Source organism: Carcharhinus amblyrhynchos, chromosome 33 (genome assembly GCF_965287045.1).
Source record: "Carcharhinus amblyrhynchos chromosome 33, sCarAmb.v2.hapA, whole genome shotgun sequence".
Classification (NCBI taxonomy): Eukaryota; Metazoa; Chordata; class Chondrichthyes; order Carcharhiniformes; family Carcharhinidae; genus Carcharhinus; species Carcharhinus amblyrhynchos.
In genome coordinates, this window is record NC_137356.1 from 21764275 (window position 1) to 21836363 (window position 72089).

At 47.0% G+C, this 72089-nt stretch overlaps 3 protein-coding genes across 3 annotated transcripts; 1 reads left to right on the plus strand and 2 right to left on the minus strand.

The window, feature by feature from the left end:
- Positions 1-18764: 18764 nt before the first annotated feature.
- Positions 18765-24082, plus strand: LOC145360954 (putative G-protein coupled receptor 139). Its single transcript, XM_080216459.1, has 2 exons — positions 18765-18861; positions 23172-24082. Exons 1-2 carry the CDS (start codon positions 18765-18767, stop codon positions 24080-24082), a joined length of 1008 nt encoding a protein of 335 aa, XP_080072585.1.
- Positions 24083-27277: 3195 nt separating this feature from the next.
- On the minus strand, positions 27278-35922 carry LOC145360955 (zona pellucida sperm-binding protein 3-like). Its single transcript, XM_080216460.1, is given in 7 exon segments — positions 27278-27370; positions 27451-27577; positions 27665-27842; positions 27930-28036; positions 28124-28167; positions 31740-31793; positions 35893-35922. Coding segments are annotated over 7 exon segments (633 nt in total).
- A 2126-nt stretch (positions 35923-38048) lies between these two features.
- On the minus strand, positions 38049-41725 carry LOC145360957 (ferritin heavy chain B-like). The gene is made up of 4 exons (XM_080216461.1): positions 41603-41725; positions 39660-39806; positions 39027-39148; positions 38049-38208 (listed from the first exon to the last, which is right to left on the minus strand). Exons 1-4 carry the CDS (start codon positions 41723-41725, stop codon positions 38049-38051), a joined length of 552 nt encoding a protein of 183 aa, XP_080072587.1.
- Positions 41726-72089: the final 30364 nt, after the last annotated feature.

A 72089-nucleotide genomic window follows, 5' to 3' on the forward strand; every position in this document is an offset into this window, starting at 1 on the left:
CCTCAGCCTCAGTTTTTCCAGAAAAAACACCTGAGTTAATTCCATCTTTCCTCATACCTTCAAACCATCCAGGGGTGACTGAACCTGTTTGTTTAGTGACTGTAATTAATGTCACTCCCCATGGATACTAAATGTGTCACTCGGGGGCTCCCTCTTCTAATAATAAGGGAATCATTTCAGTGAGAATCATTTCAACCAACCCCAGCAGTAACAGGGAGCAGTGACTCTACAGAGCGGGAGAGGAGAGATCGGAATCTGGGAATAATGAATTGAAATGTTACAACAATGGATCAGAATCTGGGAATAAAGGATCGGAATATTACAGCAATGGATCGGAGTTTAACTAATGGACTTAACTATCTTGTTTGGGAGGCTTATTGGATGACATTAACTTGGCGAATTTATGGGCTACTTTTTGTGCTTCAAGCAGGTTACTACCCTGTCCTCGCTATTGTTGGTATCCCGGGTAAGTCTCTAACTCCAGCTGCCTCACTCTTGTTTTTGTTTAAGTTTTGAGAAGACTGAAGCTGTTGACTTCAGTTGCAATCACAAATTTGGAAACATTCCTCTGCTCACCACTTGCACAGAAAACTCCAGCTGAGATTAAAATATAAAGCATGGTTTAATTTTCCACAAACATACGAGGGAGAGGTTTCACAACATTCACCTCTTCTTACACTCACACAATCAATGGGGGATCGGGAAAGAGAAAGCGGGTTCAGGACACAGCCAGAGTGAAATACAAGGACGGGTTTTGTACGTGTCCAGAGTCGGGAATCGTGAGTCAATAGGAATGTTCCTTCTGAGGGGAGGTTGACTGGTTGTTGAATTCTTTGTCTTCCATCCTCCATGACAGAAGAAGGTACATAGAATGAGTAAGTCTGTAGGTCTGAGTTCCAATATTCCAGCAGTCAGCAGGTTTGAAAAGGGTTGGAGTTCCCTCTGCTGCCACCAGCTTGGTGATAGACAGCACAGGCCATTGCCTGGAGTTCTGCTCATATTCCAGATAAGACAGGAATTGCTGGAATTCAGTTCCAACAAACAACACAACAGCATCTTTCAGAGGTGGTCTTTTGATGTAGCTGCTCAATGTTGGACACAGGGTGACTGGAATCTTGAGGTTTAATTGAGTCAGGAGTTCTTTGCTGTCGGAGACACTGGTCACGAGTCAGTAAACAGGCTCTCTTTTCCAAACTGGTTGGAGTCACTAATGTTGAGTCCATTTGCACCATTCTGGGAGATTGCAACCTGTGAAGAATTGTCTATGTTTGAAGGTGCTTGGATCAGGCTGAGTGTCCGTGTAGCCATCGTTGTGTTGAAACTCAGGCAAGGCATCAGGTGACCAGCTGCAGATTCTTTTTTCAAGTTGGCTAATGTCCATTTTGAAAAGAACTGAAAAAATTGTCTTTATAAAGTAACCCAGCTGATGAATAAATATCTGTACAGATAGTTTCTGTCACACCTCAACCGTGACAGGAAGCAACACTTGAATCAAACTGTGAGTGTCCAGACCATCGAGCTGTGGACTTCCCTCCCTGCACCTCTCTACTGCTCAACCTCACTTCACCATTTGAAAAATCACTCCTTAACACCCAACTATTTTACCCAACCAAAAATACATTTCAAAACCTCAATGTCCTGAATGAATCTGATAGGCTTGCTTGCATAATGATGGACAATTTTCCTATTTATTCCCTATCCACACAGTGAACTCAGTGATGATCGGGGTCCTAGCTCAGGGGAAGTGCGGTCTCTCCAAATGTGTAACGCGTTACCTCGTGGCCATGGCGACGGCAGATCTACTGGTAATCATCTTGGATGTGGTATTGAGACAGATTCCAATTGTTTTTTGGGAACAGTTTACTTTCCTGTACGATGTCCCAGTGTGTAATATCCACGGTGTGCTGCTTCATGCAGCCACTGACTGTTCCGTCTGGTTCACTGTCGCGTTCACCTTTGATCGATTTGTGGCTATTTGTGGTGAAAATCTGAGAAAGAAATATTGTACTGAGAAAATGGCGGCTGTGGCCCTGGGAACCGTGAGTGTGCTGAGCTGTTTAAAGAACACGATGTGGTATTTTATATACACCGGTCGGTATTTGCTGTTCAACTCCCCCTTCTTTTGTTTTGTATCGGAGTCTGTTCGGTTTTCTCACGTCTGGGTTTCGATCGAGTTCGCCCACCATATTCTGACCCCATTTGTACCATTTGTCCTGATTCTGCTGTTCAACCTTTTCACCGTGAAGCATATTTTAGTGAGCAACAGAGCTCACAAGAGACTGCGAAATCACAGCGTTGGGGAGAGTCCCGGAGATCCAGAGATGGAGAAGCGAAGGAAATCCATCATTTTGCTCTTTAGTCTCTCAGCAAATTTCATCCTGTTATGGGCAACATTTATGGTTTATTCCATATGGTACCGCATGTGGTTGTTGCAATATCGATCCGTGTACATGCATGGAACTGTTATGGAATTTGGCTTCATGCTGCAGCTCCTGTGGTGCTGCACAAACACTTATATTTACGCGGTGGTTCAGGCTAAGTTTAGAGAGCAGTTGAGGAATGTGTTTAAATATCCCTTTATTAAAATTGTGCGATTATTGAATGATGAAAAGAAATGAATCCCTGAGATTAAGAATGTTTGCTCAATAGCACAATATTGGTTTGAATTTATTTGGACCATCAGGGAAGGGAATGCGGCTGACAGGGTGAAGTAATCGGACAGGACCTGAAATCTCCCTTTCCTGATGGCCGGATGCGTTTATTGGATTACGTTAGCGGCAGTTCAGTGGCAGACGGTACTCACAGTGTCTGCTGATGGAAAAATCATTTCCGTACTTCTGAATCTCATGCACATTCATTAAATTACAACTTTCCCACAATAAGTCTGACCATCAAGGTGAGGTCAGCAGCAAACTACAAACTCATGCTGCTCGGCTTAGGGTAAAGCTGAGCAGCACCAGGTGAAGTGGTCAGTTTGGATAAGTGGCGGGTGGGGGTCTCTGAGGCAAAGAGGGAGGGGTGAGGAGAATGTTCACAGACATGGACTTGTTCTTGTTGGTAAGAGTCACAAAGGTTTACAGCATGGAAGCAGGCCCTTTGGCCCAACTTCTTCATGCTGTCCCAGCTTTTACTATTAAGCTAGTTCTAAATGCCCCCGTTTGGCCATGTCCCTCGATAGCAAACTTACCCGTATAACTATCTAAATGCTTTTTAAAAGACAAAATTGTACCCACCAATTTATTAAGATCCCGTTGGAATCCTGGATAGCCTTATTTACTGTCCACTATGCCACTAAGCTTGGTGTCATCTGCAAACTTACTAACCATGTCTCCTAAATTCTCATCCAAATCATTAATATAAATGACAAATAGCAGTGGTCCCAGCACCGATCCCTGAGGCACACCGCTGGTCACGGGTCTCCAGTTTCAAAAACAACCTCTACAACCACCTGCTGTCTTCTATCTCAATCCAATTTTGGATCCAATTGGCGACCTTCCCCTGGACCCTGTGAGATTTTACCTTCTGCAGCAACCCACCATGCGGGACCTTGTCAAAGGCCTTGCTAAAGTGCGTTTAGACAATGTATTATGAGTGGGGAAGGGCAATAAACTGATTGGTGGGTGGTTTGGGGGTAAAGGAGTCAATGCAGAATGCAGACGTTGTCTGGCCGATAGGACGGGAGCGTCCTGTCAGATAACGGGTCCTGAATGTCTAAGGGGGGACAGTTATGCCACAAAGGGAAGGTCCACACTCAGAGGGAGAGCTGCAGCTTAACAGAGGGCAGGCTAACAGTGTCTGAGGGTGAATTGAGGGATGTACATTTCAAAACGGGGCTTTGTAATGAGGAGAGGAAGTCCCAGGTGAAGACATAGAGGAGACACACTCAGACACTGAGGATGATGGTGAGGATTCTGAGGAAGAGGCCAGGAATGTCCCAGAGGTGTGAGGCTCATGGAGAGATGTGCCAGGGAGGTCAGACACCATTTGATTTGATCTGATTTTGTGCAGGAATGAGACACAGAATGAGGATCCCATCAGCAGGAAACCACTGAGATGCCAGGATGGTCGCCACCTCCACCAGCCTCGTCCCTGCCACCCCCACAACAATTTTTAAAGCCACATCCTCTTCCAGCCAGAAGGGCAAAGCAGACGTTTACCCCCCACAGCTGTGGGTGAATAAGTGTGCAATGCTTCAACAGCCAGACCAACTTTGTGCCTCTTCACACCTTCATTCTCTTTTCCTCACATTAGATCTTGATGTGACATCAGTGTCTGAGAGAGAGGCGGCTGCTGTCTTTGACTCCATCTTGTCTGTGATAACTTTAACTTTGTCTACTGACCGCTGTTCTCCATCACTTCCTCCTCATCTGGCCCCAGGACCTCCACATCTGGCACAGCTGCAGCTGTCCGGCCCCATCCATCCATATGTCCGCCCCTCGATCCCTCCCTCCCTCTCCTCCTCCCTCCCTCCTTCTCTCCTTCATTCTCTCTCTCATTCACACACACACACACACACACACACACACACACACACAGACACACACGCACACACACAGACACACACACACACACATACACACACACACACACACACTGACATACACATACACACACACACACACATACACACAGAGACACACACACACACACAGACATACACATACACACACACACACACACACACACTCACACACACACACACACACACACCCCTCTGCTTCAGGATAATGGGGACATTTATTGACACATTAAGTCACACCCAATCCCCTTGTGTCTCTGCATCCATTGGCCACATACTGGGTTGTGAATTGGGGCTCGTTCCCCAATCATTTTCTCAAGCAGAACCCTCACAGGGTTTGGCTTCAGTGCCGTGTGTTTCTGAGGTTGATGACACATTCAGCCCAGCAGTCAGTCCCTCTCTCACTCACACAGTCTCATTGCTTGATGTCCATATTGGAGAGTGTTGCTGCAATGCCATCCTGCCACTTTTCCTGGCGGAGTGAAGGGGCTCCTTCATCCCCTTGTGCCTCTGGATGCTGGAACCTGGGTGGTCCGCACAGCCACTCACCTCCCCCCCCTTCCCCCCACTCCCGTCATCTCTGTCCAGGCTCCCTTGCTCAGGCTGGAGGGGTTTTGGTGACACATCGCTGGAGAGAAGCAACTCCTGGTGTTCCAGGAAATTCAGGAGAAGGCTCAGGGAGACATCAGGAATCTATCGAGCCAGTCCCTGTGTAAACCCTGACTGTGCAGGGGAGGGAGGACCCAGAATTGAGGGGAGGGGGAGTGAGGAGGGTGTCCCAAGAGGTAATGGGACTGGGGGAGGGGAGTGAGGGGGTGTCCCAGTGGGTGAATGGACTGGGGGAGGGGAGTGAGGGGGTGTCCCAGGGAGTGAAGGGACTGGTGGAGGGGAGTGAGGGGGTGTCCCAGGAGGTGAAGGGACTGGGGGAGGGGAGTGAGGGGGTGTCCCGGGGGTGAAGGGACTGGGGGAGGGGAGTGAGGGGGAGTCCCGGGGGTGAAGAGACTGGGGGAGGGGAGTGAGGGGGTGTCCCAGGAGGTGACACTATCTCTGCAGGGCACTGAGGCCAGCATCGCAAGGACGGTGAGCTTGGCGCAGGACGGGCGCTCCATGGCAGCAGATGTCCGCACCGTGGCTCAGGTCATGAGGTCCGTGTCCAGGGTGGAGGACGTGGGGACCCACAAGTGTCAGCACCAGGGGATGGTGGGGTCTGACTCCAGCTGCCCCTCCCTCCCCTGAGAGCCTGAAGGGAAGAGGATCAGCAGGAGTCCAGCCCGGGACCCTCCTGCTGGATTAACTCCCACCCAGAGCCCTCGGCTGAGCTTTAGTAAGGCCCCCTGACCTTTCCCCCCTGCCCCCTGACCCACCCTTCATTGAATAGAATAAAGTGACGTTAGATAACTTATATCGTTGTACTATATATAATGTACCACATGTATAATCTCATAAAGTTATATCAATCAATTCCAGCCCTTTTATTCATTTATTTCTCATTTTCTTTACATTTGTACTTTAAAAATCTTCCGTGTTTTGGTTTATAAAAGTGTTGATGACAGCGTGTAAATCAACAGATCGAAGCGTGTTTGATTCAATGTGCACCGTAAGTATGTATAACATGTTATAGCGTGACAATAAACTCTTTGTTGCATTTATTTTGTATTTATTTGCATGTAGTACAAGTCTGGGGGTGAAGCTTCTCTATTTATAGGTATTTGTTATATTAATTCACCCACGGGCTATAGTTATGAAAATTTATTCACCCTTAAAAGGGGGAAACCAATTTTTTTTGCTTCCCCCTCCCACGCCCCCCCCCACCCCCTCCCTCCGGGCCCCGAGGCTTAAACCTGCTCAGCCTAATGGTTAATCCGCCACTGCCTGCCGGGGACACGAGGGGCATCCAACTCTCTGACACCCCCCACCCCACCCCTCCCTGCCACTCACACACCTCCAGGGAGGGCAGCAGTCAAACATCCGTGCTGCCCGAGAGCAGGTTCGGACCCACAAGCACCCTCAAGGACATTCTCCCCCCACCCCCACCCCCCCCAACCCCCACTCCCCTCCCCCCTCCCCTCCCCATCCCACAGGACACCCTCCAAGGTCAACTCACACAACAGGGCATGGAAGTCCCCTCCACCTGGGCTGGAGGTGGATCCTGGGGAGGGATCTCGATGGAGTGGAAGGATGTGGAAGATTCAGAAAGTGTCGGCACTTAATGGGTGAATATCGGCACCAGTGTGGATCGGTCACCATTGGATCGAATATTCACCCACCGAGCCTCCACCTTGTCTGTTTCTGCTGACCCAGTGCCTCATCTCAGTGGAGTGTGAGGGTGGCAGTGCCCACACCAGCGATGCAGCAAGGAGGCACTGCTGCTGGCATGGAAGAGCGAACACCACCCACCCCACCACCCACCCCCCTCCACAGGATCCCCACCCACCCCTCCCTCCATCAAAGCAAACCCCTCTTATATCTAATACTGTCCTCCAGTGAGCTCAAGGCCAGGGGCTGTCGAGGTGCTGCCCACCTCGGCTGTGAGATGGATAATGAACACCCGGCTCCCTGATGTGGGTGGGGCCTGGAGTAAACGCTGTGTATCCACATTTCTGAATCCTATAATAAGCCCATTCGATGGTCGGACATGTGAGGCTCTCTGTCGGGGTGAAAATTTAAAATAAAATAAAATAAAGGGTGAAAAGCTGCAACATGCTACGGTGCAGAGGGACCTGGGGGTCCTTGTGCACAAATCGCAAAAACCCAGTCTGCAGGTGCAGCAGGTGATCAAGGCAAATGGGATAAGAACATAAGAACATCAGAAATAGGAGCAGGAGTAGGCCATCTCGCCCTTCGAGCCTGCCCTGCCATTCAATAAGATCATGGCTGATCTGTCGTGGCTCAGTTCCACATTCCCGCCTTCTCCCCATAACCCTTAATCCCCTCGCTTATCAAAAACCCATCAACCCGCGTCTTAAAAATATTTAGCAAGGCAGCCTCCACCACTTCAATGGGCAGAGAATTCCAGAGATTCACCACCCTTTGAGTGAAGAAGTTCCTCCTCAACTCCATTCTGAACCGCCCCCGCTTTATCTTGAGGCTGTGCCCTCTAGTCCTACTGTCCTTTCTGAGCAGGAAGATTCTCTCCACCTCTATCCTATCCATCCCATTCATCATCTAACCGATGTCCCCTAGAACTTAGCTTTTCTACCCTAGGGAACAGCATCTGACTATTCACTCTGTCCACGCCACCCAGTCTTGGAGACCTCCATCAGGTCGCCCCACAACCTCTGTCGCTCCAGTGAGAACAGATCGAGTTTCTCTAACCTCTCCTCATAGCTAATACCCTCCAGACCAGGCAACATCCTGGGAAACCTCTTCTGTCCCCTCTCCAGAGCAACCACATCCTTCCGGGAGTGCGGCCAAAAGAATTATACACAGTTTTCTAAACGAGGCCTGGCTCAGGTTCTCAATGCCCTGAGCGATGAAGGCAGACATGCCGTCTGCTCTCTTAACATCTTACCCACCTGCATTGCTACTTTCAGTGATCAGTGGACACGTCCACCCAGATCTCTCTGCCTGTCAATACTCCTAAGGTTTCCACCTTTAGTCGAAGGGTAAAAAATGGAGCGAATTCTTCTTGTTATGATTAAATTGTGTTGTTAAATAAAGTTTGTTTTGATAAAAGCTCCCCAGTATTTCAGTGGAATCACACCCGCAGTGAAACATATTATCTTCACACGGTCTAGTCTCACTTCCTGATGTAAGCAGCACGGTGGCACAGTGTTTGGCACAGTGCCAGGGACCCTGGTTTGATTCCCGGCTTGGCTCACTGTCTGTGCGGAGTTTGCATGTTCTCCCCGTGTCTGCGTGGGTTTCCTCCGGGTGCTCCAGTTTCCTCCCACAGTCTGAAGGTGTGCGGGTTAGATGGATTGGCCGTGCTAAATTGCCCCTAATGTCAGGGGATTAGCAGGGTAAATACACGGGGTTGCGGGAATAGGGCCTGTGTGGGATAGTCAGGACAGGCTCGATGGGCCAAATGGCCTCCTTCTGGACTGTCGGAATTCTACAATCTCCACATTGGTCACTGGCAACTCCAGCAGGATGCAGTGAGTGGATCCACCAGAGTGTCAGTGACATCAAATACCCGCATTCCCCCAGCCCCCAAACCCCCCCACCCCACCCGCCAAAGAAACCTGGCACGGTGCTGGTGGGCAGGCAGTCGAGAGGCTGCATGTGACCAGTGTTTGTATCCTGACGGGGGAACCTCCCTGATGCCCCCCATCCTGAGCTTGACTGGGGCCTGTGATTGTAGACACCACCATCACCCATTTCACTGGGGGAGGGCAGCCTTCCTGGGAATGTCAGCCTGGGATATCGGCTTGTGAAGGGTTAACAGTTCCTGCCCTCCAGTAAGTGTCTGTGTGTTTGCCTGCATGGCGCACTCTGGGATACCCATGGGCGAAGGGGGAGGCCGGGGTGGCTGATCAGCCCAGTGTCGGCCTCTTGTGGGGGACGGGGTGAATGGCGAGGCCAGCGATGAGCGTGTCCGGCGCTCCCCCAGGGGGCACCCTGTTTCTCCCGGGTCACAGGAGGTGCAGAGCTGACCCATGACCCACTGCGTTCCACACGTTACGCGCAGGCCTCCCCGACAGGAGGTTTTGGTTTCCTGGGCAGCACCTGCCCTTTGACCTCACACCAGTGCCTGAGCGTGGGTTCCAATCACACTGCAGTCACCCTGTTCCTGAGAACAAGGTCACGGGAGGGGAGACACAGCCCATTCCTGAATCTCCCACTCTGCCCTGACCGCCTGGCCTCTCAATGGGACCCCATCCAGCTAACTCTACCCCCCCACCCCCGCTCCCCGCAGTGCTCAGCCTCTTGAAGTTCACTCCACCATCTGGTCAACCCCTCAGAAGACTGGCCACGTCCTCAGCTCCGATATGGACAGAATCCCAGGGAGGAGGCGGACAGGGGAAGCCTTCACAACCTCTTTATTGCCAGGATTGCCCTGACACGGTGACCCCTGTAGGTGACCCCTGCCAACCCCTCTGCCCGAAATGGTGATGCTGGGACCCCAATCCCTGACCCTGAGTTGCTCTTATCTGAGCCCCCAAGTCCTCTTGGGTTGACCCAGGAGAGAAGAAGGTTACGAGGTGACCTGATTGAGACATACAAGATGATCAGAGGATTGGTTAAGGTGGACAGTGAGGGCCTTTTTCCTCGGATGGTGATGGCTAACACGAGGGGACATAGCTTTGAATTAATGGGTGGCAATTATAGGACGGATGTCAGAGGTAGGTTCTTTACTCAGAGGGTAGTAAGGGTGTGGAATTCCCTGCCTGCAGCAGTTGTGGATTCGCCAACTTTAAGGGCGTTCAAATGGTCAGTGGATAGGCATATGGATAACATTGGAATAGTTTAGGTTCGAGGGTCATTAGATTGGTTCCACTGGTCGGTGCAACATCGAGGGCTGAAGGGCCTGTACTGTGCTGGAATGTTCTATGTTCGATGTTCTATTCTATGTTTTGCAAACCCAGGCAAGTGTTGGGGGTTACAGATATGTGACATGAACCCAAGATCCCGGTTGAGACCACCCTCGTGTGCGGAATTTGGCTATCAGTCTCTGCTCAGCGACTCTGCGCTGTCGTGTGTCGTGAAGGTCGCCTTGGAGAATGTTTACCCAAAGGTCAGAGGCTGAATGCCCGTGACCACTGAAGTGTTCACCAACAGGAAGGGAACAGTCTTGCCTGGTGATTGTCGAGCGATATTCATTCATCTGTTATCATAGCGTCTGCATGGTCTCCCCAATGTACCATGCTTCGGGACATCCTTTCCTGAAGCGTATCAGGTAGACAATGTTGGCCGAGTTGCAAGAGTATTTACCATGTACCTGGTGGATGGTATTCTCATGTGAGGTGATGGTATCCATGTCGATGATCCGGCATGTCTTGCAGAGGTTGCTGTGGCAGGGTTGTGTGGTATTGTGGTCACTGTTCTCCTGAAGGCTGGGTAGTTTGCTGCGAACAATTGGATAAGTGTAGGAAGAACAGGGTTGTTGTAGTGGGAGATTTTTATCTCCCTGGGGTGGATTGGAAGGTGCCTAGAGCTGGGGGTTTGGATGGGGATGAATTCGTAAGATGTGTATTGGAAGGAACCTTGCAACAGTATGTAGATAGCCCGACTAGAGAGGAGGCGATACTGGATTTAGTTCCAGGAAATGAGCCAGGTAAGGTGGTTGAGGTTGCAGTAGGTGAACATGTGGCTAACAGTGACCACAAGTCTGTCTACCTTAGGATACTAATGGAAAAAGATCAGTGCTGTCCTAAGGGGAGGGTGCTAAACTGGGGGAAGGCTAGATACAGCCGGATTAGGCAGGAGCTTAGGGATACAGACTGGGATAGGCTGTTGGAAGGCAAGTCCACAACTAGTGTGTTGCCCAGTATCTGGTCCAGTTTAGGCACACACTAACAACATGAAGCACGAGGCCAATCTCGAACAACCAAGAGCAGCCCCAGTACGACCCATCGCGTGTATGCCCCTCGTTGGACAACAAGGCGGACCGACTTAAAACCTGTGAATGAAAAGAGAAAAAGCATTATTAACATCCCATATCCCTTTCCATTACCAGGGTCATCCCACTGTTTATGAACTTTATTTAAAACAATCTCCGATATCCTCCCATCTCCAACCCACTCATGTGCCTGTCTAAGTTACTCTTAAACAACTCCAGCGTGCCTGCCTCCACCACCTTGCTTGGCAGAGCATTCCATACCGCCACTACCCTCTGTGTGAAAAACCTCCCTCTAATATCTGTGTTATACCTCTCCTCACTCACCTTAAGCCCATGGCCCCTCGTACTGTCTGTCTGTAACATAGGAAATCGCTTACCACTGTTTACTCTGTCTATACCCTTCATAATCATATATACCTCTATTAGATCCCCCCTCAGTCGCCATCTTTCAAGGGAAAACAGCCCCAATTTGCTCAATCTTTCCTCATAACCCAGTTCTTCCATACCAGGCAACATCCTGGTAAACCTCCTCTGCACTCTATCCAGAGTCTCCACGTCCTTCCGGTAGTAAGGCGACCAGAACTGGACGCAGTACTCCAAATGCGGCCTAACCAACGTTCTGTACAACTGCAACATTAGACTCCAGCTCTTATATTCTATACCCCTTCCTATAAAGGCTAACATACCATAGGCTTTCTTCACAACCTTCTCCACTTGTACTGCCACCTTCAAAGACTTGTGCACTTGCACCCCAGGTGTCGCTGCGTTTCTATATTCCTTATGGGCTTCCCCTTTATCATATAACTCCCCCCTACATTATTCCAGCCAAAATGCGTCGCCTCACATTTATCTGGATTAAACTCCATTTGCCATGTATCTGCCCAATCAACCAGCCTATCAATATCCCGTTGTATTGCCAGACACTGCTCCTCACTGCCCGCCAATCCAGCCATCTTGGTGCCATCTGCAAATTTGCTGATCACACCACCTACTCCCTCTTCCAAATCATTTATATACACTACAAAGAGAAGAGGTCCCAGTACTGAGCCCTGCGGCACACCACTAGTGACAGACCTCCAGCTAGAAAAGGACCCCTCCACTACTACTCTCTGACTCCTCTTAGCAAGCCAGTTCTCAACCCATCTCGATACCTGGCCACGTATCCCATGAGCCTTAATCTTTTCTACCAACTTACCATGAGGGACTTTGTCAAACGCCTTACTGAAATCCATATAGACGACATCAACGGCTCATCCTTCATCGACCGTTTTTGTCACCTCCTCAAAGAATTCTACCAGATTCGTAAGGCAAGACTTCCCCTTTACAAAGCCCTGCTGCGTATCCTTAATCAGATCGCAATGCTCTAAGTGCTCATACATCCTATCCCTAAGAATCCTCTCCATCAACTTACCTACCTCTGACGTTAAACTCACCAGCCTATAGTTACCCGAGCTATCCCTCCTACCCTTTTTAAACAACGGTACCATGTTCGCTATCCTCCAGTCCTCTGGGACCTCACCTGTGTCCAAAGAAGGGACAAAGATTTGTGTCAGAGGCCCAGCAATCTCATCCCTCGCCTCCCAAAGCAGCCTAGGATAAATGCGATCGGGCCCCGGAGATTTATCAGTTTTAATGCTACCTAAAAGCCCTAACACTTCTTCGCTCGTAATTGATAGATCCTTCAACTGGTCTAAAGCTCCCTCGAAGACCGTATCAGACATCAAGCCCCTCTCCTTCGTGAATACCGACGCAAAGTATTCATTCAGGATCTCCCCCATTTCCTCTGCCTCTAAGCACAATTCCCCCCATCTGTCCCTGAGAGGACCGATTTTACCCCTAGCCACCCTTTTGCTCCTAACATAGGAGTAAAACGCCTTTGGATTTTCCTTAATCCTACCTGCCAAAGCCCCCTTTTTGCCCTCCTAACTCCCCTTTTGAGATCCCTCCTACTCTCTCTGTATTCCTCCAACGCTCTCTCCATTCCCAGCTGCTTAGACCTGACATATGCCTCTCGTTTCTTCCTAACCAGGTCTTCTATGTCTCTAGTAATCCACGGCTCTCTAATCCTACCTTTCCCATCCTTCCTCCTAACCGGCACATGCCTTTCCTGCACCCATTGCAGTTTTCCCTTGAAAGACTCAGTCTCAGTTGACAGTCTGTGTGGAGTTTGCACATTCTCCTACAGGCCAAAGGTGTGTGGTTTGGGTCGGCTGGCCACACTGAATTGCCTCTTAGCCCCCGACCCTAACAGGGTAAATATGCAAGGTTTTGTGGTTCGGGCCTGAGTGGGATTGTCAGTGCAAGCTTGATGGGCTGAATGTGAGGTAATGCATTTTGGAAGGTCTACAACAGATAAGAAATATACAGTAAATGGCAGAAGCCTTCAGAGTATTGATAGACAAAGGGATCTGGGTGTCTAGGTAGACAAGTCACTGAAAGTGGCAATGCAGGTGGAGAAGGTAGTCAAGAAGGCATCCAGCATGCTTGCCTTCATCGGCTGGGGCACTGAGTTTAAAAATTGGCAAGTCATGTTGCAGCTTTATAGAACCTTAGTTTGGGTGAACTTGGAATATAGTGTTGAATTCTGGTCGCCAGACGAACAGAAGGATGTGGAGGCTTTGGGAACATAGAACAGAGAACACTCCAGCACAAACAGGCCCTTCGGCCCACAAGTTGCGCCGATCACATCGAAACCTACTGAGCCATAGACCTATCGATAACCCCCAATCCCATTCGATCCCATATACTCATCCAGAAGTCTTTTAAAAGTCCCCAGCGAGTTTGTCTCCACCACCACCGACGGCAGCCGATTCCATTCACTCACCACCCTCTGAGTGAAAAACTTACCCTGAACATCTCCCCTGTACTTACTTTCCAGCACCTTAAACCTGTGTCCTCTCGTAGCCACCATTTCAGCCCTGGGAAATAGCCTCCGAGAATCCACCCTATCTTTTCCTCTCAACACTTTATAAACCTCTATCAGGTCGCATCTCAACCTTCGTCTCTCCAGGGAGAAGAGTCCCAGCTCCCTCAACCTATCTTCATAAGGCATGCCTCCCAATCCAGGCAACATCCTTGTAAATCTCCTCTGCACCCTCTCAATAGCTTCCACACCCTTCCTGTAGTGAGGCGACCAGAACTGCGCACAGCACTCCAAGTGGGGTCTGACAAGGGTCTTATAAAGTTGCAGCATTACCTCCCAACTCCTAGACTCAATCGCTTGATTACTGAAGGCCAGTACACCATACGCCTTCTTGTCCACATCCTCCACCTGTGAGGCCTTGTGCTCCTCAACACTGCTAAGACTCCTACCCTTGATATTGTATTCCTTCATCCCATTGGACCTGCCAAAATGGACCACGACACATTTATCCATGTTGAAGTACATCTGCCACTTCTCCGCCCGGTCTTGCATCCTATCTATGTCCCACTGCAACTTCTGACATCCCTCCAGACCATCCACAACACCACCAACCTTCGTATCGTCGGCGAACTTTCTAACCCATCCCTCCACTTCCTCATCCAGGTCATTTATGAAAATGACAAACAGCAAGGGTCCTAGAACAGATCCCTGGGGCACTCCACTGGTGACCGACCTCCATGCAGAAAAAGACCCATCCACAATCACTCTCTGCCTTCTGCAGGCAAGCCGTTCTGGATCCACAAGGCCAAAGCCCCTTGGATCCCATGGCCTCTCACCTTCTCAAGAAGTCTTGCATGGGGGACATTCTCAAAGGCCTTGCTGAAGTCCATGTAAACCACATCCACCGCTCTTCCTTCGTCAATGTGTTCAGTCACATTTTCAAAGAACTCAACTAGGCTCGTAAGGCACGACCTGCCCTTGACAAAACCGTGCTGACTATTTCTGATCATTCTAAACTTCTCCAAATGCTCATAAATCTTGTCCCTCAGAATCCTCTCCATCAACTTACCAACCACTGAGGTCAGACTCACCGCTCGGTAATTTCCCGGGCTATCCCTGTTCCCTTTCTTGAAAATAGGAACCACATCCACAATCCTCCAATCCTCCGGAACCTCTCCCGTCTCCATTCACGACGCAAAGATCATCGCCAGGGGCTCTGCAATCACCTCCCTCACCTCCAACAGTAACCTGGGGTACATCCCATCCGGTCCCGGCGACTTATCTATCTTTATAGAATTTAGAAGTTCAAACACATCCTCTCTCTTAAAATCCACACACTCAATCTTTTCAGTCTGCCGCAAACCTGTAGTACAACCTCCCAGATCACTTTCCACCGTGAATACCGAGGCAAAGTACTCATTAAGCACCTCTGTCATTTCTTCTGGTTCCACACAGACTTTTCCCCCCTCACCTTTTATCAGTCCAATCCCTTCTCTTCTCATCCTTTTACTCTTCACATATTTGTAGAAGGCCTTGGGATTCTCCTTAATCTTACCCACCAAGGCCTTCTCATGTCCCCTTCTGGCTCTTATTTATTTATCATTTGTAATTATTTATTTTATAATAATGATAATTTTAATTATTAATGATATAATAATTATTACATTATAATTTTATAATTATTTATATATGTGAATAATTTGCAGGAAAATGTAACTGGTTTGTTTGGTAAGTTTGCAGACAGCACAAAGGTTGGTGGATTTGCGGATCGCGATGAGGACCATCAGAGGATACAGCAGGATATCGATTAGTTGGAGACTTGGGTGGAGATGTGGCAGATGGAGTTTAATCTGGACAAATGTGAGGGAATGCATTTTGGAAGGTCTAATACAAACAGGAAATATACAGTAAATGGCAGAGTATTGATAGGGAAAGGGATCTGGGTGTACAGGTACACAGGTCACTGAAAGAGGCAATGCAGGTGGAGAAGGTAGTCAAGAAGGCATACGGCATGCTTGCCTTCATCGGCCGGGGCACTGAGTTTAAAAATTGGCAAGTCATGTTGCAGCTTTATAGAACCTTAGTGAGGCCGCATTTGGAATATAGAGTTCAATCCTGGTCACCACACTACCAGAAGGATGTGGAAGCTTTGGAGAGGGTGTGGAAAAGATTTACCAGGATGTTGTCTGGTATGGAGGGCATCAGTTATGAGAATATGGAAGTTGAAGGAAGTTTGTTTGTTCCCACAGGAATGACGGAGGTTCAGGGGTGACCTGATAGAAGTCGACACTGTCAGCCGACAAGGCCTGTGGAGGATCATGTCAATGTTCGGCTGCCCCCCCAGATTCATTCAGATGGAATGCCAGTTCCATGATGGTACGATGGCCAGAGCACTGGACGGCAGAGAAACTTTGAAGGCTTTCCCAGTCACCAATGGTGTCAAACACCCAGACTGTTCAGCATGATGTTTACTGCCATGCTGAATGATGTATTCCAGGACAGTGTTGCTGGAATCAGCCTCAAGTACAGAGTAGATGGGAAACTCTTCAACCTGAGGAGACTTCAAGCCATTAGCAAAGTGAAGGAGACTGTTCTGAGACACTTCCTCTTTGCCGATGACTGCGCCCTGTTTACTGGCTCAGAGCCAGAGATACAAGTCAGTATGGACAAATTTTCCACAGCTTGTGACAACTTTGGACTCACCATCAACATGAAAAAGACTGAAGTCATGCAGCAGCCTGCTCCTCATGTACCGTCCACAGAACCCATAATCACAATCAAAGGACAGAAACTACAGGCAGTGGACCAGTTCACTGATCTTAGCAGCACCCTCTCCCAAGCAGTGACTATTGATACAGAAGTTAACTGCAGAATAGCAAAGGCAAGTTCTGCTTTCGGTAGACTGCGCTCCACTGTATGGGAACATCGAGGAATCAGCTCACAAACAAAACTGAAGGTCTACAGCACCGCGGTATTCACTACCCTCCTGTATGCCTGTGAAATGTGGACTGTCTATCGAAGGCATGCAAGACAGCTCAATCATTTCCACATGACTTGTCTTCGCAGAATATTACACATTAGATGGCAAGACAAAGTACCAGACACTGAAGTTCTCTCCGGAGCAAGTCTACCATCAGTCCACACACGGCTGATGAGAGCACAGACCCGGTGGGCAGGTCATGTCATTGTTGTCGGACAATAAATTTTCTGAAATTGGGTACACAATATGGAAGCAGAGTAAAGTTGCACTCAGAGCCTCCCCACTAAAGCTCACAAATGAACAGACACAGACTCGCAGGCAAGGACATGCTTTTAGAATGCAAACGAGGGCTCGCACACAAAGGGAACCGGACAGGATGGCAGCTACAGGATGGAAATTAAAAAGTACATCCCCATCCAACCAAATCAGCACCTCTGCTCTAATCAAGCAACCCTCTATGGAGAAACCTAAGGATTAGCATAACTAAGGAAGCATCCCTGGCCCCACAAACTTCCTGAGATCAGTCAAACACCCATTATTCAAACCCCGGAGATACTAGACCATTAATAAACCCATCAGACAGAAACCATTAACACACACTTAAAAACATCATTACAATACTTGAAGACATCGAAACAGGATGGTCAGAGTCAAATACTGGAAACAAAACATTAGTATTTGAATTGTACAATGTATTGAAGTTCAGGTATAACTGTAACCCATTGCGGCGGGTCTTTAGAGTGCTTTCGAGATAGTTCAGTCTGTCTGTCCTGACTGCACCTCCGTCGACGTTAAAATAAAGCTGTCCCGCTGTTGAACCTGACCCTGAGTCCGGAGTGATCGTGTCCGCCCACTCGCGCTAACATCATCCATTTGCTGGACGAGCGCATATCCAAGCAGCTCCTTTTTGGGGAACTCTCTGCTGGAAGACGCTCGCATGGAGGGCAGAGGAAACATTACAAAGACACACTAAAGTCCTCCCTGAAGTCGCTTGACATAAACACGACCACCTGGGAAAGACTGGCACAAAACCGCCCTACCTGCTGCTGCCTCACCCACAAAGGCTGTCAAGCTTATGAAGCAAGGTGCAGTGCTGAAGCACAACTTAAACACCAGTTGCACAAATCCAGAGCCACCAGCGCAACAACTACAGTGCCCACACAAATCTGCCCAATATGTGCCAGGACATTCCATACCCGAATTGGCCCTGATCAGTCATCTTCGGACACACCGCAACCAGCCTCAAAATGACTCATGGTGTCGAGGTCCTGATGGATGAACAACAAGATTGTGAGGCATGGACAAGGTGGACAGTAAGAAGCTTTTTCCCTGGGTGCAAGAGTCACTTACGAGGAAGCAGAGGTTTAAGGTGCCAGGGGCAAGGTTTAAAGGAGATATACGAGGCAGATTTTTGACACAGATGGTGGTGGATGCCTGGAACCCATTGCTGGGGGAAGGAATGGAAGCAGATACAACAGTGAGTTTTAAGGGGCGTCTTGAAAAATCCATGAATAGAATGGGAATAGAGGATATGATCTGCGGAAGGGGAGAGGGTTTGAGTTCAGTCGGGCAGCATGGTCGGTACAGGCTTGGAGGGCCAAAGGGCTGTTCCTGCCCTGTAAATTCTTTGTGCTTTGGTTGTTGTTATTTGTTGAACGCTTTCCCTTTCTGTCCGTCCAGTGTCTGCTTAGCTGCATTTTTGAAAATCTCAGAGGGTTAGAATTGAAATATTGAAAACATTGTGTTTGTTTATTCATTGTCAGTAATTTTAATCCCCAGAGAAACTCCTCTCTGTGGATTCCACTCCCACATAAATGTGAGGCTTCTTTCAATGTCCTTCCACAATGCCTCAGTAACCTCGAGTGCTGACTGGTTCAGTCTCTGCTGCCAAAGTCCAAACATGCTTCGGGAATTCTCAATAACCTTCCGTGTGCTAATCACACTCTGGGAAGTGCAGAAGATATATTATCCCATCATCGCTGCTCTTGGCGTTCCCTGTAAGTGTCGCTGTTAACTCCATGCATCATGTTTAACTGTGGCATTTCTCCTCTGTACTTCCGGATTCCTTTCACTCTCTCAGCTCATTGATGGTCCTGGTAAGTAACATATGCTGAATTAGTGCTGTTGGTGGTGAAGAAACAAGAAGACAGAGATTTTGTGAGCTAAATCACAATTTGCCATGTTGAGTGTGTTCTATGTATCTGTCTCCATGTGTCACACTGGAACATATCTGCCTAATTCTGTTTGTTACACGATCACCTCCTCACTTTGCCAGATGTTTCATTCTTTTACTGAATTGGCGTGGGCATCTGTGTGTTCAGCATTTATTGTCCAATCGTTCTTGCTCTTGGGACAGTGCAGATGAAGCAGCTTTTTCTCTGCTGCTATATTTTGTGATATCGGAACGCCAGCAATTCCAGACTCCACGGACTTTTACTCGGAAACCATGAAGGAACAGCAGTATATTCCCAACTCAGGACACGGAATAAAATTCTGATGCTTGCTGTACCAGGACATAGCAAGCTTTGATAGTTTAACACATCATTTGGACACAATGCCTGATGTAAAACTGCATGTTGCTATTTGCTCAGTTATGTTTTCAAGACTTTATTTGCATTTCCAAGTCTTTATTCTGCACACATTTTCAGATGTAGAGCAGCAATGTGACAGAGTTGTGATAAATATGCAGACAAAGAGTTGAACATCAAATCCCTGCCGTGCAGAAGGAGATCACTGAATTTGCACGGATTTGCCGACACAGCATCTTACCCGGCCCCCTCCCTCTCCCCTTCACAACACTTAAGAAGCATTTAGAGGAACACTGCAAACACCATTGCATCCAACACAATGCAGGAAGTGCTGGGAAATGGGACTGGGCTTGTGCGTGCATCATCACACGGGGCACCACATCTAGAAGTAGCACGTTTCACCTCCACGTTTCTGAGTTAGTCTGAAAGTGTAGCGAAATACCCTATCATTTTTCACACAGTAATTGGATAAGTTGTCCATGGATGTTGCCTGATGTGGCTGTGTTGGCAAGGATGCTGAGATTTCTATGTTCTTCTTCCAATAATGCCAACTTTAATCTCCCCTGAACAATCTGCCTCGGCAAAGCTGTTCCCTGGACAAGCTCTGTCTCAAAGGAGTGTGGGGAGGAGGAGGGTTTGATGCCCCAGCGCTGAACTGGACTGTGAACCCGTACTGTTTCCACATTTGTGCACTTTCTTCTAACAATCGGTGAGCAGTGATCACAGGAATATCCACGCCCCAAATCTCCCTCCCAGGCAACAGCAGCCTGATATCTATTACAGTTAAAGCCCAATTCTACACAGCTTTCAGTTCTTTCCAAGTTTGGGTGATTGCTGCTTTCACAAACAATAGCTTGTTATTTTCTACAAGATGGAGCAGCAATCCCCCATCTCAGGAATGACATTTCTTAACGTTTGCAGCAGATTCTGAAAGTCGTGTTGGTTTGGTGCATTGGCCGTGCTCAATGAACCTTGGGGCAGTAGTTATAGCTGGGGGAAGGGTAATTATGAGGCTATTAGGAGAGAATTAGGGAGCATAGGTTGGACTAGGAGACTACAGGGGCTGGGAACGTCCGAAATGTGGAGTTTATTCAAGGAGCAGCTACTGCGAGTCCTTGATAAGTATGTCCCTGTCAGGCAAGGAGGAAATGGTTGAGCAAGGGAACCGTGGTGCACTAAAAAAGTTGATTCACTGGTTGAAAGGAAAAAGGAGGCTTATGTCAGGATGAGGCTTGAGGGCTCAGGTAGTGCACTGGAAAGCTTTAGATTAGCCAGGAGGGAGTTAAAGAGTGAGTTAAGAAGAGCTAAAAGAGGACACAAGAAGACTTTGGCTGATAGGATTAAGGAGAATCCTAAGGCTTTCTATAGATGTGTTAAGAAGAGAAGATTGGTTAGGGCAAGATTCGGGCCAGTTGGAGACAGCAGTGGGAAGTTATGTGTGGAACCAGAAGAGATTGGAGAGGCATTGAACCAATATTTCTCTTCGGTATTCACGCAGGGAGACATAAATGTAGTTGTGGAGAATACTGGGTTACAGGGTTGTAAACTGGATAGTATTGCAGTAGATAAGGAGGATGTGCAAGATATTCTTGAGGGTTTGAAAATAGATAAGTCCGCTGGGCCGGACGGGATTTACCCTAGGATTCTCTGGGAGGCAAGAGAGGCGATTGCAGAGCCTCTGGCACTGATTTTCAGGTTGTCGTTGGTCACAGGTATAGTGCCAGAAGATTGGAGGATAGCAAATGTTGTCCCATTGTTTAAGAAGGGGAACAGAGACTTCCCCGGGAATTATAGACCGGTGAGTCTTACTTCTGTTGTGGGCAAAGTTTTAGAAAAAATGATTAGGGATAGGATTTATAGTTATTTAGAGAGTAATGAATTGATTGGAGATAGTCTGCATGGTTTTGTGAAGGGTAGGTCGTGCCTTACTAACCTTATTGAGTTTTTTGAAAAAGTGACCAAAGAGGTGGATGGGGGTAAGGCAGTTGTCGTGGTATATATGGACTTTAGTAAGGCGTTTGATAAGGTTCACCATGGAAGGCTTCTGCAGAAAATGCAGATGTATGGGATTGAGGGTGATTTAGTTAATTGGATCAGGAATTGGCTGGCGGATAGGAGACAGAGGGTGGTGGTTGATGGAAAGTATTCGTCATGGAGTTCGGTTACACGTGGTGTGCCTCAGGGATCTGTTTTGGGGCCACTGCTGTTTGTAATTTTTATAAATGATCTGGATGAGGGTATAGATGGATGGATTAGTAAATTTGCTGATGACACCAAAGTCGGAGGAGTGGTAGATAGTGGAGAGGGGTATCATAGTTTACAGAGAGACTTGGACAAGTTGCAGAGCTGGACCGAGAGGTGGCAGATGGAGTTTGATGCGGAAAAGTGTGAGGTAATTCACTTTGGCAGGAATAACAGATGTGTAGAGTATAGGGCTAACAGTAGGACTCTGAATAGTGTTGATGAACAGAGGGATTTAGGTGTATGTGTGAAAGTTGGGAATCAAGTCGATAAGGTTGTTAGGAAGGCATACGGTGTCTTGGCATTTATTGGTAGGGGGATTGAATTTAGGAACCGCAGCGTCATGTTGCAACTGTACAAAACTCTGGTGCGGCCGCACTTGGAGTATTGTGTACAGTTCTGGTCCCCACATTGTAGGAAGGATGCGCAGGCTTTGGAGAGGGTGCAGAGGAGGTTTAGCAGGATGTTGCCTGGTATGGAGGGAAGGTCCTATGAGGAGAGACTGAGGGATTTGAGGTTGTTTTCGTAAGAAACCTCAAGATAAAGGGGAGGCGGTTTAGAACGGAGTTGAGGAGGAACTTCTTCACTCAAAGGGTGGTGAATCTCTGGAATTCTCTGCCCGTTGAAGTGGTGGAGGCTGCCTCGCTAAATATTTTTAAGAAGCGGGTTGATGGGTTCTTGGTAAGAGAGGGGATTAAGGGTTATGGGGAGAGGGCGGGAAAATGGAACTGAGCCACGACAGATCAGCCATGATCTTATTGAATGGCGGGGCAGGCTCGAAGGGCTAGATGGCCTACTCCTGCTCCTATTTCTTATGTTCTTATGTTCTTATGAAAGAAGGCGGCTAAGAGGAGACCTTATTGAAACATACAAGATGATTAGAGGTTTAGATAGGGTGGACAGTGATAGCCTTTTTCCTCGGATGGAGAGAGCTAGCACGAGGGGACATAGCTTTAAATTAAGGGGTGGTAGTTATAGGACGGATGTCGGAGGTAGGTTCTTTACCCAGAGGGTGGTGAGGGATTGGAATGCCCTACCTGTTGCAGTTGTAGATGCGCCTAGTTTGGGGGCGTTTAAGAGGCCCGTGGATACGTTTATGGATGGAAAGGGATTGGTTTAGGTCAGAGGGTCATTGCTTTTTCCTTAATTGGTCGGCACAACATCGTGGGCTGAAGGGCCTGTTCTGCGCTGTAATGTTCTATGTTCTAATTCCCCCTCTGTGTCCCCGAACAGGCGCAGAAGTGTGGCGACTTGGGGATTTTTCATAGTAACTTCATTGCAGTGTTAATGTAAGTGTATTTGTGACACTAATAAATGCATTTTTACTTTAAGAACTTAGATTCTGTATATATTATGGATAGTTTGATCCTGTTTGGTTCTTTATTTCACAGTCCATTGCTGTTTTTGCAATGCCTGTCTCCAACAGGAGAAACTCTCACAAAGAAGACACTCTCAGTATATGTAGTCATGAAAATTCTAATTTCAGACTGAAATCTCATTGAATACTGCTGCTTTTTCTTTTGCAAACTCCCTTACAGTGAACTTAGTGACGATTGTGATCCTATCTCAAGGACGATGTGGTCTCTCGAAATGTGTCACTCGATATCTGGTTTCCATGGCAGTGGCAGATCTACTGGTTATTATAGTTGATGTGATACTCAGACAGATTCCCATTGCTCACGTTACACACTTCCTTTTTGTACGGAACATTAAATTATGTAATATACACGGCGTCCTGCTTTATGCAATAACTGACTGTTCAGTCTGGTACACAGTTGCTTTTACCTTTGATCGATTTGTGGCAATTTGTTGTCAGAAGTTGAAAGCAAAATATTGCACAGAGAGAACAGCGACCATAGTTGTGGGAAGCGTGACGGTGCTGTTCTTATTGAAAAATACTTTCTGGTATTTTGTTTTGACCAGTGAATATACACTGTTTAACATTCCTTGGTTTTGTAACGTGTTAGGCACCTTTCTTTTTTCAAGGGTATGGGGAGCAGTAGAAACAATACATTATATTTTAACTCCGTTTGTTCCTTTCTTTCTGATCCTTCTGCTCAATGCGCTGACTGTTAGACACATTCTGGTGTCGAGCGGGGCCCGGAGGAGACTCCGGCTCCACAGCAGTGGGAAGAATCCCAGTGATCCCGAAATTGAGAAGCGAAGAAAATCCATCATTTTACTCTTTGTCATCTCGGGAAATTTTATCTTGCTCTGGGTGATGTTTCTGGTGAATTCTATATACTTGCGAATTATTATGATGCAAGGTAATGCATCAATTAGCATTTCGGATGTCCTCCAAGAAATCGGTTTTATGCTTCAGCTTTTGAGTTCTTGCACAAATACCTGCATTTATGCAACAACTCAGAATAAATTCCGTAACGAATTGAAGTCGGTGCTGAAATATCCCATCACTCTGATCTTGAAATGTTGCTGGGGAAACAAATAGAAATTAAAACATGCCCAGCTGGCTCCCGGAATAGAAACAAAGAGCAAAACATCCCGTAATCGATTGCTATTTCATTGTTAGCTTCAACAAATATGCAGCAATTTGACTTCATGCGAGAAACTGGATAAATCATTCCAACCTTTAATATGTTAACAAAATAAGATAAACAAACAACTTTCCACCTGGATCAAATAATCTGCTTGTTCTTTCTCTTGTTGTATATTTTTTATTCATTTATGTGATGTGGGTGTTGCTGGCTGCAACCAGCATTTATTGTCCATCCCAAACTGTCCCCCATTTCAGAGCACATTTGAGAGTCACCAACACACAAAGAACAAAGAACAAAATCAGCCCGGGAAACAGGCCCTTCGGCCCAACGAGCCCGCGCCACCATCTCAACACCACCAGTCCCCCTCTCCCCCCATGACCCCTGTCTAACATTTTATGCCCATCCAGATTGAGGGAATCTGATTTAAGGACAATTTATTCCTGCCAATCAGCCTAACAGCACATCTTTGGGGTGTGGGAGGAAACCGGAGCACCCGGAGAAAACCCACGCAAGCACGGGGAGAATGCGCAAACTCCCACAGACACCGGCCCAAATCCATGTGTCTGCACAGCAATCAGCGATAGTCACTGAGATGTCGTCTTGCCCAGTATCTGGTCCAGTTTAGGCACACACTAACGACATGAAGCACTGGGCCAATCTCAAACAACCAAGAGCAGCCCCAGTATGACCCATTGCGTGTATGCCCCTCGTTGGACACGAGGTGGACCGACTTAAAACCTGTGAATGAAAGAGAAAAACATGCTTATGTTGCACTTTTTAGAACCTTAGTTTGGCTGAACTTGGAATATAGTGTTCAATTCTGGTCGCCAGACTAACAGAAGGATGTGGAGGCTTTGGAGAGGATTCTGAAAAGATTTCCCAGGATTTGGGCAGTTGGATAAACTGGGTAGTTCTCATAGTATGACAGGGGTTGATGGGAGACCTGATTGAAGTCTACAAGATTGAAACATGGTCAGAGTGGATCGTCAGATGCTTTTTCCTGGGGTGGAAGGGTCAGTTACTCGGGGACACAGGGTTAAGGGGCAAAGGTTTAAAGGAGGTGTACAAGGCACATTTTTTTTTAGAGTAGTGGGTGCCTGGAACCTGTTGCTGGGGGAAATAGTGGATGGAGATATTGCAGTGACTTTTATGGGGTGTCTTGACAAATACATAGGATGGGAATAAAAGGATACAGTCCCCAGAAGGGTCGGGAGTTTAGTTCAGTCGGGCAGCATGTTTGGTGCAGGATTGGAGAGCCGAAGGACCTGTTCCTATGCTGTAATTTTTTTTTGAATGGATTCCTTCTGCATTGTAGGGTTTCTATATTCATACCGAACTGTGACAAAATTTCTCTCCTCCACCCCCTGAACTGATTCCATTCTGAAATTTGTTAATGGCCCTGCTGTACTGGGTTAGAGCTCAAACCATGAGTGCACTGGAAAGAACATTGGTGCGACGACAGTCTCTCAATGTCAGTAAAACTGAGGAGAGAGTCATCAACTTGCAGTGTAGTGGAGGACAGGCCCCGTCTCCATCAACAGGAATCAAGTGATCTCCATTAATTTGTTACTTTACTTGCTACTCACAGTAGAGGGAGCACTGTTCCAGAACTTTCCAGCAGATGGGTACAATTACAACATTTCAAAGGCAGGTGACAGGTATATGGATGGGGAAGGTTTAGAGGGATATGGGACAAACACTGATCCATGGATACTATCAGGTTTCCTGAACTGAACTCGTCCCATTTGCAAGTTGAGCTGAAGGGCCTGTTTGTGCTTTATATCTGACTGATTTCATCGTCAGAATGCAGGGTGTTTACCTGATCCATTGATTTGGGAGATTGCTTAGTGTCATCCTGCAGGCTGCTTCCACTGTGTGCCATGCAGATAGTGCTCCCACACCAGAACAATTGCTAGATCTGTAATCATCTCAATTTAGCAGAGTGCTAATGTCAGCCAGCAATGGGCCATGTGAAGGGATTGTGGATGGACACTTGAACCAAAGCTGTAATGGGCAGATGTATCTGTGGCAGGGAGATTGGGGAGGATGTGGAGAGGTCGCTTTCTCCCTCATGTCACAGACAGTCCAGCAGTTCTACCCAATAGGACTCAGCCAGCTTGATCAGCAGAACATCCTCCCAGGTCAATTCCTCATCTCTGCATCCCTGAGTGAACAGAGTTCAGCAGCCAGGGAGGACAACTGGTTTAGTGATCTGCCCCTCTCCAGGGTGTGATCACCAGGGGAGAGATGAAGCACCCTCAGCTCCACATGGACACCCCCAGACCTGATCACACCCCCTCCCCTACACTGGGCTCTGAAACAGACAGAAAACCAGCAGCAGCCCATCAAATCCAGAGAGTTAGTGTTTCTCTCTCAACCCTCAGTCAACCAATCACTCAGCAGGCCCAGTTCTGTGCTGGGATTGGCTCAGCCCAGCCATCAGTCCCATGGAGCCATTGAACTAAGATGGAGGATGCATTGACCAATCAGCTCCCAGACACCAGAAACAAGGAGGCGGTGCTTTATTGATCATTTGATGACTGGTTGAACAGAGTTTGTTTGTGTTTCCTGTACAGGAACAAGGTGATCAATGAAGCAGAGATCAGAGAGACAGCTGTCACAGTCAGGCTCACAATCAGGACCACCTCAGACTCCACACCTACAAAGCAATGAGAAACCAATGGTTAGTGAAGCTAACACTGAGGGGGAAATGGAAACCAGCAGACAGCCAACTCACCCCCTGGAGACCTCTCCTCCATCCTTCCCTCAGCCTCATTCAGGGAGGCTGTTGCCAGCTTGGTCCCATCAGTATCCAGAATGAGCAGGGGTCCAAGTGAGGCCTCAGCCTCCCACTTCAATCCAGCTTCACTCTCTGCAATATCAACCATTCCAGTTAGAGAGGGGAAAGGGGGGAGCTCCCACATCTAGAGGATCAATGTCCTACCAGCTTCAGCTCCAAGATCTCTCCTTCCTCTGGATCCAAATCCCAAATCCCTTCTGGTCCCACAGTTCCCCACATGGCAACAGGCACAAATGTCAAAGCTCGATTCCTCCAATGGGGTCCAGCTAAACAAGAGAAATCAGTCAACCAGGTTGTGCATCATTTCTCCACACAAACACATTCCTGAGGGAGAGAGAGGGGGAACTCACACATTCTGCATCTTCTGCCAAGTACAAGCTTTGTTCCTGGAATCTCTCCGATCCACTGGAACAACTCTCAGGTGACAGGTGATGAAAATCTGAGGGACACATTCAACACAAGTGCTTATTGAGTGACTCCCTCCCAACATGGAGAGCCCAATGATCAGCTTCCACTTACCAAGGAACGCTCATCCCTAAAGAAACGGAAGGCATCCAGGTCAAAGCCGAGCTTGTCCGCCTCCCGCTCCTCTCCTGGCAACACAAAGGTTGAAAAGGAATCCTCAGCTTTGCTGTCCAGGAGGCAACTGAAGAAAGATGGGAAAAGAGACATGAAGTGAATCCAGAGAAGCCATTGAGATGGGAGGAGCTGGAGAAAGCAGAGAGCTCCTTACCCATTGGAGTCAATGATGCTGTAACTGGGCCTGGAGTCCTGGCCTGGCCTCAATGTAGCTACACAGCGGTCAATGTAGAGCTTCAGAGACATGTGGTTGCTCATTGAAACAGAGGCCTCAACGTGAATGAGCTCACCCAGGTAGTAGACAGTCGAAGCGCGCTCTGTAAGCCAGTCACCTGAAGGACAAGAGGACAAGGGTTGGAGACAGTGGGTATAACTCCTAGTGAGTGAGGACAGGAAATCACTCACTATCCACCCATCACATACCATTCATCAGGCTAGTGAGAATGACAGATGCCCTTCTCCAGACCTGGTGGAGCTGAATGGGATCCAGGTGGGTTTGATGGGGTCACTGCTCACATTGCCCTTCCTGGAAAGACAGTGGAGCCATTTTAGGACAAGGTCAGAGGTCACTAGCAGCTGGAGATCTTATTGACCATCGAGGAAAGATTCTCACCTCAAATAACGACACTCAATGGGAACGACAGCTCCGTTGGTTCTCACAATAACAGATCCACGATACTCTGGGCTGTGGCTCAGGTGGGTGCTGTAGATCAGGAAATCTCCACTCATCTGAAAGACAGCAGCTTAAGGAATGAAGAACTGATGTGAAATGAGAATGTTCTACACTGGGGTTAACAATGAACTCATCCCATTAGAACAATTCTTCAGGGGGGGGATTGACAGGGTCAGTGTGAAGAGGCTGTGCCCCCCTCCTCCCCAGGCTGGCAAGAGTCTGTTGTCGGGGGAGTCATCATGATGGAGATGCCAGCATTGGACTGGGGTAAACACAGTAAGAAGTCTGACAACACCAGGTTACAAACAGGCTATTGTTCACAAACTACCCAGCCTTCAGGAGAACAGTGACCACAATACCACACAACCCTGTCACAGCAACCTCTGCAAGACATGCCGGATCATCGACATGGATGACATCGTGAGAATACCATCCACCAGGTACACGGGAAATACTCTTGCAACTCAGCCAACATTGTCTATCTGATAGACTGTAGGAAAGGATGTCCTGAAGCATGGTACATTGGGGAGATCATGCAGACACTACGACAACGGACGAATGAACATCGCTCAACAATCACCAGGCAAGACTGTTGCCTTCCTTTTGGCAAACACTTCAGCGGACACGGGCATTTGGCCTCTGACCTTTGGTTAAGCGTTCTCCAAAGCAGCCTTCATAACACAACAGTGCAGAGTCGCTGAGCAGAGACTGATAGCCAAGTTCCGCACACGAGGACAGCCTCAACTGGGATCTTGGGTTCATGCCGCACTATCTCACCCCCATGACTTGCCTGGGTTTGCATAACCTCACTGTCCTGTCTGGAGACATTGCACATCTCTTTAACCTGGGCTTAATGCTCTTTCCACTCACATTGTCGGCCTCTTTAAGACTTGAACAGCAGGTTAGTTGTAAAGATTCACATTCTAATCAGTAATCTGTAAACTGTCTGTGCTTTATATGCTCTGTCTGAGGCCAGAACTCTCCATTCACCTGATGAAGGGGCAAACCTCAAAAGCTTGAGTTTACTAACAAATAAATTGGTTGGACTTAAACCTGGTGTTGTCAGACTTCTTACAGGGGAGGGGGGAAAGAGAAGAGGAGAGAGTCATCTCAGGACAGGGGTCAGTCATTTAGGATTAACGTGGTCAGGAATTTCTCCATCCAGCAGCGAATGAATCGAAGAACAAAGAACAAAGAACAACCCGGCACGGGAAACAGGCCCTTCGGCCCAACGAGCCCATACTGCCATCTTAAAGCATTTTCCTACACCTACCCTGCCCCGTGTGTATGTGAATGGTACCCCTATTGTAACCAGATTCAGGGGAGAATAGCATAGGGACAATTTGTTACACCAATCAGCCTAACAGCACATCTTTGGGGTGTGGGAGGAAACCGGAGCACCCGGAGGAAACCCACGCAACCACGGGGAGAATGTGCAAACTCCCACAGACACCGGCCCAAATCCATGTATCTGCACAGCGAGCAGTGATAGTCACTGAGCTGTTGTGGTGCCCGTCTGCTGGTCCAGGTTTAAGCACACACATCGACACAAAGTACTAGACCACTCTCGAAACATCCAAGAGCAGCCCACGCACGACCCACCGTGTGCATGCCCCTCGTTTGACAACAAGGTGGACCGACACACCTGTGAATTAAAAGAGACAAAACATTAACATGTAGTATTACATTTCCAGTATCGTCCCGAGGCTCTGACCCTTTTTAAAACCGTCTCCTTATAACCCTCCATCCCTGTTTCACTCATGTGCCTATTTAAGTAGATCTTAAACAAGTCCAGCATGCCTGCCTCCACCACCTTACTTTGTAGCGCATTCCATACCCCCATGACCCTGTGTGAAGAACCTCCCTCTAGTATCCAAATTATACTTCTGCCCCCCTCACCCTTAGATCGTGACCCCTTCTGATATTTGTCTCCAGTCTAGGAAAAAGCCTGCCACTGTTGACTCTATCTATACCCTTCATTATTTTATACACCTCTATCAGATCCCCCCTTAATCTCCGTCTTTCTAAGGAGAAGAGCCCCAGTTTACCCAATCTTTCCTCATAACCAGTCCTTCCATACCAGGCAGCATCCTGGTAAACCTCCTCTGCACTCTCTCCAGGTCCTTCTGGTGGAAAGGTGACCAGAACTGGACACAGTACTCCAAATGCAGTCTAACCAACGTTCTGTACAACTGTAGCATCAGACACCAGCGCTTATACTCTATACCCCGCTCTACAAAGGCTAGCATTCCATAAGCTTCCTTCGCAACCTTCTCCGCCTGGCTTACCGCCTTCAGAGACTTGTGCACTTGCACTCCCAGGTCCCTCTGCATTTCTATACTCTGAATTGGTCTACCTTTTATCATGTAACTCCTCCCTACACTATTCCTTCCAAAATGCATCACCTCATTTGTCAGGATTGAATCCCATCTGCCATCTATCTGCCCAATATATCAGCCTATCTATATCCTGCTGTGTCACCTGACACTCCTCCTCACTATCCACCAATCCTGCCATATTGGGCTCATCTGCAGACTTGCTGATCACACCACGTACACCCCCTTCCAAGTCATTTATATATATTACAAAGAGAAGAGGTCCCAGTACTGAGCCCTGCAGCACACCACTGGTGACAGACCTCCAGCTAGAAAAGGACCCTTCCACTACAACTCTGTCTGTGGAATTCTCTCCAGCCCCAGAGAGCCAGGAATGGTCACTCACTGAGGATATTCAGGACAGAGGCATTTCTTTCTGGCCATTGAGGGAATCATGTTGTAAAGACAGGAACATGGAGGCTGTGGGAAGCTCAGTCCTGATCATAATGACTGGGGAACGGGCTGAAGGGCCTCATCGGTTAGCAGTGTTGCTATGCAACCTCAGCCCTTGCTGCAAGGAGAGATCATTAGCACAAGACCAGAATTAACAGGGAAGGGATTCAATAAAAGCTTCAGTTCACAGGAAAAGGAGCTACAAGTTCTCAGGAATTGGGAGCAGGGAAATAGCACAGTTTGGAATCAGGGAGCCTTTTATTCCAATGACTGGGAAAGTGGGAAGTGTGGAGTTCCTCTTTAGTCCAATCCATCTCAACTCCCATTTCATTCAGATTCAACCCATTTCTATTCAACTGGACTGAAACTCAACCCTCAGTTGAGTTGATCTGAATGAGGGGGAAATCAAATTGAAAAATCCTCAAAATAGGAAAAGCTGGGAGGAAGCAAAGAGAAGCTTCCAGAACAATGGGGTTGGAGAGACTCAGACCAGTGAAAGTCAAATCCTGAATAGAAAGCTAGTTTGGCCTTTAGAAAGCAGGAAACAGCTATCTCCTCAATATCAATGAGATCTGACCAAGTGTTGGAGTGAAGAGTGGGGAACAACCTCCAGCCCCAGCTCAGAGGCAGATTTTGAGGATTCACATTCCCTGCAATCTGCTGCCACCCTCATGGAGCCCATAGTCAAAGAGGACAGTGTGGTTCTGAGAGTAGATCCTGGTTGGCCGACAACCTGCTGTCCCCAGGGTCAGATCAGCAGCTTTAACCAGGTGCCTGGTTCCAAATAAATCCAGCTGGACCCTGAGCAGCAGCTTGTCCTCTCCACACTGCACCCTCACACTCTGCACTGGAGACACACCTTGACCCTCAGACACACGCAAATGGGAATCAAAGGGAGGCCCAGGAGGAGGGAGTGTCTGAGGCCTCGGGGTGGCTTTGACTATTCCCCATGGAAACTGTTGCCACGTATCAGAGCAACAAACAGCTCCAACTAACACCAGCACTGGGAAGAAACCCCTCACTCCAAAATCCCCCATGATCTTTTGGGTCAAACCAAGTAAACAAACTTAAATTACGTTCGGACAAAGAAAAAGGGGGCAGCTCCCCAAAAGGAGGGGGAACGGCCCGAACAGAAACAAAAGGTACAAAGGAAACTTAAAACACGTCAAATCAAAATGTGATTATCGGGGTCTATAAGGCACCTCAGCCCCTGCGGTGCCCAACGGGCACGGAAGGCCTCGACAGTGCCCGCGGACACCGCGTGCTCCCTCTCCAGGGACACCCGGCCGCGAACGTAGCCGCGGTAGAGGGGCAGGCAGTCGGGACGGACGGCCCCGTCGATCGCCCGCTGCCTGGACCTGCCGATGGCGCATTTCGCCAGGCCCAGGAGCAGGTTCACGAGGAGGTCGGCGTCCCGACCCTCCCCTCTCCGCACCGGGTGTCCGTAGATCAGGAGCGTGGGACTGAAATGCAAACAGAACATCAATAAAAGGTTCTTCAGAAAATCAAAAAGGGAGTGCAATCTATAACACAAAACGTAGACGTGGTCCACGGACTCCACAAGGCCACAGAAAGAGCAGTCTCGGGAGCCCGTGAGCCAGTGAATCCTACTGTTGCACGGCACCGCCGCGTGCAGCACCCTCCACCCCAGGTCCCCGAGGTAATTGGGGGAGATCCCGTTGAAGAAGCCATTCCCTACAGACAAGCCCTCCGTATACACAGGATCTGCTCAGACGAGGAGGATCATGACAGTCACCTCCAGACACTGAAAGATGCCCTCATAAGAACAGGATATGGCGCTCAACTCATTGATCGACAGTTCCGATGAGCCACAGCGAAAAACCACACCGATCTCCTGAGGAGACAAACACGGGACACAGTGGACAGAGTACCCCTCGCTGTCCAGTACTTCCCCGGAGCGCAGAAGCTACAACATCTTCTCCGGAGTCTTCAACATATCATTGATGAAGATGAACATCTCGCCAGGGCTATCCCCGCACCCCCACTCCTTGCCTTCAGACAACCGCACAACCTCAAACAGACCATTGTTCGCAGCAAACTACCCAGCCTTCAGGAGAACAGTGACAACAATACCACACAACCCTGCCACAGCAACCTCTGCAAGACATGCCGGATCATCGACATGGATACCATCATCACACGTGAGAACACCATCCACCAGGTACACGGGAAATACTCTTGTAACTCGGCCAATGTTGTCTACCTGATACGTTGCAAGAAAGGATGTCCCGAAGCATGGTACACTGGGGAGACCATGCAGACGCTACGACAACGGATGAATGAACATCGCTCGACAGTCACCAGGCAAGACTATTCCCTTCCTGTTGGCGAACACTTCAGAGGTCACGGGCATTCGGCCTCTGACCTTCGGGTAAGCATTCTCCAAGGCGGCCTTCACGACACACGACAGCGCAGAGTCGCTGAGCAGAGACTGATAGCCAAGTTCCAAACACGAGGATGGTCTCAACAGGGATCTTGGGTTCATGTCACACTATCTGTAACCCCCAACACTTGCCTGGGTTTACAAAACATAGAATAGAACATAGAACATAGAACATTACAGCGCAGAACAGGCCCTTCGGCCCACGATGTTGCGCCGACCAGCTTTTTAAAAACAAAACAACACTAACCCACTAATCTAAACCAATCCCATTTCGTCCATAAACCTATCCACAGATCTCTTAAACGCCCCCAAACTAGGCGCATTTACAACTGCAGCTGGCAGGGCATTCCAGTCCCTCACCACCCTCTGGGTAAAGAACCTACCCCTGACATCAGTCCTATAACTACCCCCCCTTAATTTAAAGCCGTGCCCCCTCGTGCTAGCTTTCTCCATCCTAGGAAAAAGGCTATCACTATCCACCCTGTCTAAACCTCTAATCATCTTATATGTTTCAATAAGGTCCCCTCTTAGCCGCCTTCTTTCCAGCGAAAACAACCCCAAATCTCTCAGTCTCTCCTCATAGGATCTCCCCTCCATACCAGGCAACATCCTGGTAAACCTCCTCTGCACCCTGTCCAAAGCCTCTACATCCTTCCTGTAACATAGAACATAGAACATTCCAGCGCAGTACGGGCCCTTCGGCCCTCGATGTTGCACCGACCAGTGGAACCAATCTAATGACCCTCTAAACTAAACTATTCCAATGTTATCCATATGCCTATCCACTGACCATTCGAACACCCTTAAAGTTGGCGAATCCACAGCTGCTGCAGGCAGGGCATTCCACACCCTTACTACCCTCTGAGTAAAGAACCTACCTCTGACATCCGTCCTATAATTACCACCCCTTAATTTAAAGCTATGTCCCCTCGTGTTAGCCATCACCATCCGAGGAAAAAGGCTCTCACTGTCCACCCTATCCAATCCTCTGATCATCTTGTATGTCTCAATCAGGTCACCTCGTAACCTTCTTCTCTCCAATGAAAATAACCTCAAGTCCCTCAGCCTTTCCACATATGACATTCAAAACCTCACTTACTGTCCTGTCTGGAGACATTACACATCTCTTTAACCTGGGATTAATGCTCTTTCCGCTCACATTGTCGGCCTCTTTAAGACTTGAACAGCAGGTTAGTTGTAAAGATTCACATTCTAATCAGTAATCTGTAAACTGTCGGTGCTGATATCTGCTCTGTCTGAGGCCAGAACCCTCCATTCACCTGACAAAGGGGCAAACCCTGAAAGTTTGTGAGTTTACTAACAAATAAATCAGTTTGACTTAAAGCTGGTGTTGTCAGACTTCTCACTGTGTTTCCCCCAGTCCAACGCCGGCATCTCCACATCATCAGGATTTGTTGGCCGGGGCTCACTGGGCCATTTCAGAGGGTGGTTCAGAGTCAGCCACATTGCTGTGGGTCTGGAGTCACAGGTCAGCCAGACTGGGTACAAACGGCTGTCAGGAAGACTTTAATCACAACATCATTCATCTTGAAGGGTGAAGAACAGTCTGGAAGAATTGGTGTTTTTAAGAGACTTTGTTTCTGAAAGGATCAATGCAGGACTCTCAAACTGGATTTTCCCTCTGCTTTAAAGAGAGATGGAGTGATTGTTCTGCGGAAGTCAGTGATCTTTCACAGTTGAAAGCTGGAAGTGAATACATCCTGCTCCAGAGTTGCTCAAGTGGAACGTTCTGGAATGTTCCTCCAGGCCAGCTGGAAAGCAAATCCAGGGTTTATTGATTCCATCCCAGGTCAGCACTGAGAGACCCACCCTGTGTAACCCAGACTCCATTTCAAGGACTCCCCTCTGTTGAATCCTACAATGGTGCAGGAGGCCATTCATCGCCTGGTGTTTGCACCAACGCAAACAATATCACTCAAGGTCCTCACCCCATGTTTACAATGGCCAATCCTCCCAACCTGCATATCTTGCTGTTGAACCCTGACTTGTACCTCTGGGGGCACGGTGGTTAGCACTGCTGCTTCACAGCTCCAGGGACCTGGGTTCGATTCCCGGCTCGGGTCACTGTCGGTGTGGAGTTTGCACATTCTCCTCGTGTCTGCATGGGTTTCCTCCGGATACTCCGGCTTCCACCCACAGTCCAAAAATGTCCGGGTTAGGTGCATTTGGCTATGCTAAATTGCTCCTGAGTGTCCTGGAATGTGTCGGTCAGAGGGATTAGTAGCATAAATATATGGGATTATGGGAATAGGGCCTAGATGAGATTGTTTTGGTGCAGACCCGATGGGCTGAATGGCCCCCTTCTGCACTGTAGGGAATCTATGTTTATTTCTCTGGTGCATCTGTAAAAATTGGAGAGCCCTGTATGGAGATCCCAAATTTCCTTAGCTTCCTGAGAAAGTAGAGGTGTTGGTGGGCTTTCTTAATTGTAATGTTGGCATGGAGGGCCCAGGACAGGTTGTTGTTGATCCGAACACTTAGAAACTTGAAGCTCTCGACCATTTCCACTTCATTACCTGTGATTTGGACAGGAGCGTGACCTCCATGATGGAATTATTCTGGAATAAGAGTCTCATTAACAAGACCATCTATTGGCCTCCCCTACTTTGTCCTTGAAGTGCTGGAGATATGCCCTGCTGTATTAGATGGAGAGAAGGGACGTGGAACAGTGAAGGGAGCTCTGGCATTTTAGCCCAGGGACAATGAAGGAATGTGGAGGTTGATCAGAACGAACAGTCTCTCTCTGTGCTGGATATTAAGGTTCAGAAATACCTCCTGAAATGTTTGTTGGCTGCAGACAATAGTTAACCTGTCCAGCAGAAAGGTGGAACTGAAATCAGGCTGTACCTATTGAATGATACCTCACTATTAACCTGCCCCAAACAGGAAGATGTGATTGCCATGAACCCACCTGCTGAATGACATTGCCCTGACCCTGAAGCGGTGACTGCCCAATTTAAAAACATATTCCATGGCATGTGGCTGGCACAAATTGCCCCATTTCACACAGCAGTAAAAAAAAGTCAACCACATTGCTGGACTCACACACCGGCCAGAGCAGCTCCAGGTGGCAGATTTCCTTTGTGAAAGGATGGATTTTTACAATGAAAGTTATTGTCATTATTTGTACTCGCTTAAATTCTTGGGTGGCACAGTGGTCAGCACTGCTGCCTCAGCACCAGAGACTTGGGTTCAATTCCCAGCTTGGGTGACTGTGTGGAGTCTGCACATTCTCCCCATGTCTGCACGGGTTTCCTTTGGGTGTTCCAATTTCCTCCCGCAGTCTGAAAGACGTGCTGGTTAGGTGCATTGGCCGTGCTAAATTCTCCCTCGGTGTAGCCGAGCAGGCTCCAGCGTGCGGCGACTAGGGGATTTTCACAGCAACTTCATTGCAGTGTTAATGTAAGCCGACTTGTGATACAACCTTGATGTGAGTTTAAATTCACACAAGCCATCATAGGATTTGAACCCACGCTGCCAAAGCATTAACAAGAGTAGGGATTGCTGGATCAGTGAAATTACAATGTGTAGATATTCATTACCATCTTATCTGTTGGTGTGTGTACTGGTGACAATATCTCATGCTCCAATGACCACATTGTAATGAGCCTCTTGGTCAGATAGATTGTGACTATTAAACCCAGACATTTGGTACAGAAAGAATGCACCTTACTGATCATAAAAATGGGTAAGCGAGCCTATATGGCAATAGGTAGGTTCAGAGTGTGGGGAAATATGTATACAAACAGAATGAATTGTAAACAGGACATGTATATTGTAGACTGTGGTAGAGGTAAGAAAGCAGCTTACTATTTAGATGGCAAGAGATCACCAAATTCTAGTGCAGGTGATGTGAGTGTCTATGAATCTTGACGTTAGCACCTTGCTGTTTACTGTAACAGGAATAGAATAGTAAGCGCAGACACCTAAACTGTTTGGCTCCATCAAGGATTGAAATTTGAATCCATGGGTTATTTCACTTGGTTCATTCCTTTGAAGGGCTGGTTTCAGAGGGGAACCCAGTACCCATGGGAGCTTAGAAGAGGCAGTCTTAGTGAGACACAAGGTCCCTGGAAAACCTGGGAATCTGCCCAGGATCCAATCCTTTGTGAAGACTAGAAGGAATGGTTTTAGAATCTGGTGGATATGAAACCCAGGCAAGCTGCTGGAGCAAGTGTATACACCCACCCAGGAAAGCAATAGTGAATAGTGTACAATCTGAGGTAGCATTTTCACTGAGCCCAGGTTTATCCCAGCCAGAAACAGGGACAATCCAACAGCCATAAGGTATCACAACCTCAGATTCAGGAGTAGTCCATTTGTTGTGCTCATCAGTTTAGTAAAAGGCTGCACTGAGCTGTTAATGTTAACAGTTCTTTCCACATTCATAACAGGAGCAATGTTAAATATTGCAAAAGAGAATGTCTACACTGGAATCATAGAACCCCCCATGTTGGATGGCTAGCTAGCACAACTGAGTCACTGTCACCCCAGCATAGACTCAAATTAGACAGAACATTAGGAGGTTCAATTCAATAGCTTTTATTTTTCACAGCTGTGATGACAATTGCTGCAACGGGTTACCATTAAAGTGAAAAAACCAAAGCCTCATGGATGAGAGGATGTGATACAGGCTACAGGATCTGTCGTGTAAATGGGGGTCTGTGTAAATTCAGTCACTCTCCCCCAGGGTGAGCCTGTCAAACAGGTACTCTCCCAGGCCATTCTCAGGGGCTCCCACTCTCTTCAGGTTGGTGATGTGATCTCCAAGCTTCTTGATCATCTTCACTTGTTCATCCAAGTACTGAGCATCCAGGAAGTCACACAGATGCAAGTAGGAAGGTAAAAGATTTCCTTCAGATAATTGAATCTGCCTCCCTCCAGCTTTCCCTAGAGCCTGAGGCAGCTCGTATCAGTACCCCAAAGAGATTAAGGGTGTTGACCCCTGGGGCAATGCTAGAATTGATAATTAGACCCTGCAGTTTAAGAATCAGAAATTCACTGCCCAATTTGAATCTGCTTTATGCACTGGCAGCAGATAAGATCACAATTAGGTCCCATCAAATTTATACTTGCCCAAAATCGGTCTTTGCCTTCCTGATCGCCCTGCCAGAGAGAGGGCTTATATGCCCCAATACTTCAGGGGAAGTCTCATCCAGGTCAGTTTCAATCACTGCAACACAGATAGCAGCATTGTCAGGGGATCCGGTTCGTCACATCTGCACACAGGTACAACTTCAGATAGGAGTATTCCCTCCCCTATTCTGGCTAAAATTATCCAGAGTCAACCAATTAGAACAACTTCTGATGATTTACCAACCATCTTTACTGAGAAAGAGAATGGTTACAGTGTGGGAGACCATTCAGCCCATCATGTCTTCCCCTTGTATTGGTTTCTATTGATAGGGTCTTCACACTTCCAAACCATTCGATAAAATGGAAAGGTTCACCACATTTTAACCAAAGATGTGAGGGTTAGATTGACAGACCATTCTAAAATTGCCCCTTTGTGTCCTGAGATGTGTAGGTTAGAGGGATTAGTGGGTAAAATATGTCAGGATATGGGGGTAGGATTGTGGTTGGTGCAGACTCGATGGGCCAAAGGGCCTCTTTCTGCACTGTAGGGTTCTATGATTGTAAACTTACATGAGGGTCAGTGTTCCCAGAGGAGAGTTTGTGCAGATCCGGCAGACTCTGGTTCACATTCTTCTCCATCTGCAGAGCTCTCTGCATTGCCTCCAGACCATTGCTCCACTTATCCTGCTCTGGCTTCTGGAAGACAGGGAGAAATCCCATCAGGAAATAGGGTGAGTGGATTAACAAGAATTAGTTCCCCCAGTTTATTAGTGCAATTAAGTGGATGATATTTGGGCTTTATTCACAACACAGCTTTAGGATCAAGAATTCAAAAGTGCTCCTGATATTTTTGCGAATGACAGTAACACTTGTCTTAGCGGCACCACCCCAAGCACCTCACTATCGAGAAGTGAATGTGTAGTGATAGCTCCAGTTGTTGGATTGATCCATCCTTGTCCCACCCTCCAGCTTTGGAGCTTCAAGAGCTTTGTCAGGGTTGAGTTTTAAGCATTGCAACCATTCCCATTGCTATATTTGATCTGTCTGTCTGTGGCTCCAGTTTCTGCTGGATTAACAGAATGACTTGTAATTCCATGCACTAAATTAGCCAGAACTTTCCTGAATGTTTTATTCATGCAATGTTTATTAATCCTCAAGACAAAGGTCAGGCCAAACAAGGCTGGTTCATTAAAAAGAAAGATCCAACCTTGACATTCTCCAGGATGACTCTGCCTCCACGTTTATTCTGGAATTCCATCAGTTTCTCAGTGTGTTCCCGTTCCTCATGGGACTGCTCCTTGAAGAACTCAGCAAAGTGACTCAGGGCAACATCATCTCGGTCAAAGTAACAGCACTGAGGGGAGAGACAAGGATTTAAGAGGGTCGGGTAGATCAGAGAATCCCAGTGGAGACCATTCAGCCCATCAAGTCTGCACTGATCACAATCCCACCCAGGCCCTATCCACATAACCCCTTGCATTTATCCCACCCATTCACTGATAATTGAAAAAAAAGGACCAACATATTGATCAGTTGCTCACTCAATCTCTTGTTTCGAGCAGTGACACAGGAGAGGGGTATTTTGGCCCATCAGGACTGCACCAGCTCTCCCTAAACAGGCATTGACTTTAGCACCACTCCCCTGTACAGGGGAGTCCACTCAAGTCATATCATCCAATGTCTTCTTGAACAGCTCAATTGAACCTGGCTCCACCACACTGCCAGGTAGAACATTCTAGAGCCAAACCACCCAATACATCACATTCTGCTTCACTTCAGAATGTGTACCCCCGACTTCTCAATCCATTTACAAACAGGAATATTTTCTCCCCGTCTCCTGCCCAGTTCCTTGATGATTTGGGAGCATCCCCAAAGTTCTCTCTTTCCAAGAAAAGCAATCCCAAACTATTCCTGCAACTAAAGATTCTCATCCCTGGAATGATTCTTGGAAACTTTTTCCACACTCCCCAATTTTGATGAGGGGATTGGGGCTTAAGGAACATTTTCCTTACAAATTGATTTGCCTCAGTGGGTTATATTAAAACCCTCTGCAAGAGTTAAACAAGGGCCCTTCACAGTTAGAAGACTTGCATGAATGAGGAGCAATATTTCTATCAAACTGCATTTGAGTTTTCAGAAGGAAGTGTTGGAAGATAACAGTTCCCTTTCAGACATTTAACATTTCTCCCTGTTCAGGGAGAATTTATTGCCACTGCTCCTATTGGTGGTGGTCTTTTGGGTGGGTCAAACCAAGTAAACAAACTTAAATTACGTTCGGACAAAGAAAAAGGGGGCAGCTCCCCAAAAGGAGGTGGAACGGCCCGAACAGAAACAAAAGGTACAAAGGAAACTTAAGACACGTCAAATCAAAATGTGATTATCGGGGTCTATAAGGCACCTCAGCCCCTGCGGTGCCCAACGGGCACGGAAGGCCTTGACAGTGCCCGTGGACACCGCGTGCTCCCTCTCCAGGGACACCCGGCCGCGAACGTAGCCGCGGTAGAGGGGCAGGCAGTCGGGACGGACGGCCCCGTCGATCGCCCGCTGCCTGGACCTGCCGATGGCGCGTTTCGCCAGGCCCAGGAGCAGGTTCACGAGGAGGTCGGCGTCCCGACCCTCCCCTCTCCGCACCGGGTGTCCGTAGATCAGGAGCGTGGGACTGAAATGCAAACAGAACATCAATAAAAGGTTCTTCAGAAAATCAAAAAGGGAGTGCAATCTATAACACAAAACGTAGACGTGGTCCACGGACTCCACAAGGCCACAGAAAGAGCAGTCTCGGGAGCCCGTGAGCCAGTGAATCCGACTGTTGCACGGCACCGCCGCGTGCAGCACCCTCCACCCCAGGTCCCCGAGGTCATTGGGGGAGATCCCTCCGTAGAGGGACCTCCATCGGGGACCTCCGCCGCCCGGCGGCAACAAGGCCCGCCAAGGTGTGTCCGGGCGACGGGCGAGGGAGTGGTAGCGGAAGGTGTGCAGCAGCAGCCCGTACAGGAAACGCCTCCGCGCGCTGGAAAAGGGCACGGAGGACATTCCCGTGAGGCGGCTCGCGCTGTGGGGCACCTGACCCGGGGAGGGGGGTCTCGGCTTCGGGCCAATGTTGAATTCCGTCCGAACAGGGGAACGCTCGGACGGGATCCCACCGCACGCCCGAGCCGCCTCGAGCTGGCGTGTGCTTTCGGGGCCCAGCACGACCGTCCGAAGGTCTTGGATGGCTTTGGCCGCGCGCCGGACGGACACCCCCGCGCGCTCAGCCAGCACGCCAGGGTTCATCCAGCCCGCTCCTCCGCCGTCCAGCACGTCCCCGATCCTGGTCACCCCGGCCTCCACAGCCTCCCTCTCCGTCAGCCACCTGAAGTTATACGGCTGGAGGTGCAAACTGGTCAAGGTGAGTGAGGGGACATTGACCCACTTTTCACTTTCCAACACATTGTCCCACATTAAACTCTGCTGCCATCATGTCACTCACCTACTTCATCCTTCAATCTCTGCTTCCCACTTGCTGCTTCCACTGGCACCAACTACGATACAATCAGTAAAGATACACAACGATACCTCCTCCATGATCATCCACAACACAGGTCCCCCACATGGCTGTGTCCTCAGCCCCTTACTAGACTCCTTATACACCTATGGCTGTGAGGCCAAATTCCCCTCCAACTCCATTTTTCAGTTTGCTGATGGCACCACCGTAGTGGGTCAGATCTCAAACAATGATGAGATAGGACAGAAATCAGATCGAGAATCTGGTGAACTGGTGCAATGACAATAATCTCTCCCTCAGTGTCAACAAAACAAAGGAGATCATCATCGACTTCAGTAAGCATAATGGAGGTCATGCCCCTGTCTATATCACCGGGGATGAACTGGAAATGGACGACAGCATCAAATTTCTCGATGGCCACATTACCAACAACCTGTCCTGGTCCCTCCGTGCCAACACCATCGTTCAGAAAACCCACCAATGCCTCGACTTTCTCAGGTGACGAAGGAAATTTGGCATGTCCTCTACAACTGTCACCAACTTTTACAGATGTACCACAAAGAGCATTCTTTCTGGATGTATCACAGCTTGGTATGGCTCCTACTCTGTCCAAGACCGCAAAAACTTACAAAGGGTCATGAACGTAGACCAATCCATCACACAAACCAGTCTCCTATCCATTCACTCTGTCTACACTTCCGGCTATCTTGGAAAAGCAGCCAGCATAATAAAGGACATGTACAACTCAGACATGCTCTCTTCTAACTTTTTCCATCGCGATACAGATACAAAATTCTAAGGTCACATACCAACTGGCCTAAGAACAGCTTCTTCCCTGCTGCCATCAGGCTTTTGAACCGACCTACCTCACAAGTTGATCTTTCTCTATACCCTATCTATGACGGTAACATTACATTCTGGCTATCTCCTTTCTTTCTGAATGAACTGTGTGCTTTGTCTGTATAGCATGCAAGAAACAATGCTTTTCACTGTAAACCAATACATGTGACAATAAGAAATCAAATCAAAATCTTCTGACCCCATCGTGGTTTCTCATTGAACACACCCCTCACCTCTGCGAAACCCATGGATGGGATTCACTATCGACAGAACGATAAGAACCCACCAGCCCAAGTGACCAGAAAATCCCACCCAACGTTAAACAATTTATTGGAGTTGTTTGAAGAAGTAAAATGTGCCGTGAATAAAGGGGAACCAGTGGATGTGCGGTACTTAGGTTTCCTGAAGGTATTTAATAAAGTGCCACATCAAAGACTATGGTGAAAAATAAAAGTTCCTGGTGTGGAACGGACCGGGGAAATGTTCCATTTTACTCTGGGAGAAAAAGTGTTGGATTGGAACGAAGAACAATACAGGAACAAGCCCTTTGGCCCACCGAGTCTGCAGCAATTAGTCATCCTTATTTAGACCATTACTTGTTTCCCATGTGCAGTTTCTATCTCTCTGTTCACCTCCCGTTCATGTGTCTATCAAGATACGCCTTGAATGTTGCTAATGTGCCTGATTCCACCACCTTCTCCAGCAGCGAGTTCCAGGCACCCATCACTCTCTGTATGAAAAACTTCCTCTACACATCTTCTCGAAACTTCACCCCCTCAACTCGGACTTGTGCCCTCTTGTAGTTGATTCTTCCACCCTTGGAAAAAGCCTCTGACTATCCACCCAATCTCTGCTTCTCATGATTTTGTCAGGTGTGTCCCTCGGACAATCCCTGATGCAGCAACAGAATTGCTGCCAATTCCTGCTCCGCCGTTGGGACCCCGGGCGTTAGGGATTCAATTCTGCCCAGTGTGTCTGACCAGCTGAGACATGGAAAAGGTTTCAGTTCAGGAAAATGCAGCAAATCAGATCTTCAACTGAGCCCGAGAGAGAGAAAAACCAATGAACAGAACAGAAGGATTTGGAGAATGAGTGAAATACAGAAGATGTGACTATTTTCAATCCATGAAATCTCTCTAATCCAGGCCAATCATCAGTACTGGGGAAAGAACTGGGTAGCACGATGACACAGTGGTTAGCACTGCTGCCTCACTGCGCCACGGACCCAGGTTCAATTCGCAGCTTGGGTCACTGTCCTTGCAGAGTTGCAAATTCTCTCTGTGTCTGCATGGGATTCCTCTGGGTGTTCCGGTTTCCTCCCACACTCTGAAAGACATGCTTGTTCGGTGTATTGGCCATGCTAAATTATCCCTCAGTGTCCCCGAACAGGCACCTGAATGTGGTGACTACATTTTCACAGTAGCTTCATTGCAATGTTAATGTAAGCCTACTCGTGACACTCAAAATAGTGGAGGCAGGGGAGGCAATGGCCCAGTGATATTAACACGATGCTATGAATCCAGAAACTCAGCTAATGTTCTGGGGATCCAGATTCGAATCCCACCACAGCAGATAGTGGAATCTGAATTCATTAAAAAATATCTGGAATGAAGAATCTAATGATGACCATGGAACCATTGTCAATTGTCGGAAAACCCACCCGGGTCACAAATTTCCTTTAGGGGAGGAAATCTACCTTCCTTTCCCGGCCTGGCCTACATGTGACTCCAGAGCCACAGTCATGTGGTTGACTCTCAACTGCCCTCTGAAATGGCCTAACAAGCCATTCAGTTCAAGGGCAACTAGGGATGGGCAATAAATGCTGAGCAGCCAGTGATGGCCATGTCCCACAGAGGAATCAAAAAAACTCAACACTGAATTCAGAGTAAACGGTGCAGCTCGATAATCAGTCCCAAATGTTTGATGTTATTCATTCATGGGATGTGGACATCATTGACTGGGCCAACATTCAGAGGGAGATCATGCCTAACGAATTTGAGAGTATTTGTTGAGAAGGTGACCAGTTGTGTAGAGCAGTTGATGGAGTTGAAATGGATTTCCAAAAGCGTTTGACAAGTTCCCACATGGGAGAATTATAAAGAAATCAAATGCAGATGGGATATAGTGTAACTTTAATAAAGTGGATTCAAAATTGGCTCAGTTGTTGAGGGGGATAAGAAAAGGCTGCCTTTGTGACTGGAAACCAGTGTCCAGTTGTGACGACATGGATCTGAGCTGTGTCCCCTATTATTTATCATTTAATTAAAAGACAGAGAGCACTATTGGGGGGGTAGGATTAGTAAGTTTGCCGATGACACAGAGATTGGCCGGGAGGTTAACAGTGAGATTGTGTACCTTCAGCTACAGCAAGATATAGACGGGATGGTCAAATGGGCGGATAAGTGGCAGATGGAATTTAACCCTGAAAAGTGTGAGGCGATACACATTGGAAGGAGTAATTTGTTAAGGAATTATTCAGTGAACGGCGTGACACTAGGAAGTTCCTGAAGCACAAAGGGACCTTGGCGCGTTTGTCCACAGATCTCTGAAAGCTCAAAGGCATGTTAGTAAGATGGTGAAAAAGGCATTTGGGACATTTGCTTTTCTCATTCCAGGGATGGATTATAAAAGCTGGGAAGTCATGTTGGAGTTGTCTTGATTTGGTGAGGCCACAGCTAGAATACTGTTTGCAGTTCTGGCCGCCACTTTATAGGAAGGTCACCACCTCGTGGAACCCAGCTGGTGATAGTCAGGAGGCTGCCCCTGCCTGTGCGACTGAACTCAAACACATACCCGGAAGGCAGTGCAGTACCAGCATCAACGTTTATGCCTTAAGGGTCCACAATGGGCACCCCCGCGCTCCCACCGGTATGCTCTCCCTGCCTACCATGGCCAGTTTGTTATTGGTTGGCAACCCATTGAGGTGGCGCTTGACACCAAGGATGGTGTTGGGTTGCCATCGTCCAGACTCATGGAAACGCTGGTTATTGGGAGGGGGTGGGGAGCTGGGATGAATAATTGGACTAAATGTTTCTCTCTCTCTGCCACCATCCAGTGACCCCCATCCCAACCCCATGAACCCCCATCCACCATCATTTTGAAACTCCTGCTGAAAAAAGCAGTTTTTACACAAATTCAGCTCTTAGAATCTGTTTGGGAGAATCCCACCCAGGGTGTGCGTGAAGTTTTAAAGTTATTTTTCAATCTCCAATACCATGAAGACAATCTTAATTCATAAAGAAATGATAGCACTCTATTCATTGGATGAGTTGTCCATCTGGTGAACAAATATCATCTCCAGAACCCAATAATCACCAATCTTCATTGTGGCTCAGTTATCACGTGGATGGTTTTTACCTGAGATCTCTGCGTCTTTTCCATGGCACGTTAAGACAAACACATGCCGAGGTAGATGGTGACACGGTAGTATCGTCACTAGATTTGTAACCCAGAGACCCAGGTACAAATCCCACCACGGACGCTGGTGAAATTTGATTTCAATAAAAATCTAGAATTAAAAGTCTAACACTGACCATGAAATGATTGCCAATTGTTGGAAAAACCTATTTGGTTCACTAATGACCTTTAGGGATGGAAATCTGCCATTTTTACCCGGTCTGGCCGACATGAGACTGCAGATCTCCAGGTGTGTGGGTGACTCTCAAATGTGCTCTGAAATGGGGGGCAGTTTGGGATGGACAATAAATGCTGGTTGCAGCCAGCAACACCCACATCACATAAATGAATAAAAAATATACAACAAGAGAAAGAACAAGCAGATTATTTGATCCAGGTGAAAAGTTGTTTGTTTATCGTATTTTGTTAACATGTTAAAGGTTTGAATGATTTATCCAGTTTCTCGCAAGAAGTCTGCTGCAAATTTGTTGAAGCTAACAATGAAATAGCAATCGATTACGGGATGTTTTGCTCTTTGTTTCTATTCCCGGAGCCAGCTGGGCATGTTTTAATTTCTATTTGTTTCCCCAGCAACATTTCAAGATCAGAGTGATGAGATATTTCAGCACCGACTTTAATTCGTTACGGAATTTATTCTGAGTTGCTGCATAAATGCAGGTATTTGTGCAAGAACTCAAAAGCTGAAGCATAAAACCGATTTCTTGGAGGACATCAAAAATGCCAAATGATGTATTACCTTGCATCATGATCATTCGCAAGTATATAGAATTCACCACAAACATCACCCAGAGCAAGATAAAATTTCCCGAGATGACAAAGAGTAAAATGATGGATTTTCTTCGCTTCTCAATTTCAGGATCACTGGGATTCTTCCCACTGCTGTGGAGCCGGAGTCTCCTCCGGGCCCCGCTCGACACCAGAATGTGTCTAACAGTCAGCGCATTGAGCAGAAGGATCAGAAAGAAAGGAACAAACGGAGTTAAAATATAATGTATTGTTTCTACTGCTCCCCATACCCTTGAAAAAAGAAAGGTGTCTAACACGTTACAAAACCAAGGAACGTTAAACAGTGTATATTCACTGGTCAAAACAAAATACCAGAAAGTATTTTTCAATAAGAACAGCACCGTCACGCTTCCCACAACTATGGTCGCTGTTCTCTCTGTGCAATATTTTGCTTTCAACTTCTGACAACAAATTGCCACAAATCGATCAAAGGTAAAAGCAACTGTGTACCAGACTGAACAGTCAGTTATTGCATAAAGCAGGACGCCGTGTATATTACATAATTTAATGTTCTGTACAAAAAGGAAGTGTGTGGCGTGAGCAATGGGAATCTGTCTGAGTATCACATCAACTATAATAACCAGTAGATCTGCCACTGCCATGGAAACCAGGTATCGAGCGACACATTTCGAGAGACCACATCGTCCTTGAGATAGGATCACAATCGTCACTAAGTTCACTGTAAGGGAGTTTGCAAAAGAAAAAGCAGCAGTATTCAATGAGATTTCAGTCTGAAATTAGAATTTTCATTACTACATATACTGAGAGTGTCTTCTTTGTGAGAGTTTCTCCTGTTGGAGACAGACATTGAAAAAGCAGCAATGGACTGTGAAGTAAAGAACCAAACAGGATCAAACTATCCATAATAGATACAGAATTTAAGTTCTTAAAGTTAAAATGGATTTATTAGTGTCACAAATACACTTACATTAACACTGCAATGAAGTTACTATGAAAAATCCCCGAGTCGCCACACTTCACCTGTTCGGGGACACTGAGGGGGAATTAGAACATGGAACATTACAGCGCAGAACAGGCCCTTCGGCCCACGATGTTGCACCGACCAATTAAGAAAAAAGCAATGACCCCCTAACCTAAACCAATCCCTTTCCGTCCATAAACCTATCCACGGACCTCTTAAACGCCCCCAAACTAGGCGCATTTACAACTGCAGCAGGCAGGGCATTCCATTCCCTCACCACCCTCTGGGTAAAGAACCTACCTCTGACATCCGTCCTATAACGACCACCCCTTAATTTAAAGATATGTCCCCTCGTGCTAGCTTTCTCCATCCGAGGGAAAAGGCTATCACTGTCCACCCTATCTAAACCTCTAATCATCTTGTATGTTTCAATAAGGTCTCCTCTTAGCCACCTTCTTTCTAACGAAAACAACCCCAAATCCCTCAGTCTCTCCTCATATGATCTTCCCTCCATACGAGGCAACATCCTGGTAAACCTCCTCTGCACCCTTTCCAATGTCTCCACATCCTTCCTATAATGTGGGGACCAGAACTGCACACAATACTCCAGGTGCGGACGCACCAGAGTTTTGTACAGTTGCAACATGACGTGGTGGCTCCTAAATTCAATCCCCCTACCAATCAACGCCAAGACACCGTATGCCTTCCTAACAACCTTATCTACTTGATTCCCAACTTTCAGGGATCTATGCACACATAAACCTAGATCCCTCTGTTCATCAACACTATTCAAAGTCCTCCCATTAGCCCTATACTCTACACATCTGTTATTCCTGCCAAAGTGAATTACCTCACACTTTTCCGCATTGAACTCCATCTGCCACCTCTCAGCCCAGCTCTGCAACTTGTCCAAGTCTCTCTGTAAACTATGACACCTCTCTTCGTTATCTACCACTCCTCCGACTTTGGTGTCATCAGCAAATTTACTAATCCATCCTTATATACCCTCATCCAGATCATTTATAAAAATTACAAACAGCAGTGGCCCCAAAACAGATCCCTGAGGCACACCACTTGTAACCGAACTCCATGACGAATACTTTCCATCAACCACCACCCTCTGTCTCCTATCTGCTAGCCAATTCCTGATCCAATTAACTAAATCACCCTCAATCCCATACATCTGCATTTCCTGCAGAAGCCTTCCATGGTGAACCTTATCAAACGCCTTACTAAAGTCCATATATACCACGTCAACTGCCTTACCCCCATCCACCTCTTTGGTCACTTTCTCAAAAAACTCAATAAGGTTAGTAAGGCACGACCTACCCTTCACAAAACCGTGCTGACTATCTCCAATCAATTCATTACTCTCTAAATAACTATAAATCCTATCCCTAATAATTTTTTCTAAAACTTTGCCCACAACAGAAGTAAGACTCACCGGTCTATAATTCCCGGGGAAGTCTCTGTTCCCCTTCTTAAACAATGGGACAACATTTGCTATCCTCCAATCTTCTGGCACTATACCTGTGACCAACGCCGACCTGAAAATCAGAGCCAGAGGCTCTGCAATCGCCTCTCTTGCCTCCCAGAGAATCCTAGGGTAAATCCCGTCCGGCCCAGGGGACTTATCTATTTTCAAACCCTCAAGAATATCTAGCACATCCTCCTTATCAACTACAATACTGTCCAGTTTACAACCCTGTAACCCAGTATTCTCCACAACTACATTTACGTCTCCCTGCGTGAATACCGAAGAGAAATATTGGTTCAATGCCTCTCCAATCTCTTCCGGTTCCACACATAACTTCCCACTGCTGTCTCTAACTGGCCCTAATCTTGCCCTAACCAATCTTCTGTTCTTAACATATCTATAGAAAGCCTTAGGATTCTCCTTAATCCTATCAGCCAAAGTCTCCTTGTGTCCTCTTTTAGCTCTTCTTAACTCACTCTTTAACTCCCTCCTGGCTAATCTAAAGCTTTCCAGTGCACTACCTGAGCCCTCAAGTCTCATCCTGACATAAGCCTCCTTTTTCCTTTTAACCAGCGAATCATTTTTTTTAGTGCACCACGGTTCCCTTGCTCAACCATTCCCTCCTTGCCTGACAGGGACATACTTATCAAGGACTCACAGTAGCTGCTCCTTGAATAAACTACACATTTCGGACATTCCCAGCCCCTGTAGTTTCCTAGTCCAACCTGTGCTCCCTAATTCTCTCCTAATAGCCTCATAATTACCCTTCCCCCAGCTATAACTACTGCCCGGAGGTACATTTAGCACGGCCAATGCACCAAACCAGCACGACTTTCAGAATCTGCTGCAAACGTTAAGAAATGTCATTCCTGAGATGGGGGATTGCTGCTCCATCTTGTAGAAAATAACAAGCTATTGGTTGTGAAAGCAGCAATCACCCAAACTTGTAAAGAACTGAAAGCTGTGTAGAATTGGGCTTTCACTGTAATAGATATCAGGCTGCTGTTGCCTGGGAGGGAGATTTGGGACGTGGATATTCCTGTGATCACTGCTCACCTATTGTTAGAAGAAAGTGCACAAATGTGGAAACAGTACGGGTTCACAGTCCAGTTCAGCGCTGGGGCATCAAACTCTCCTCCTCCCCACACTCCATTGAGACAGAGCTTGTCCAGGGAACAGCTTTGCCGAGGCAGATTGTTCAGGGGAGATTAAAGTTGGCATTCTTGGAAGAGGAACATAGAAATCTCAGCATCCTTGCCAACAGAGCCACATCAGGCAACATCCATGGACAACTTATCCAATTACTGTGTGAAAAATGATAGGGTATTTTGCTACACTTTCAGACTAACTCAGAAACGTGGTGGTGAAACGTGCTACTTCTAGATGCGGTGCCCCGTGTGATGATGCACGCACAAGCCCAGTTCCATTTCCCAGCACTTCCTGCATTGTGTTGGATGCAATGGTGTTTGCAGTGTTCCTTTAAATGCTTCTTAAGTGTTGTGAAGGGGAGAGGGAGGGGGCCGGGTAAGATGCTGTGTCGGCAAATCCGTGCAAATTCAGTGGTCTCCTTCTGCACGGCAGGGATTTGATGTTCAACTCTTTGTCTGCATATTTATCACAACTCTGTCACATTGCTGCTCTACATCTGAAAATGTGTGCAGAATAAAGACTTGGAAATGCAAATAAAGTCTTGAAAACATAACTGAGCAAATAGCAACATGCAGTTTTACATCAGGCATTGTGTCCAAATGATGTGTTAAACTATCAAAGCTTGCAATGTCCTGGTACAGCAAGCATCAGAATTTCATTCCGTGTCCTGACTTGGGAATATACTGCTGTTCCTTCACGGTTTCCGAGTAAAAGTCCGTGGAGTCTGGAATTGCTGGCGTTCCGATATCACAACATATAGCAGCAGAGCAAAAGCTGCTTCATCTGCACTGTCCCAAGAGCAAGAATGATTGGACAATAAATGCTGAACACACAGATGCCCACGCCAATTCAGTAAAAGAATGAAACATCTGGCAAAGTGAGGAGGTGATCGTGTAACAAACAGAATTAGGCAGATATGTTCCAGTGTGACACATGGAGACAGATACATAGAACACACTGAACATGGCAAATTGCAATTTAGCTCACAAAATCTCTGTCTTCATGTTTCTTCACCATCAACAGCACTAATTCAGCATATGTTACTCACCAGGACCATCAATGAGCTGAGAGAGTGAAAGGAATCCGGAAGTACAGAGGAGGAATGCCACAGTTAAACATGATGCATGGAGTTAACAGCGACACTTACAGGGAACGCCAAGAGCAGCGATGATGGGATAATATATCTTCTGCACTTCCCAGAGTGTGTGTAGCACACGGAAGGTTATTGAGAATTCCCGAAGCATGTTTGGACTTTGGCAGCAGAGAGTGAACCAGTCAGCACTCGAGGTTACTGAGGCATTGTGGAAGGACATTGAAAGAAGCCTCACATTTATGTGGGAGTGGAATCCACAGAGAGGAGTTTCTCTGGGGATTAAAATTACTGACAATGAATAAACAAACACAATGTTTTCAATATTTCAATTCGAACCCTCTGAGATTTTCAAAAATGCAGCTAAGCAGACACTGGACGGACAGAAAGGGAAAGCGTTCAACAAATAACAACAACCAAAGAACAAAGAATTTACAGGGCAGGAACAGCCCTTTGGCCCTCCAAGCCTGTACCGACCATGCTGCCCGACTGAACTCAACCCTCTCCCCTTCCGCAGATCATATCCTCTATTCCCATTCTATTCATGGATTTTTCAAGACGCCCCTTAAAACTCACTGTTGTATCTGCTTCCATTCCTTCCCCCAGCAATGGGTTCCAGGCATCCACCACCATCTGTGTCAAAAATCTGCCTCGTATATCTCCTTTAAACCTTGCCCCTGGCACCTTAAACCTCTGCTTCCTCGTAAGTGACTCTTGCACCCAGGGAAAAAGCTTCTTACTGTCCACCTTGTCCATGCCTCACAATCTTGTTGTTCATCCATCAGGACCTCGACACCATGAGTCATTTTGAGGCTGGTTGCGGTGTGTCCGAAGATGACTGATCAGGGCCAATTCGGGTACGGAATGTCCTGGCACATATTGGGCAGATTTGTGTGGGCACTGTAGTTGTTGCGCTGGTGGCTCTGGATTTGTGCAACTGGTGTTTAAGTTGTGCTTCAGCACTGCACCTTGCTTCATAAGCTTGACAGCCTTTGTGGGTGAGGCAGCAGCAGGTAGGGCGGTTTTGTGCCAGTCTTTCCCAGGTGGTCGTGTTTATGTCAAGCGACTTCAGGGAGGACTTTAGTGTGTTTTTGTAATGTTTCCTCTGCCCTCCATGCCAGCGTCTTCCAGCAGAGAGTTCCCCAAAAAGGAGCTGCTTGGATATGCGCTCGTCCAGCAAATGGATGATGTTAGCGCGAGTGGGCGGACACGATCACTCCGGACTCAGGGTCAGGTTCAACAGCGGGACAGCTTTATTTTAACGTCGACGGAGGTGCAGTCAGGACAGACAGACCGAACTGTCCCGAAAGCACTCTAAAGACCCGCTGCAATGGGTTACAGTTATACCTGAACTTCAATACATTGTACAATTCAAATACTAATGTTTTGTTTCCAGTATTCGACTCTGACCATCCTGTTTCGATGTCTTCAAGTATTGGAACGATGTTTTTATGTGTGTGTTAATGGTTTCTGTCTGATGGGTTTATTAATGGTCTAGAATCTCCGGGGTTTGAACAATGGGTGTTTGACTGATCTCAGGAAGTCTGTGGGGCCAGGGATGCTTCCTTAGTTATGCTAATCCTTAGGTTTCTCCATAGAGGGTTGCTTGATTAGAGCAGAGGTGCTGATTTGGTTGGATGGGGGTGTTCTTTTTAATTTCCATCCTGTAGGTGCCATCCTGTCCGGTTACCTTTGTGTGCGAGCCCTCATTTGCATTCTAAAAGCATATCCATGCCTGCGAGTCTGTGTCTGTTTCCTTGTGAACTTTAGTGGGGAGGCTCTGAGTGCAACTTTACTCTGCTTCCATAGTGTGTACCCAATTTCAGAAAATTTATTGTCCGATAACAATGACATGACCTGCCCACCGGGTCTGTGCTCTCATCAGCCGTGTGTGGACTGATGGTAGACTCGCTCCAGAGAGAACTTCAGTGTCTGGTACTTTGTCTTGCCATCTAATGTGTAATATTCTGCGAAGACAAGTCATGTGGAAATGATTGAGCTGTCTTGCATGCCTTCGATAGACAGTCCACATTTCACAGGCATACAGGAGGGTAGTGAGTACCGCGGTGCTGTAGACCTTCAGTTTTGTTTGTGAGCTGATTCCTCGACGTTCCCATACAGTGGAGCGCAGTCTACCGAAAGCAGAACTTGCCTTTGCTATTCTGCAGTTAACTTCTGTATCAATAGTCACTGCTTGGGAGAGGGTGCTGCTAAGATCAGTGAACTGGTCCACTGCCTGTAGTTTCTGTCCTTTGATTGTGATTATGGGTTCTGTGTACGGTACATGAGGAGCAGGCTGGTGCATGACTTCAGTCTTTTTAATGTTGATGATGAGTCCAAAGTTGTCACAAGCTGTGGAAAATTTGTCCATACTGACTTGTATCTCTGGCTCTGAGCCAGTAAACAGGGCGCAGTCATCGGCAAAGAGGAAGTGTCTCAGAACAGTCTCCTTCACTTTGGTAATGGCTTGAAGTCTCCTCAGGTTGAAGAGTTTCCCATCCACTCTGTACTTGAGGCTGATTCCAGCAACACTGTCCTGGAATACATCATTCAGCATGGCAGTAAACATCATGCTGAACAGTCTGGGTGTTTGACACCATTGGTGACTGGGAAAGCCTTCAAAGTTTCTCTGCCGTCCAGTGCTCTGGCCATCGTACCATCATAGAACTGGCATTCCATCTGAATGAATCTGGGGGGGCAGCCGAACATTGACATGATCCTCCACAGGCCTTGTCGGCTGACAGTGTCGACTTCTATCAGGTCACCCCTTAACCTCCGTCATTCCTGTGGGAACAAACAAACTTTCTTCAACTTCCATATTCTCATAACTGATGCCCTCCATACCAGACAACATCCTGGTTAATCTTTTCTACACCCTCTCCAAAGCTTCCACATCCTTCTGGTAGTGTGGTGACCAGGATTGAACTCTATATTCCAAATGCGGCCTCACTAAGGTTCTATAAAGCTGCAACATGACTTGCCAATTTTTAAACTCAGTGCCCCGGCCGATGAAGGCAAGCATGCCGTATGCCTTCTTGACTCCCTTCTCCACCTGCATTGCCTCTTTCAGTGACCTGTGTACCTGTACACCCAGATCCCTCTCCCTATCAATACTCTGCCATTTACTGTATAGTTCCTATTTGTATTAGACCTTCCAAAATGCATTACCTCACATTTGTCCAGATTAAACTCCATCTGCCACATCTACGCCCAAGTCTCCAACTAATCGATATCCTGCTGTATCCTCTGATGGTCCTCATCGCTATCCACAAATCTACCAATCTTTGTCCTGTCTGCAAACTTCCCAAACAAACCAGTTACATTTTCCTGCAAATCATTCATATACATAAATAATTATAAAATTATAACATAATAACTATTATATAATTAATAATTAAAATTATAATTATTATATAATAAATAATTATAAACGATAAATAAATAAGAGCCAGAAGGGGACATGAGAAGGCCTTGGTGGGTAAGATTAAGGAGAATCCCAAGGCCTTCTACAAATATGTGAAGAGTAAAAGGATGAGAAGAGAAGGGATTGGACCGATAAAAGGTGAAGGGGGAAAAGTCTGTGTGGAACCAGAAGAAATGGCAGAGGTGCTTAATGAGTACTTTGCCTCGGTATTCACGGTGGAAAGTGATCTGGGAGGTTGTACTACAGGTTTGCGGCAGACTGAAAAGGTTGAGTGTGTGGATGTTATGGAAGAGGATGTGTTGGAACTTTTAAATTCTATCAAGATAGATAAGTCGCCGGGACCGGATGGGATGTACCACAGGTTACTGTGGGAGGTGAGGGAAGTGATTGCAGAGCCCCTGGCGATGATCTTTGCATCGTCGATGGAGACGGGAGAGGTTCCGGAGGATTGGAGGATTGTGGATGTGGTTCCTATTTTCAAGAAAGGGAACAGGGATAGCCCGGGAAATTACCGAGCGGTGAGTCTAACCTCAGTGGTTGGTAAGTTGATGGAGAGGATTCTGAGGGACAAGATTTAGGAGCATGTAGAGAAGTTTAGAATGATCAGAAATAGTCAGCACGGCTTTGTCAAGGGCAGGTCGTGCCTTACGAGCCGAGCTGAGTTCTTTGAGAATGTGACTGAACACATTGACGAAGGAAGAGCGGTGGACGTGGTTTACATGGACTTCAGTGAGGCGTTTGATAAGGTCCCCCATGCAAGACTTCTTGAGAAGGTGAGAGGGCATGGGATCCAGGGGGCTTTGGCCTTGTGGATCCAGAACTGGCTTGCCTGCAGAAGGCAGAGAGTGGTTGTGGATGGGTCTTTTTCTGCATGGAGGTCAGTCACCAGTGGAGTGCCCCAGGGATGTGTTCTAGGACCCTTGCTGTTTGGCATTTTCATAAATGACCTGGATGAGGAAGTGGAGGGATGGGTTAGTAAGTTCGCCGATGACACAAAGGTTGGTGATGTTATGGATCGTCTGGAGGGATGTCAGAAGTTGCAGCAGGACATATATAGGATGCAAGACTGGGCGGAGAAGTGGCAGATGGAGTTCAATGCAGATAAATGTGCAGTGGTCCATTTTGGCAGGTCCAATGGGATGAAGGAGTATAATATCAAGGGTAGGAGTCTTAGCAGTGTTGAGGAGCAGAAGGACCTTGGGGTCCGGGTCTATAGGACTCTTAAATCAACCTCACAGGTGGAGGATGTGGTCAAGAAGGCGTATGGTGTACTGGCCTTCATTAATCGAGGGATTGAGTTTAGGAGTCGGGAGGTAATGCTGCAACTTTATAAGACCCTTGTCAGACCCCACTTGGAGTACTGTGCACAGTTCTGGTTGCCTCACTATAGGAAGGATGTGGAAGCTATTGAGAGGGTGCAGAGGAGATTTACAAGGATGTTGCCTGGATTGGGAGGCATGCCTTATGAAGATAGGTTGAGGGAGCGAGGTCTCTTCTCCCTGGAGAGACGAAGGTTGAGAGGCGACCTGATAGAGGTTTATAAGATGTTGAGAGGAATAGATAGGGCGGACTCTCGGAGGCTATTTCCCAGGGCTGAAATGGTCACTGGGAAATAGTACTGGGCTAATGGTAAGATACTTGGCAGTGTGGATGAATAGAGAGATCTCGGTGTCCATGTGCATAGATCCCTGAAAGTTGGCACCCAGGTTGATAGGGTTGTTAAGAAGGCGTACGGTGTGTTAGCTTTTATTGGTAGAGGGATTGAGTTTCGGAGCCGTGAGGTCATGTTGCAGCTGTACGAAACTCTGGTGCAGCCGCACTTGGAGTATCCCACACTTCAGGTCGTCACATTATAGAAAGGATATGGAAGCATTGGAAAGAGTGCAGAGCAGATTTACGAGGATGTTGCCTGGTATGGTGGGAAGGTCTTATGGGGAAAGGCTGATTGACTTGAGGCTATTTTTGTTAGAGAGAAGAAGGTTAATACAGACATAAAAGATGATCAGAGGATTAGATAGGGTGGACAGTGTGAGTCTTTTCCCTCAGATGGAGATGGCCAGCATGAGGGGTCATAGCTTTAAATGGAGGGGTGATAGATATAGGACAGATGTCAGAGGTAGGTTCTTTACTCAGAGAGTAATAAGGGAGTGGAATGCCCTGCCTGCAATAGTAGTGGACTCGCCAACATTAAGGGCATCTAAATGGTCATTGGATAAACATATGGATGATATTGGAATAGTATAGGTTAGATGGGCTTTAGATTGGTTTCACAGGTCGGTGCAACATCGTGGGCCGAAGGGCCTGTACTGTGCTGTAATGTTCTATGTTCTGTGGAGGTAGGGAGATTGAATGGCCACATCAGTGTCAGCACAGTGGCACAGTGGTTAGCCCTGCAGCCTCAGAGCGCCAGGGACCCGGGTTCAATTCAGGCCTTGGGTCACTGTCTGTATGGAGTTGGCACATTTTCCCTGTGTCTGCGTGGGTTTCCACTGGGTGCTCCGGTTTCCTCCCACAACCCAAAGATGTGCAGGTTAGGTGGATTGGCCGTGGTAAATTGCCCCTTAGTGTCAGGGGGACGACAAGGGTTAATGCATGGGGTTATGGGGATAGGGTCTGTGAGGGATTGTAGTTGGTGCAGGCTCGATGGGCTAAATGGCCTCCTTCCTCACTGTAGGATTCTATGATTCTCTCTTGTTATTCCTCATTTACATCGATATGTTTCGTGTCACATCAGCAAGAGATGGCTCCTCCATCTAAAATCCTGTCAATCTACATTTCTGTGATGTACGTCTCTCTCTCTCTCTGTGTCCGGATGCTTTTTAAATGTATAATTTTCCATGTAGCAACCACCACCATCCGAAGCACCAGTTAAAACAAAGATTTCCGTATAACCAACTTCAGAAGAATCCTTGCTTGCCACATGCTCTGCTGGAAAGTTCTGGAACAGTGCTCCCTCTACTGTGAGTCGCAAGTAAAGTAACAAATTAATGGAGACCAAAGAAAGGAAGAGGCTGAGCTCAGGATCACATCGTTAACTAAGGGGGTTCTAAAGCTTTGTGCCACATTTGCTCTTCCACAAGCCTTTCCAATGAAGGTCAGGGAATTTAGACAAAACCTTCATCACCCATAGGATGGTGGGAATGTGCAGTGTCTGAAAGGGTGGCAGGAGTGGAAACCTCAACATTGAAGAAATATTAAGATGAACACTTAAAACTAAAATCAAAAAAGCTCATTAGAAGAGAGAAAAGAGGAAACTTACTTGCAGCATGAGAAGCAGTTCGAGTTGATTCAGAAATAGGAGATGGCCAGGCTAAGGGAAATGTGGGACCTGAACTGAACAAGGCGGGTGAATTGATAATAGCAAACAATGAAATGGCCGATATGCTGAATAAATCAGTCTTCACCAAGGAAGATCCTTACAAAAATCCCAATCACAAGGGATAGAGTATTAGAGAAACCCAAGGATCTCAAGGCAGACAAGTTTCCAGGACCCGATGAACTGTACACTAGGGTTTTAATGGAAGCAGCTGCAGGAATAATGGGCCCATTGGTTAAAAATTTGCATCACTTTCTAAATTCTGGAAGGCACCAGGAAATTGGAAATCACAACCGTGACTGCCTTGTTCAAAAAAGGGAGAAAGACAGAAGGCAGGGAGCTCGAGGCCAGTTATTGAACATCTATCATCGGCAAGGTGTTGGAGTCAATCATCGAAGCGGAAAGAGCTAAACATTTAGCAAACATGAATAGAAGCAAACTTAGTCAACATGCTTTCATGAAAGGTATATCATGCTTGACAAATTTGTTGAAATTCTTTGAGGATGTGGCAGATGGAATTTAATCCTGATAAATGCGAGATGATGCATTTTGGAAGGAATAATGTTGAGGGGAGTTATATGATAAAGGGTAGACCTATTAAGAGTATAGAAATGCAGAGGGATCTGGGAGTGCAAGTGCACAAGCCTTTGAAGGTGGCAACACAGGTAGAGAAGGTTGCAAAGAAAGCTTACGGTATGCTAGCCTTTATAGGAAGGAATACAAGAGCTGGCGCCTAACGCTGCAGTTGCACAGAACGTTGGTTAGACTGCATTTGGAGTACTGCATCCAGTTCTGGTCACCTTACTACCGGAAGGACGTGAAGACCCTGGAGAGAGTGCAGAGGAGGTTTACCAGGATGCTGCCTGGTATGGAATGACTGGGTTATGAGGAAAGATTGGGTAAAGTGGGGCTGTTTTCCTTAGAAAGACGGAGATTGAGGGGGGATCTAATAGAGGTGTATAAGATAATGAAGGGTCTCGATAGAGTAAACAGTGGCAGGCTTTTCCCGAGATTGAAGACAAATATCACGAGGGGCCATGGGCTTAAGGTGAGAGGGGAGAGGTATATTTCGGATGCTAGAGGGAGGTTATTCACACAGAGGGTTGTGGGGGTGTGGAATACACTGCCAAGTAAGGTGGTGGAGGCAGGCACGCTGGACTTGTTTAAGGTTTACTTTGATAGACACATGAGTGAAATAGGGATGGAGGGTTATAGGAGACTGTTTTAAATCAGGATCAGAGCCTCAGGACGTTCCTGGAAATCAACTGTTCCACGTGTTGATGTTTTTCTCTTTTACTCCACAGGTGTGTCGGTCCACCTTGTTGTCTAACGAGGGGTATGCACACGGTGGGTCGTACGTGGGCTGTTCTTGGATGCTTTGAGAGTAGCCTAGTACGTTTGTGTACGCTTAAACTGGACCAGCAGACGGGCACCACGACAGCTCAGTGACTATCACTGATTGCTGTGCAGACACATGGATTTGGGTCGGTGTCTGTGGGAGTTTGCCCATCCTCCCTGTGGTTGAGTGGGTTTCCTCCGGGTGCTCCGGTTTCCTCCCACACCCCAAAGATGTGCTCTTAGGCTGATTGGTGTAACAAATTGTCCCTAAACTATTCCCCCCTTGATCTGGTTTCCAATGGGGGTACCATAAGCATAGACATGGGGCAAGGGTGGAGGAGGAAAGTACATTGTTAAAATGGTGGCACAGGCTCGTTGGGCCAAAGGGCCTGTTTCCCGTGCTGTGTTGTTCTTTAACAGGGAGAATAGATCAAGGGGAACCTGCAGATGTCGTGTATTTAGATTTCCAAAAGGCATTCAGCAAGGTGCCACATAAGATGCTGGTGCACAAAATTAAAAGACCAAGTGATTGAAGAGAGTGTGTTAGCATGGATTGAAAACTGGCTGTCAGATAGAAAACAGAGTTGGAATAAATGGGTCCTTTTCAGAGTGGAAAGATATAACCAGTGGAGTATCACAGGGATCAATTCTTGGCCCACAATTGTTGACTATTTGCATTAATGACCTGGAGGAAGGAACAGATTGTGAGGTGTCCAAATTTGCTGATAAGATCAGACAGGTTGTGGTGAGATTGTGATGTTGCAGCAGGATAGAGATAGATTGGGTGACTGGGTAAAAACCTGGCAAAAGGAATTTCGTGTGGGGAAGTGTGAGGTCATGAACTTCAGTAGGAGGAAGGGAAAGGCAGATTGGAGAGACTCTGCAGGTGAGTGAAGTACAGAGGGATCTGGGTGTTCGAGTGCTTGAATCAAAAAGCCAGCAGGCAAGTCCAACATTTTGGCCATTATTGCAAAGGGTTGGAGTTTAAAAATAGGGAGGTTTTGTTACAATTTTACAGGGTGTTCGTGAGGCCTCATCTGGAATCCTACTTATAATTCTGGTTATCTTTCCTAAAAAAAGTGTAACATTGGAGGCAGTCCAAACCAGATTCACCAGGCTAAATTCTTGCTAGAGTGTTGTCTTACCCAGACAGGCTAAATAGTCTGGGTCTGTATTCCTTGGGATTTTGGAGGAATGAGGGGTGACCTTATTCAAACATAGAAGATGCTGAGGGGGCTCGACAGGGCAGATAGATGTTTTCACTCGTGGGAGAGTCTCGAACTAGATGACATCGCTCCAAAATAAAGGGTTGGTCATTTAAACTGTGTAGAAATTCCTTCTTTCAGAATGGAATTCTCTGCCCCAAAGTTGTGGGGAGGAGACTGGATCTGAACACCGAGAAATTGAAGTTCTTGACCATTCGTACTTGATTCCTGTTTATGGAGACGGGGCCTGTCCTCCACTAGGCTTCAAGTTGATGACTCTCTCCTCAGTTTTACTGACATTGCTACGACTCTCTCACCAATTTCCTTTCCAGTGCACTCATGGTTTGAGCTCTAACCCAGTACAGCAGGGCCATCAGCAAATTTCAAAATGGAGTCAGTTCAGGGGGTGGAGGAGAGAAATTTTGTCACAATGTAGAGCAGAGCACATTGTGAGCATTGAATACAGTAAACTCAATAGAAAGTTCTAGTCAGTGTCCAAAGTCTTTTCCTCTCTTTGTCCATATTCCTTCCTTATCTCGAGTTATCCCACCTACTCCTGTTGTACCTTTCCAATCCCATTCTCTGTGGAACTGGATCAATCCTCAATCCCTATCTCCTCCACTCTTTAACACCATTTCATATCAATTCTTTATCTTTTTCTGTTTTGATGAAATCCTTGATATGGAAACATAGAAACTAGAAGCAGGAGTGGGCCATTCGGCCCTTTGAGGCTGTTCCTCCATTCATTTTGATCCTGGCTGATCATCAAATTCAATAGAACATAGAACATAGAACATAGAACATTACAGCGCAGAACAGGCCCTTCGGCCCACGATGTTGCGCCGACCAGCTTTTTAAAAAAAACACTAACCCACTAATCTAAACCAATCCCATTTCATCCATAAACCTATCCACAGATCTCTTAAACGCCCCCAAACTAGGCGCATTTACAGCTGCAGCTGGCAGGGCATTCCAGTCCCTCACCACCCTCTGGGTAAAGAACCTACCCCTGACATCAGTCCTATAACTACCCCCGCTTAAATTAAAGTCGTGCCCCCTGTGCTAGCTTTCTCCATCCTAGGAAAAAGGCTATCACTATCTACCCTGTCTAAACCTCTAATCATCTTATATGTTTCAATAAGGTCCCCTCTTAGCCGCCTTCTTTCCAGCGAAAACAACCCCAAATCCCTCAGTCTCTCCTCATTGGATCTCCCCTCCATACCAGGCAACATCCTGGTAAACCTCCTCTGCACCCTCTCCAAAGCCTCCACATCCTTCCTGTAATGTGGGGACCAGAACTGCACACAATACTCCAAGTGCGGCCGCACCAGAGTTGTGTACAGTTGCATCATGACGCTGCGACTCCTAAATTCAATCCCCCTACCAATAAACGCCAAGACACCGTATGCCTTCTTAACAACCTTATCTACTTGATTCCCAACTTTCAGGGATCTATGTACACATACACCTAGATCCCTCTGCTCCTCCACACTATTCAAAGTCCTCCCGTTAGCCCTATACTCGACACATCTGTTATTCCTACCAAAATGAATTACCTCACACTTCTCCACATTAAACTCCATCCGCCACCTCGTGGCCCAGCTCTGCAACCTTTCTAAGTCACCCTGCAAACTATGACACCCTTCCTCACAATCTACCACACCTCCAACTTTGGTGTCATCAGCAAACTTACTAATCCACCCAACTATACCCTCATCCAGATCATTAATAAAAATTACAAACAGCAGTGGCCCCAAAACAGATCCCTGAGGCACACCACTCGTAACCGAACTCCATGACGAATATTTACCATCAACCACCACCCTCTGTCTCCTATCTGCTAGCCAATTCCTGATCCAATTACCTAGATCACCCCCAATCCCATACATCTGCATCTTCTGCAGAAGCCTACCATGGTGAACCTTATCAAACGCCTTACTAAAATCCATATACACCACGTCAACTGCCTTACCCCTATCCACCTCTTTGGTCACTTTCTCAAAGAACTCGATAAGGTTAGTAAGGCACGACCTATCCGCTACAAAACCATGCTGACTGTCTCTAATTTATTCATTACTCTCCAAATAACTATAAATCCTGTCTCTAATAATCCTTTCCAAAACCTTACCCACCACAGAAGTAAGACTCACCGGTCTATAATTCCCAGGGAAGTCTCTTCTCCCTTTCTTAAACAATGGGACAACATTTGCTGTCCTCCAATCTTCTGGTACTATACCAGAGACCAACGACGACCTGAAGATCAGAGCCAGAGGCTCCGCAATCACCTCTCTTGCCTCCCAGAGAATCCTAGGGTAAATCCCATCCGGACCAGGGGACTTATCTATTTTCAAACCCTCTAAAATATCCAGCACATCCCCCGTATCAACTGCAATACTATCTATTTTACACCCTTGCACCCCAGTGTCCTCCTCAGCTACATACATGTCCCCTTGCGTGAACACCGAAGAGAAATATTGGTTCACCGCCTCTCCAATCTCCTCCGGTTCCACACACAACTTCCCTCTACTGTCTGTAACTGGCCCTAATCTTGCCCTAACCAACCTTCTGTTCTTGACATACCTGTAAAACGCCTTAGGGTTCTCCTTAATCCTATCAGCCAAAGTCATCTCATGTCCTCTTTTAGCCCTTCTTAACTCCCTCTTCAACTCCCTCTTCAACTCCCAATATTCTGAAGTGTTCAATACCGTAGTGTTGGACCTTCACCTGATACTTGTCGCCCTTTGTGGAACTCACTGCGTAACGTACCTGAGTTCAAAAGGGCCACTGCAAACTGGTCAAGGTGAGTGAGGGGACATTGACCCACTTTTCACTTTCCAACACATTGTCCCACATTAAACTCTGCTGCCATCATGTCACTCACCTACTTCATCCTTCAATGTCTGCTTCCCACTTGCTGCTTCCACTGGCACCAACTACGATACAATCAGTAAAGATACACAACGATACCTCCTCCATGATCATCCACAACACAGGTCCCCCACATGGCTGTGTCCTCAGCCCCTTACTAGACTCCTTATACACCTGTGGCTGTGAGGCCAAATTCCCCTCCAACTCCATTTTTCAGTTTGCTGATGGCACCACCGTAGTGGGTCAGATCTCAAACAATGATGAGATAGGACAGAAATCAGATCGAGAATCTGGTGAACTGGTGCAATGACAATAATCTCTCCCTCAGTGTCAACAAAACAAAGGAGATCATCATCGACTTCAGGAAGCATAATGGAGGTCATGCCCCTGTCTATATCACCGGGGATGAACTGGAAATGGACGACAGCATCAAATTTCTCGATGGCCACATCACCAACAACCTGTCCTGGTCCCTCCGTGTCAACACCATCGTTCAGAAAACCCACCAATGCCTCGACTTTCTCAGGTGACTGAGGAAATTTGGCATGTCCTCTACAACTGTCACCAACTTTTACAGATGTACCACAAAGAGCATTCTTTCTGGTTGTATCACAGCTTGGTATGGCTCCTTCTCTGTCCAAGACCGCAAAAACTTACAAAGGGTCATGAACGTAGACCAATCCATCACACAAACCAGTCTCCTATCCATTCACTCTGTCTACACTTCCGGCTATCTTGGAAAAGCAGCCAGCATAATGAAGGACATGTACAACTCAGACATGCTCTCTTCTAACTTTTTCCATCGCGATACAGATACAAAATTCTAAGGTCACATACCAACTGGCCTAAGAACAGCTTCTTCCCTGCTGCCATCAGGCTTTTGAATAGACCAACCTCACAAGTTGATCTTTCTCTATACCCTATCTATGACGATAACATTACATTCTGGCTATCTCCTTTCTTTCTGAATGAACTGTGTGCTTTGTCTGTATAGCATGCAAGAATCAATGCTTTTCACTGTAAACCAATACATGTGACAATAAGAAATCAAATCAAAATCTTCTGACCCGATCGTGGTTTCTCATTGAACACACCCCTCGCCTCTGCGAAACCCATGGATGGGATTCACTATCGGCAGAACGATAAGAACCCACCAGCCCAAGTGACCAGAAAATCCCACCCAACGTTAAACAATTGATTGGAGTTGTTTGAAGAAGTAAAATGTGCCGTGAATAAAGGGGAACCAGTGGATGTACGGTACTTAGGTTTCCTGAAGGTATTTAATAAAGTGCCACATCAAAGACTGTGGTAAAAAATAAAAGTTCCTGGTGTGGAATGGACCAGGGAAATGTTCCATTTTACTCTGGGAGAAAAAGTGTTGGATTGGAACTAAGAACAATACAGGAACAAGCCCTTTGGCCTACCGAGTCTACAGCAATTTGTAATCCTGATTTAGACCATTATTTGTTTCCCATGTGCAGTTTCTATCTCTCTGTTCACCTCCCGTTCATGTGTCTATCAAGATATGCCTTGAATGTTGCTAATGTGCCTGATTCCACCACCTTCTCCAGCAGCGAGTTCCAGGCACCCATCACTCTCTGTGTGAAAAACTTCCTCTACACATCTTCTCGAAACTTCACCCCCTCACCTCGGACTTGTGCCCTCTTGTAGTTGATTCTTCCACCCTTGGAAAAAGCCTCTGACTATCCACCCAATCTCTGCTTCTCATGATTTTGTTGACCTCTGTCAGGTCCCCCCTCAGCCTCAGTTTTCCCAGAGAAAACACCTGAGTAAATTCCATCTTTCCTCATACCTTCAAACCATCCAGGGGTGACTGAACCTGTTTGTTTAGTGACTGTAATTAATGTCACTCCCCATGGATACTAAATGTGTCACTCGGGGGCTCCCTCTTCTAATAATAAGGGAATCATTCCAGTGAGAATCATTTCAACCAACCCCAGCAATAACAGGGAGCAGTGTCTCTACAGAGCGGGAGAGGAGAGATCGGAATCTGGGAATAATGAATTGAAATGTTACAACAATGGATCAGAATCTGGGAATAAAGGATCGGAATATTACAACAATGGATCGGAGTTTAACTGATGGACTTAACTATCTTGTTTGGGAGACTGATTGGATGACATTAACATGGCGAATTTATGGGCTAATTTTTGTGATTCAAGCAGGTTATTACCCTGTCCTCGCTATTGTTGGTATCCCGGGTAAGTCTCTAACTCCAGCTGCCTCACTCTTGTTTTTGTTTAAGTTTTGAGAAGACTGAAGCTGTTGACTTCAGTTGCAATCACAAATTTGGAAACATTCCTCTGCTCACCACTTGCACAGAAAACTCCAGCTGAGATTAAAATATAAAGCATGGTTTAATTTTCCACAAACATACGAGGGAGAGGTTACACAACATTCACCTCTTCTTACACTCACACAATCAATGGGGGATCGGGAAAGAGAAAGTGGGTTCAGGACACAGCCAGAGTGAAATACAAGGACGGGTTTTGTACGTGTCCAGAGTCGGGAATCGTGAGTCAATAGGAATGTTCCTTCTGAGGGGAGGTTGACTGGTTGTTGAATTCTTTGTCTTCCATCCTCCATGACGGAAGAAGGTACATAGAATGAGTAAGTCTGTAGGTCTGAGTTCCAATATTCCAGCAGTCAGCAGGTTTGAAAAGGGTTGGAGTTCCCTCTGCTGCCACCAGCTTGGTGATAGACAGCACAGGCCATTGCCTGGAGTTCTGCTCATATTCCAGATAAGAAAGGAATTGCTGGAATTCAGTTCCAACAAACAACACAACAGCATCTTTCAGAGGAGGTCATTTGATGGAGCTGCTCAATGTTGGACGCAGGGTGACTGGAATCTTGAGGTTTAATTGAGTCAGGAGTTCTTTGCTGTCGGAGACACTGGTCACGAGTCAGTAAACAGGCTCTCTTTTCCAAACCGGTTGGAGTCACTAATGTTGTGGCCATTTGCACCATTCTGGGAGATTGCGACCTGTGAAGAATTGTCTATGTTTGAAGGTGCTTGGATCAGGCTGAGTGTCCGTGTAGCCATCGTTATGTTGAAACTCAGGCAAGGCATCAGGTGACCAGCTGCAGATTCTTTTTTCAGGTTGGCTAAAGTCCATTTTGAAAAGAACTGAAAAAATTGTCTTTATAAAGTATCCCAGCTGATGAATAAATATCTGTACAGATAGTTTCTGTCACACCTCAACCGTGACAGGAAGCAACACTTGAATCAAACTGTGAGTGTCCAGACCATCGAGCTGTGGACTTCCCTCCCTGCACCTCTCTACTGCTCAACCTCACTTCTCCATTTGAAAAATCACTCCTTAACACCCAACTATTTTACCCAACCAAAAATACATTTCAAAACCTCAATGTCCTGAATGAATCTGATAGGCTTGCTTGCATAATGATGGACAATTTTCCTATTTATTCCCCATCCACACAGTGAACTCAGTGATGATCGTGGTCCTAGCTCAGGGGAAGTGCGGTCTCTCCAAATGTGTAACGCGTTACCTCGTGGCCATGGCGACGGCAGATCTCCTGGTAATCATCTTGGATGTGGTATTGAGACAGATTCCAATTGTTTTTTGGGAACAGTTTACTTTCCTGTACGATGTCCTAGTGTGTAATATCCACGGTGTGCTGCTTCATGCAGCCACTGACTGTTCCGTCTGGTTCACTGTCGCGTTCACCTTTGATCGATTTGTGGCTATTTGTGGTGAGAATCTGAGAAAGAAATATTGTACCGAGAAAATGGCGGCTGTGGCCCTGGGAACCGTGAGTGTGCTGAGCTGTTTAAAGAACACGATGTGGTATTTTATATACACCGGTCGGTATTTGCTGTTCAACTCCCCCTTCTTTTGTTTTGTATCGGAATCTGTTCGGTTTTCTGACGTCTGGGTTTCGATCGAGTTCCTCCACCAAATTCTGACCCCATTTGTACCATTTGTCCTGATTCTGCTGTTCAACATTTTCACCGTGAAGCACATTTTAGTGAGCAACAGAGCTCGCAAGAGACTGCGAAATCACAGCGTTGGGGAGAGTCCCGGAGACCCAGAGATGGAGAAGCGAAGGAAATCCATCATTTTGCTCTTTAGTCTCTCAGCAAATTTCATCCTGTTGTGGGCAACATTTATGATATATTCCATATGGTACCGCATGTGGTTGTTGCGATATCGATCTGTAGACATGCATGTAATTGTAGCTGAATTTGGCTTCATGCTGCAGCTCCTGGGCTGCTGCACAAACACTTATATTTACGCTGTGGTTCAGGTTAATTTCAGAGAGCAGTTGAGGAATGTGTTTAAATATCCCTTCATTACAATTGTGCAATTATTGAATGATGAAAAGAAGTGAATCACTGAGATTAAGAATGTTTGCTCAATAGCACAATATTGGTTTGAATTTATTTGGACCATCAGGAAAGGGAATGTGGCTGACAGGATGACTTAATTGGACAGGAACTGAAATCTCCCTTTCCTGATGGTGGGATGCGTTTATTGGATTACATTAGCGGCAGTTCAGTGGCAGACGGTAGTCACGGTGTCTGCTGATGGGAAAATCATTTCCGTACTTCTGAATCTCATGCACATTCACTAAATTACAACTTTCCCAGAATAAGTCTGACCATCAAGGTGAGGTCAGCAGCAAACAACAAACTCATGCTGCTCGGCTTAGGGTAAAGCTGAGCAGCACCAGGTGAAGTGGTCAGTTTGGATAAGTGGTGGGTGAGGGTCTCTGAGGCAAAGAGGGAGGGGTGAGGAGAATGTTCACAGACATGGACTTGTTCTTGTTGGTAAGAGTCATAAAGGTTTACAGCATGGAAGCAGGCCCTTTGGCCCAACTTCTTCATGCTGTCCCAGCTTTTACTATTAAGCTAGTTCTAAATGCCCCCGTTTGGCCATGTCCCTCGATACCAAACTTACCCGTATAACTATCTAAATGCTTTTTAAAAGACAAAATTGTACCCACCAATTTATTAAGATCCTGTTGGAATCCTGGATAGCCTTATTTACTGTCCACTATGCCACTAAGCTTGGTGTCATCTGCAAACTTACTAACCATGTCTCCTAAATTCTCATCCAAATCATTCATATAAATGACAAATAGCAGTGGTCCCAGCACCGATCCCTGAGGCACACCGCTGGTCACGGGTCTCCAGTTTGAAAAACAACCTCGACAACCACCTGCTGTCTTCTGTCTCAATCCAATTTTGGATCCAATTGGCTACCTTCCCCTGGACCCTGTGAGATTTTACCTTCTGCAGCAACCCACCATGCGGGACCTTGTCAAAGGCCTTGCTAAAGTGCGTTTAGACAATGTATTATGAGTGGGGAAGGGCAATAAACTGATTGGTGGGTGGTTTGGGGGTAAAGGAGTCAGAATGCAGATAGAACATAGAACATAGAACATAGAACATTACAGCGCGGAACAGGCCCTTCGGCCCACAATGTTGCGCCGACCAGTCGTATTTTTAAAAAAAAAACATTGACCCTCTAATCTAATCTAAACCAATCTGGCCGATAGGACGGGAGCGTCCTGTCAGATAACGGGTCCTGAATGTCTAAGGGGGGGACAGTTATGCCACAAAGGGAAGGTCCACACTCAGAGGGAGAGCTGCAGCTTAACAGCGGGCAGGCTAACAGTGTCTGAGGGTGAATTGAGGGATGTACATTTCAAAACGGGGCTTTGTAATGAGGAGAGGAAGTCCCAGGTGAAGACATAGAGGAGACACACTCAGACACTGAGGATGATGGTGAGGATTCTGAGGAAGAGGCCAGGAATGTCCCAGAGGTGTAAGGGTCATGGAGAGATGTGCCAGGGAGGTCAGACACCATTTGATTTGATCTGATTTTGTGCAGGAATGAGACACAGAATGAGGATCCCATCAGCAGGAAACCACTGAGATGCCAGGATGGTCGCCACCTCCACCAGCCTCGTCCCTGCCACCCCCACAACAATTTTTAAAGCCACATCCTCTTCCAGCCAGAAGGGCAAAGCAGACGTTTACCCCCCACAGCTGTGGGTGAATAAGTGTGCAATGCTTCAACAGCCAGACCAACTTTGTGCCTCTTCACACCTTCATTCTCTTTTCCTCACATTACATCTTGATGTGACATCAGTGTCTGAGAGAGAGGCGGCTGCTGTCTTTGACTCCATCTTGTCTGTGATAACTTTAACTTTGTCTCCTGACCGCTGTTCTCCATCACTTCCTCCTCATCTGGCCCCAGGACCTCCACATCTGGCACAGCTGCAGCTGTCCGGCCCCATCCATCCATATGTCCGCCCCTCGATCCCTCCCTCCCTCTCCTCCTCCCTCCCTCCTTCTCTCCTTCACTCTCTCTCTCATTCACACACACAGACACACACACACACACACACACACAAACATGTATATACACAAACACCAGCGCACACACACACGCCTGCATGCGCATGCACACATGCCTCCGTATCTTCTCCATGGTAAGCTATTGCAGGAGATATGGAGGCATGGGATTGAGGGTGATTTTAGCGGTTTGGATCAGGAATTGTCTCGCTGTAAGAAGAGAGGTTGGTGATTGATGGGAAATGTTCATCCTGGAGTTCAGTTACAAGTGGTGTGCCTCAGGGATCTGTTTTGGGGCCACTGCTGTTTGTCATTTTTATAAATGACCTAGGTGGGGGTGTAGAAGGATGGATTAGTAAATTTGCTGATGACACCAAAGTTGGAGGAGTTGTAGACAGTGAGGATGGATGTTACAGTTTGCAGGGACAGAGATAAGCTGCAGAGCTGGGCTGAGAGGTGGCAAATGGAGTTTAATACACAAAAGTGTGAGGTGATTCACTTTGGTAAGAGTAACAGGAGTACAGAATATAGGGCTGATGGAAGGACTCTTGGGAGTGCCGATGAGCAGAAAGATCTCGGGGTACATTTGCATAGCTCCCTGAAAGTTGGCACTCAGGTTGGTAGGTTCGTTAAGAAGGCGAACGGTGTGTTAGCTTTTATTGGTAGAGGGATTGAGTTTCGGAGCCATGAGGTCATGTTACAACTGTACAAAACTCTGGCGCGGCCGCACTTGGAGTATTGCGTACAGTTCTGGTCACCACATTACAGGAAGGATGTGGAAGCATTGGAAAGGGTGCAGAGGAGGTTTACCAGGATGTTGCCTGGTATGGTCCCATTCGTAGACATGCAGGGTAGAATAGGTGTAGGGTGATGCGGCGGCGCGGGCTCGTTGGGCCGAAGGGCCTGTTTCCCGTGCTGGGTTGTTCTTTGTTCTTTGTTGTCTTTGTATGGTGGGAAGGTCTTATGAGGAATGGCTGAGGTTTTTGAGGCTGTTTTCGTTGGAGAGAAGAAGGTGAAGAGGTGACTTAATAGAGCCATACGAGATGATCAAAGGGTTAGATAGGGTGGACCAATATCCTGGGGGGTAAATTTGCTAAGGCGATGCAGGGAGGTTTAAACTGATTCGGAGGGGGGGTGGGATCCTGAGTAGAGGGGTTGAAAGTGAGGGGGGCATAGATGGGGACTGCAATGCACGGCATCGCAGGGGTGGGGTGGAGCAGGGTTTGAAATGCGTACACTTTAACGCGAGGAGTATTCGCAATAAAGTGGATGAACTTGCAGCGTGGATCAGTACCTGGGACTTTGATGTTGTGGCCATTTCAGAGACATGGATAGAGCAGGGGCAGGAATGGTTGCTGCAGGTCCCGGGGTTCAAATGTTTTAGGCGGAGTAGAGAAGGAGGTAGAAGAGGGGGAGGGGTAGCATTATTGGTCAGGGACTGTATCACAGTGTCAGAGAGGAAGTTTGATGAGGACTTGTCTGTTGAGGTAGTATGGGCGGAGATTAGAAATAGGAGTGGAGATGTCACCCTGTTGGGAGTCTTTTATAGACCTCCTAAAAGTTCTAGAGAGGTTGAGGAAAGGATTGCGGAGACGATCCTGGTTAGGAGTGAAAGTAATAGGGTAATTGTTATGGGGGACTTTAACTTTACTAGTATTGATTGGAATAGCTATAGCTCTAGCTCGTTAGAGGGGTCAGTTTTTGTACAAAGCGTGCAGGAAGGTTTTTTGACTCAGTATGTAGATAGGCCAACTAGAGGTGAGGCTATATTGGATTTGGTGCTGGGAAACGAGCCAGACCAGGTGTTAGACTTGGAAGTTGGTGTGCATTTTGGTGATAGTGACCACAATTCGGTTACGTTCACCTTAGTGATGGAAAGGGATAGGCATGAACCTCGGGCCAGTGGTTTTAGCTGGGGGAAGGGTAATTATGAGGCTATTAGGAGAGAATTAGGAAGTATAGGTTGGACTAGGAG

What these genes read in the sequence shown, in the direction of transcription:
- LOC145360957 (XM_080216461.1), bottom strand. Translation starts at nt 41,725, where the DNA reads ATGAACCCTGGCGTGCTGGCTGAGCGCGCGGGGGTGTCCGTCCGGCGC. An exon ending in GCCAGCTCGAGGCGGCTCGG is followed by an intron (nt 39,807 to 41,602) that starts GCGTGCGGTGGG and finishes CTCTCCCCTCAG; the next exon opens with TGCTGTTACTTTGACCGAGA. An exon ending in TCCTCTGGGAACACTGACCC is followed by an intron (nt 38,209 to 39,026) that starts TCATGTAAGTTT and finishes ACCTTCCTACTT; the next exon opens with GCATCTGTGTGACTTCCTGG.
- LOC145360954 (XM_080216459.1), top strand. Translation starts at nt 18,765, where the DNA reads ATGCTTCGGGAATTCTCAATAACCTTCCGTGTGCTAATCACACTCTGG. An exon ending in CGCTGCTCTTGGCGTTCCCT is followed by an intron (nt 18,862 to 23,171) that starts GTAAGTGTCGCT and finishes ACTCCCTTACAG; the next exon opens with TGAACTTAGTGACGATTGTG.